Source organism: Heloderma suspectum, chromosome 1, assembly GCF_057233095.1.
Source record: "Heloderma suspectum isolate Gila_16-S chromosome 1, 16-S_ref, whole genome shotgun sequence".
NCBI classification, from domain to species: Eukaryota; Metazoa; Chordata; class Lepidosauria; order Squamata; family Helodermatidae; genus Heloderma; species Heloderma suspectum.
Genome location: NC_139458.1, coordinates 342,049,531 through 342,121,619, shown reverse-complemented (window position 1 = coordinate 342,121,619; position 72,089 = coordinate 342,049,531).

The following is a 72,089-nucleotide window of genomic DNA, read 5'->3' as shown; positions in this document are numbered from 1 at the left end:
CATTAGACATAACTTTTAATGAAAAAGCATTATGATTTCTTACTTACCATTTATGAAAACTTTTACTATACAGAAACACAAGAGTGATCACACAGTTCAGCATTACTTAATTGAAGAAGTGATGCAACTTGCACTCATTCTGTCTGCATATCACATAAAATGTAAAACATTTTATTTTGTGATTTTTGAAAAGCAAAGTCATTGATGACACTGCCAAATGATAGTTTATGAAGTTTATCTCCCCTGCCCCCCAGAGGCCCCTCATAATGTGAGGCCCTAACCTAGATTTAGACACACTAAGCTTGTGCCTAAATCCAGCACTCGTCTCTACTATGTACAGTACATTGTAGGATTGCTGCTGAATTCTGGAAACACTCAGAATCCTGGGGTAAGCTCTGGAATCTACTCTACAGGTTTGGGAGAAGACACCTGGGATGACATGCCAGAATCTGATGCTGTTCTAGAGGCCTGGTGTGCCAGCTCAGGTTGTAAGCATCACTGCATGTCTCACTACAGCATTATTGCTGCCATTTCCCCATCCTTGCTATTGGCAGCAGCAGCAACATGCAATCTTTACTGCTGTCCAGAACAAGGAAGGAGGACACTCTTTCCTTGTCCTTGTTGGCAGTGAAAGCTGGGCATAAGCAGGCCTAATTTGTGTACTGGAACACTGCTGTGGCTGTTAACCATAGTCACCGCACCAGACTTTAGTCCCAAATGGTGTGCCATTTCTACCACTGTCCCTTATAGAAGAGGGACTTCTTCCACCTGGTAGTGGTGACATTAGTGGTGACATCAGGTCCCAGCCTCACACACTGACAAGAGTTGATGGTGATATCATAGGCCTGCATCAGCATTTGAATTGCTTCATCTGGGATCCTCCCAATCTTTGCAAAGCAGAACACAGCTTTTCAGTTAATCTGTACTTAAAAGATGCTAAAGAGCAGATTCTTACTGTTGGGCCAAACATAATAGATGAAATTATATCTTTTTGTTACATTGTTTTAAAAGTTGCAATGATTCCGAGCTTTTACACCTGTGTTTTTGCCTTGGTACGATATGATGGAATGCATTGTTTATGAGCTTTTCTACACGAGGCTGTTAATCCTCTTAATTTACTTTTGGTTTTGTTGCAGAATTAAGATCTGAGCTCTACAGAAAGAGCTTTTCCTTTCCTGCTTTTCTGCTACATTACCACTAGGTGGTGCTGTGCTATAGTGGAATAGCACAATTGCACAAGTAGGAAAAAACATTTCCTTTTGCTTTCACAATAATTTTCCATTATCTCTCTAAAATCCCCTGGGAAAGTGCTCTTTAAAAACAGAAACAAAACTGCAGGGTCACAACATTGTCTAAAGAACCCATAAACAACCATGAATAAGGAATGACATGTGCACAATAAATGCCTCGTGTAGAAAGCTCTATAGGTCTAGCTTAAGCTGAACCTGAATTGCTTAGTTTTATAAAGCCTTTTAAAAAAACAAAAACCTTTTGGTGAAACAAAAGATATAGTTTCACCTATTCTGTACCTCTTACTCTGTAGGAAGTGTCCAGCTGCCACCACTCCGATCTGAGAGGTTTCATAGCCCTCACATGATGGCATTCTTTTCTGCTTCCAGCAATAGCCTTAAACAGGCAAGACTGATTTTATTTATTTATTTATTTATTTATTTATTTATTTATTTCATTTCTATACCGCCCAATAGCCGAAGCTCTCTGGGCGGTTCACAAAACTGACTGATCAACAGCAACATGTACCAGGATGAACCATTCAACCAATTCATCCCAACAGGACTAAATTATATAATCAAAACTGTGTCCTGAATTTGTAAATTTTCAGCAAGATGTTATTGAAACACTTATCATTAACTTAACAGGCAATACTTATAAGGTTTTAAATGACAAATCTTGTGCACAGATATCTGAATAACTTTATGCATGACATTATATAAAGAACTCAGGAGAATGTACAGTGAATAATTCCTTTAAAAAAAAAAAAAAAATCTCCTGTATATGTCTGAAGTAGGGACTTTCATAACTCCCAAGAGAAAGATGTGTGACCCTTTCCTACTTCTAGAGCCCATGTGTCTTATCACATCATTGGTTATGACTGTGTTGCACACTGAAGGCTACTAAGGCACCAGACCACTCTCTTCTGCAACACCACCCCTTAACAACACTTACGAATACTTAAATGAGCCCCCCGTCCTCTGATTTCCTTGTCAGTGGTGGTAGCACAAGTGATGGACATGTGCCACATGAACTGTGTCGAAGTCCTAATTTTGGGCAGGAAGCATGGAAAGAGCACGTACGGCTCACTTGCAAATTTTCTCTTCCCACTTTGTGTTAGGTGAGAAGTGTTGACGAGCAGATCCTTTCCCATACTGTGCCTCAATTGTTCTATGGCTTTGCTCTGCCCTGCAAACAATCACTGCTCCAGTGGCCGGCTCAGCCTTTGCTCTCTTCATCACCGCCAGAAAGCTTCTGCTGCCCCCACTGCTACCCCAGGTGGTAAGTGGGGCTTTTAAAGGGAAGAAGGGGTTCCCTAATGTGCATAGACACATGTACAAACTTGCAAGATACACATTTGTTAAGGGACCTTTTAAACTTGGCAATAGTGTGTGTGGCAAGAATGGATCCAATCACACACACAGGCTTGTTCAAAACAGGGAATTTATTAATCACTGAAGAATGTAAGATATACACTCATTAATTGGGGGAATTAATTTGGTAGAGAATCACTGCAAAAAGTAAAAACAAGTAAGACATCCTAAGCACTCAATAGATATGGAGAGAACCAGGTCATGGGGAAGTTAGCTTAGTGTTCTCGGCAACTGAACTGAGGGCTGCGACACGTGAAGTAGGCATGGATATACATGTAATCTGAGCACAGAGTCAGATAGAAGGTATGGGCTAGGCAAATAAGGAGCCCTAACACTATTGGGGGAGAAAAGGAAAGGTTTGGGTGAACTTTCAAGAGTGGGGAGGAGAGAAAGGAATTCAAGGAGGCTTGACCTAGCACTGAGTGGTGTGAGCAGGCTAGTCCTGGTGCACCATTGCTATAAGAAAAGGGAATGGTAGGATGGGGTTACCTGTGGTTAGAATACACACACACACACACACACACACCCCAAAACACCTCTCCTTGGGTTCAGCCTATTCCTGAAGCTGAAGATTGGGGCATCTTGAAACTCCTAGAGTGCTTTTGAAAGGTTGCAGTGGATCTCTACCTTGGGCAAGGTGAGAACCTAGACAGCCAGACCATGGGGAGTCCATGTAAAAAGGTGGTGGAGCCAGGTGGCAGAACAGTGGCGTTCTGTGCCTCTTGGTGGGTTCTGTCTGGGTTATGATGGCCAGTGGAGGCAACTGGGTCCATCTGGGAGATGCCTAGCCCTGGGCAGCCATCAAACCCTGGAGTTTGCCATGCTCCAAAAAGAGGATGCTAACACTGCTAACATTGGAGGAAGATAGGAGACCAAGGTGGTTTCAGTAGCATGGTTCCAGCATATTACTAGTCCAACAGCCAGGAATGGAACTGACTGAGTAAACTGGCACAGTGAGGGTCCAGACCAGATACTGGTTTGACAAAAGGTTCAAAGGCACAAAAGGTTGTCATACCCGACATTTAGAAAGCCTCAAAGAGGCTGTGGGAAGGTTCTCAGGTGGCCGTAATGGCCATTCTGGGCTGAAACAATAGGGTTCAGCCAACTCTTGGACAGGGTCGCCACAAATGCAAAAAGTAGGAACGTCCATTGTGGGAAAATCTGGCCCTTTTAGGTCCCAATGGAGTCCTGCAACTCGCTGAGCTCAGCTTGCCTTTGTAAGCCGAACTGGAGGTTTGCTCCGGAAATCCAGGAACTTTTTCTTCTTTTGCTGAAATGTGGTGTTCCAGAAATTATAGTCGCAATTTGTGCAAATTACAGCTGTAATTTGCAGAAATTATGACCATGATTTGCAGAACACCACATTCCTAGAAAAGAAAATATGTTCCTGGATTTTGGGAGCAAACCCTGGCTTGGCTCGCAAAGGCAAACCCAGGTGGGTGGCAGCATCAGCGGGAAGAGCAGGAGGGTTGCACATGGTGGTGGTGGAAATCCACCAGCTGGCTCGACTCACTGCGGACTGAGTCGGCCCAGATGGTGGATGTCAGGTCAGAGTCTGGGGGGGCCGAGCCAGTGAAAGTCGCTGAGCTCCACGCCACAAACGGATTCCTCTGACTTCCCTAGAAAAAAAGGGAAGCTTGGCATGGTCAGGCAAAGTGCTGAGGTGTTTAAAATGTGCTACCCATTCAAAAACAGCGACCTTTCCAGAAGCTGAGAAATTCTTGGTCCTATATGGCCCTTGAGTACATGACAGGGGGTCTAGGCAAGACTGCTTTTCTGATAATTTTCCTGCCTTTAACTAAAGTAAAATTTCTTGAAGTGACCACCTTCATCGTTGCCAAGTATTGCAGGAGCCAAAGTGCCCGCCCTACCACCGAGCAGCCTGAATAACAGAGGTGTGGGAGAGAAGGGATTTTCGCTATAGAAAATCTATTTCTGAAAATTAGCTGAGAAAATAAGGTAAATTGGGCTTTGGGGAAAATACGTTGTCTGATTTTCTGAGTTGATCTAATAAAACACCACCAACAACAGAACTATGGAAGCGTTCTAATACATCAGTTCCACATCAAAAACAAAAACAGTGAATTTGGAAAGCCAAAACATAGGAGGAATCCAGGGAGATTGAAGTAGGGATGTACGGAAGTCACTTACCTTTCACGGATTATGTTGATGGTGGGGGGGGAGGCGCTCTGTCCCTCCCCCCGGAATCCTAGACGAGGGGGGAGGTGCTCTGTTCCTCCCCCCCCCCTGGAATCCTGGCTGGCTGGCTGTGCTCCGCAGGGATTCTGCGGAGCCGCTGGCCGGCTCCTCCAGCAGCCGGACATCCGGCCGCTGGCTAGCAGGGACGCAAATGGCGGTGGCCATAGCCGCCGCCGTTTGCGTCCCTGCAGTCAGCCGTGATAGGCTACGTAAATGTTTACATAGCCTATCATGGCTGACTTAAAAAACAACAACAACAACGCGCGTACGTAAATGGCGGTGGCCGCGGCCACCGCCATTTGCGTTCCTTATTTTGGCACGTCTTAGTCTACGTCAAGATTTACGTAGACTAAGACAGCGAAAAAGACCCCTTATTTTCGCTGTCTTAGTCTATGTAAATCTTGACGTAGACTGAGACGTGCCAAAATAAGGAATGCAAATAGCGGCGGCCGTGGCCGCTGCCATTTACATACGCGCGTCGTTGTTGTTTATGTAGCCTATCACGTAAATGTTTACGTAGCCTATCACATTTTTTTTTTAAACCTAGCCGTGATAGGCTATCGCGTCTTTTTTTTTTTAACTGGAAATGGTGGCGGTGGCAGCCGGTCAGAAGACCGGCCGCCACAGCCGCCGCTGCTGGAGCCGCCGCCGCTGGAGCCGCCGCCGGAGCCACCGCCACCACCAGGAAGATCCGCCCCAGGTAAGTCTCGTCCCGGGGGGGGGGGCGGGGGGGCAGACCGTTCCACCACCGATTTCGGGGGGCCGAATGTGCTGGCATTCGGCCTCCCCAAGATCCGTGGCGGAATTCTCTGACATCCCTAGATTGAAGGGAATTTTGGAAGCAACCATAGGGAGAAGGTTGCTCTCAGAATCAAAATTCTTCTAAAATCATAATACCTTATGGGTACGTGAATTTCCTTATGTGTACGTGTATTTATGTTTAGGAAAACTGTGGACTCTAATATGTTCCTTATCATGAAACACATAAACAATTTAATTTTCATTTTAATCCCAAATGTTTTGTTGAGCACTTGAGATTGCAATCCTTTGCACACTTACATGGGCATAGATCCCACTAAATTTATTCCCAATAAATATGCATAAGGTTGGACTGCATAATAACAGGGAGGGAATCTGTGTGTTTTCCAAGCTTATTTTCCACTTATTTAGTATTGAGTTTATTGTAGACGTTAAAAAACCCCAACCCAGATGTCTTAAAGATCAATTTGTAATTTTTCTTTTTAGATTTACATCATTTGTTTACAAATATATGACACACTGAATTACTCAAGCACCATCTGCCTGCATTGTTTGTCTCTTTCTGCCATTTCTGAGCACTTTCCCCCTTCAGTATCTTTCAGAGAACAAGACATACTGTCCAGAATGTGCATTTAAATATCACAGAACTCAGGGTGTGTGAGAAATAGTTTTTGTTTAGTAATTAGAGCTGAGTATTTGGTCCAGATATTTTTGACAGTTTCAGGGGATGGGCAAAACAAAACAAAACAAAACAAAAAACCATCCCCAGAAGTTTGGAATAATCTGGGGTTGGATGAATTCCTCCATGAATTTTTGAGGGTGGCATTGCTTACCATGAAAGACAACATGGCAGAGGGTTTCTTTTTTCTTCACACCAAAAAGAGGCTTTGTTGCTGGCTCACGTGGCAGTGAAAGGGGCCTCAACAGCTTGGGGGAATTTATTTCTAATTTGGAACAGAATAATGTCCCAGTGGGAATAATGCTGCTATTCCCAGGGCCGTTTTTCAGAAAAAAAAGATAGCTGCCTCCACTGTGGAGCAAATAGATCCATAATATCAGTAATTCCATTAGTTTTCCAGATTAAAGACCATCTTTATTTACATATTCATTACTCACATTTGTTTTCATTGTTGTTTGGTTCTCTCTCTTTAACCTTTTTTGTAACTTCTTTTTCCTGCCACAACCTCTGGCAGTGTGGCAACAGAGCTGATTTCATCGGCCCTGTCTTGGTGGCTGCCCTCTTTATTTTCCCAGAATGCCCTGGATTTCGTGTAGTTCTAAGCATTCCAGGGAAAAAAAGAGTCTGCCACAAAAAATAGTGACCTTCCCTGCTGGCTGCCATCTTTTTTTCTTTTCTTTTTTACTGAAATGCACATGGAAAAGCATTCTGGGAAAATAAAATAGTGACTGTCAGAAAGCGTCCATCTGCCAAGCAAAAAGTAATGTGTGACAGATGGGCATGAATGGAATAATGAAATGAAATCTCATTTATGGCCATTCTTTAGTCATAATATTTGTTTGGTAGGGATGGTGTGGGCACCTGACTTGGTCTGGGAACCCATCAACTCCCCCCTTCTGCTCCCCCCCCCCACAAATCCAGCTTGGTGAGCTGCTGTCTGTTCCTGCCAAACCGCATGAGCAGCCGGTACTTATTGGACCCGTCCGGTCATGCCCGGCAGTTACCCATCGTCCTTTCAAGCCACTACTTTTACACAAGATGGAGCTCTATATTTTCATAAATTAACTGTTGCTCACAACGGCAGCTGTAAAGGGCCATTTCCACAACATCAGAGGTCTCTAATGTTGTGGAAATGGCCCTTTATAGCCGCCATTGTGCGCAACACTAAATATATGAAAATATAGAGCTTCATCTTGTGTAAAATATGGTGGTTCGTGTGGAGGAGCAGGCAGCTGTGGCACACTTCCAGACAGCTCTCTGAGCCCTCCAGGGATTCATGCAGGTAAGCAGCAGCAGCAGCTGACTGAGCACCGCTGAGCACAGACTCTGGTGAGTCCATCCATCCCTATCGTTTGGTAACAAATAGGGATGTACGGATTTTGTTTAATCCATTCTGTCTGTGTTTCACGGATTGTCAGACATCTTTCATTCCTTTGCTCCTGCTCACTGATGGAATCAGATTTTTTTTCCCCCCTTTGGAAAAGTCTGCAAAAAATGTCCACCACAATTTATGTAACTTTTACCGGCACATAACATTTTGCATATTTTTCTTAGCTCAGTTTACAATCAATGAATGGAGCACACAAAAAGAGCGCTACACAACTGAAGCTGAAGAGAGATCAGAGATGTATACACACTCTGTGTGTGTGTGTGTGTGTGTGAGAGAGAGAGAGAGAGAGAGAGAGAGAGAGAGCAGATTTTCTGGTAACTTTTGTACAACTAAATTTGCATACAGTTCTAGAACTTAAAAAAAGCAGTCTGCAAGTCTGCAAGAAATCGATGTTACTCAGAATGTGCCAGTCTGCTGTGGAATCCACAGGTTGGATGTATAGAAATCCGAAGTCATTTGAATCTGTTGCAGATTCCTCTCACCCCCTAGTGACAAATTGAAATGAGGACTTTGGGTTCAATTTTTCATTTGTTGCAAAATGAATGTGTAGCCCAGTACAGAAACTGTAACCTGTGAACTCTTAACTGTACTATGGGATACCATGACATGGTGGCATCCTAGCTCTGTTTAGGATTGCTACCAGATTTAATCAAAACTAAAGCCTTACTCAGTTTCCCCCCCTTATGCAGTTAACAGTTGCATGAAGGGGGCAGCAGGGCCAGGCATCCTGGCCAGGCCACCACCACAATATCCCCTGTTCCTCATTATCCATACATGGGAGTGCACTTCTATAGAGGGGAGCCTGCTGTACATGTGTAGGCCTCTCCTGTGATGTGGAACCCTAATTGCACAGGGCCCTACACCATGGGGGAACCTAGTCATATAAAACAGGTTCTCCTGTATTAGGGATGTTAAATCCATTCTATCTGTGTTTCATGGTTTGTCAGGCATCTTTTGTTCCATTGTTGGCTCACTGATGAAGTGGCCACAAACATGCACACATCTAGTCTTATACAAAATGGCACCATGAATGGCCCCTATATGCCTGTAATCTTGCGTATATGGGCCATTTGTGGCACCATTTTGCAAAAGACTAGATGTGCACATATTTGTGACCACCATTTTTTTTCAAAATGAAACTCGTGGCACACACATCCCATACATCCCTAACCCATACTAACACTTCCTCGATTGGATGCCTCCCTGATTTCCATCTCCAATATCACCCTGGGCATTTTGGTCAGGGGAACAATAGCATGTCCCCAGTAATAAAGTACTTTTGGGGCCTAGTAGTCTCATCCTCAGCAATTCTGTGCAGAAGTCTGCCCCTTTTAAAGAGTCTAGGTTGTGACACTATGTCCTCTTTGACATATAGAGCAATAGCTACTCCAGCATGCCCTTCCTTGTCCTTCCTATAAAGTTTGTATCCAGACATCACCAAAACCTGCTGGTTCTCTCCATTCCACTAAGTTCCCATTATGCCCACTGTATCTGTGCTGTCCTTTAAAACCAAGTGTTCCAACTCCCCAGTTGTGGCTCAGAGGCTTCTAGCATTCACATAGACACACCTATATATCATGTACCTCTCCAAGTGTCTTTGGTCTATGCATTTTCCCCAGCGGCCATTGACTGTTTGTCTTGCTTTACTGTATGCTCATGGCAGTTTCTCCATCCCACCCCCACTTGGGAAATCAAAACTTTTTCACCTGGACCCAAGCCATTTCTCCTTGATCGAAGAATATGGGAAGCCCTTGCATGGGTTGCTAGACAAACAATTGTTTGCTAGACAAACATAAGCTAGCAATTAGCAATCATTGGTTTCCACTCCATACACAAAATGGAGCGGTGATGGAACTTTGTGAGACATCTAGCAGTTATCCTCTAGGCTTTGTGATATTCCCAAAGCCAGAAATAGGATTCTTTAAAAAGCAAGAAAGAAAAGGAGAGAGAATCCATTACTCCTCAAAACATGGCTTTAAATCTACAAGAGAATAAACAACAAGGTAAATCTTCCACATCTTGGTAAAATAGAGCAGCAGATGTGAACAACACTAATGAGTAGTAAATCAACAGCTTATAAATGGCAGGAGTGGAAATCAACTGCCCATTACCTTTCTTTTTAAGAAAAAAATGTTTTGCTGGGAGGAAAATGTTCTTCCTTCATAGAGATGTCATTACTCTTCTTGACTATAAACAGGCTGCCACTGGAAACATTGCCCATTTGTCTCACATTCTGCAGGATAACTTTGTCTATAGCAAAATACATCACTTTCCCCTGTAGCCGTGAGTCAAGCAGTATTTCAATTGATCCAGAATCCTTTATTCTCTAGCAACATATCCTAAATGCATCAGTCCACTGGATACACTTTTTTCTACAATGCTGGTAGGGGTAGTTTTGTGTGTGTGTGATATCTTTTCATGTCATGTATTTGTTATAATAAATGCAAGGTATAGCTATAGTTAAAAAGGTAAAGGTAAAGGTGTTCCCAACCAGTCGTGTCCAACTCTAGGGTGTGGTGCTCATCTCCATTTCTAAGCTGAAGAGCCAGCGCTGTCCGAAGACGCTTCCGTGGTCATGTGGCCGGCATGACTGAACACCGAGGTGCACGGAATGCTGTTACCTTTCCCGCCGAAGCGGTACCTATTTATCTACTTGCAATTCCTTGCTTTCGAACTGCTAGGTTGGCAGAAGCTGGGACTGAAGATGGGAGCTCACTCCGTCATGCAGCACTCAGGTCTTGAACTGCTGTCCTGCCGACCTTCCGGTCTGCAGTTCAGCGTCTGTGGCTAATTTCTGGTTTTGTGAACCATGGAGTACAAACCAAAGAGCAAAGGCAGTGCTGATGATTCTTCCCACCCCCAGCCCGTCTTTATTCTGATGACTGCTGAGCCTCTTCCCCAGCCAACAAGATCAATTTATCCCCAGCCAGCATGGCCATTGGCTAGGGATAATGGGATTTGTGGTACAGCACATCTGGAGGGCCCTAAGTTTGGAAAGCTGCACTACAGCAACTTAGGACATGACTACATCATTAACATTACTTAAGTGCTTGTTGTCAGTTGGATAATTAATGGTTGTGCTATAAGCCTGTTGTGTGCAAAGTTTCCTAGGCAGCCTGAAAGCTGGTAGAGAAATAGGTGAAGTTTGCAATTACTTGCTTCAGAATATGAATTAGTCCAACTCATAAGAATCAATTCACTGGACCCCGTTTCTCCCAGAAGATCTCCTCATACAAGCAGCACATACACAGCCTGTATTCAAGCCAAGAAGGCTGCTTTGAAGGTGCACACATTGCACCCTGTGCACTCCCACTGATTGCGTTGTGCCGGTGGGACCCACCACCACTCGTGCAGCAGGCAGCTAGTGCTTCATAAAAGGACCCTGGAAATGAGGGGAAACACTCATTTCCAGGCCAGGACAGATCAGGGGAGCTCCCTTCTGCGAGCTCCGCTGACCTGCCCCATTCTGGAAACTAGCATTTTCATTCATTTTGGGTTACTTTAACAAAAGTTAGCTCCCTGTTGTGTTAAACACCAAGGTGACCTGCTGGAATGCAGGGGTGACTAAACACAGGGTCCCTGCTCGCAAGCAGGCAGCATAGGATACTGCCCAAAATGTCTGTACTCCATCGAACTTTTTGTTGTTTATTCGGTCAGTCGCTTCCGACTCTTTGTGACTTCATGGACCAGCCCACGCCAGAGCTTCCTGTCGGCTGTCACCACCCCCAGCTCCCCCAAGGTCGAGTCCATCACGTCCAGAATATCATCCATCCATCTTGCCCTTGGTCGGCCCCTCTTCATTTTGCCTTCCACTTTCCCTAGCATCAGCATCTTCTCCAGGGTATCCTGTCTTCTCATTATGTGGCCAAAGTACTTCAGTTTTGCATTTAAGATCATTCTCTCAAGTGAGCAGTCTGGCTTTATTTCCTGGAGGATGGACTGGTTTGATCTTCTTGCAGTCCAAGGCACTCTCAGAATTTTCCTCCAGCACCACAGTTCAAAAGCATCTATCTTCCTTCGCTCAGCCTTCCTTATGGTCCAGCTCTCGCAGCCATAGGTTACTACGGGGAATACCATTGCTTGAACTATGCGGACCTTTGTTGTCAGTGTGATGTCTCTGCTCTTCACTATTTTATCAAGATTCGTCATTGCTGTCCTCCCAAGAAGTAAACGTCTTCTGATTTCCTGGCTGCAGTCAGCGTCTGCAGTAATCTTTGCACCTAGAAAGACAAAGTCTGTCACTGCCTCCACGTTTTCTCCCTCTATTTGCCAGTTATCAATCAAGCAGGTTGCCATAATCTTGGCTTTTTTGAGGTTTAACTGCAACCCAGCTTTTGCACTTTCTTCTTTCACCTTCATCATGAGGTTCCTCAGCTCCTCCTCACTTTCAGCCATCAAAGTGGTATCATCTGCATATCTGAGACTGTTAATGTTTCTTCCAGCGATTTTAACTCCAGCCTTGGCTTCATCAAGCCCAGCATGTTGCATGATGTGTTCTGCATACAGGCTGAGTAGGTAGGGTGAGAGTATACAACCCTGCCGTACTCCTTTCCCAATCTTAAACCAGTCCATTGTTCCGTGGTCTGTTCTTACTGTTGCCACTTGGTCGTTATACAGATTCCTCAGGAGGCAGACAAGATGACTATATGACTGACAAAAGCCAGCTCCTTTGTAGGTGCAGACATTCTTTAATATTGTCCCTTTACTCTAGATCAGCCTTCCCTAACCCAGCACTTTCCAGAAGTTTTGGACTACAACTCCCATCAGCACCACCCAGTGTGGCCAAGGGTAATGGATGATGGGAGGTATAGTCCAAAACATCTGGAGGGAATCAGCTTGGGGAAGGCTTCTCTAGATGAAACTCTCATTGATTGATTTGTGTGAACTATTTGACCAGACCACCTGACTAAGCAGCCTTTTCACTGGTCATTATCCTCTATCTGTGTCAGATCTCTCAGCTCTTTCTTGAGAAGGTAATGGGTGGTGCAGGCACCCAACTCAGTCCAGGAGTCCAATGGAGTCCTCCCCACTCATGCCTCTGGGCTATGCCCGCCAAGCTGCTGCCCCCGCTCATGCTCCCCTGTGCTCACTGAGCCACCCTACCTACCCTGCTGTCCTCAAGCTCCCACCATTCCCATGGTCACCTTGTGAAAAAAAATGGCACCTTGGGAACTTCCGTAAATCTAATATTGTGCACAGAGCGGTCGTAAAGGTCACATCTATGCAATATTACAGGCATAAAAGGGCCATTTACACCTGTACTATTGTGTGGATGAGGCCTTTACAGCTGGTACATGTGCAATATTAGATCTACAGAAGTTCCTGAGGTGCCATTTTTTTTGCAAAATGACAACTACAGGAACGACAGCACTCGAGGATATCTCAGGGTAGGTGAGGGAGGCTTGGTTAGTGTGGGGTGGGGGGGTGGGAGTGAGTCCAGGGGTTTGCGAATAGGGACTGGCTTGGCAGGCTCCTGGAGGATCCAGACGGTGTGTGTGTGTGTGTGTGTCCGTCCATCCCTAGTAATGGGTCTCACCCATCCAGATCTAAAATCCTCTTTTTACCCCTTGAATATGTTTGATTTGTCAGGGACTAGGGGCCACCTGAATTTCAAAGGGGCTCTCTGCCATGGTTGATGCTGGGAACTAGAATTCTCATCCAGAAAGTGATACGATAAGGGGCATCCAACCAGCACACTCAGCATGCACGTGCCCAATATTACAAGGTGGGATAGAGATCCCAGAAATAGGTATATTTTGTTCCCAAATGCTCACTGAAAAATCTCATACACAACATGCTGTTTCCAAATGGAAGCTAGAAGAGCTTGCACATCCCTAAAAATAATTAAAGGAGGCTTGTTGGTAGCTCTTTGCTGCAGTGTTAAACTGGAAGTAGAGGAAGGGGTCTCTGAAAAAGAGGTACTAAGTTTTTATAGCTGTGTGTGTGTGTGTGTGTGTGTGTGTGTATATATATATATATATATATATATATGGAAGTAATAAGTATATGTGTGGGTAGTATTTATGTATTTATCACATTAATATACTGTCCATATATATGTCCTTGCAGTTGCTTACAGTCATTCAAACACCTCAAAACAATGCACTAACAAAAACAATAAAATATTAAATGATTAAAAATATAGTAAAATTGATACTCAGAGCAGCAGATTAAAGATTAAATGCCTGTTGGAAGCGGAAGGCCTAAACATATACAGTGAAGACACCAGGCAGATCTCCCTGGAATGGGCATTCCACAGACAGGGGGCCACTACAGAGAAGGCTCTTTTCCTGGTAGCCAGCCATCGCACCATTGTGGGTAGTGTCACCCAGAGAAGAGCCTCCAAAGATGAACTGAACAATTGGACAGCAACATATTATTGGGTGGGTGGGGGTGCTGTGAAGACAGTTGATTTTTATTCTGCTGCCCCCTTAGTGCACATGTGGGCAATCCACTGCCCTTGGATGCCTTTTGTGTAGCCCACTAAGGGTTGCCCAAGCCCCCACTCTCACCCCTACTGTCAAATTCCCCTGTTAAGTTCATGCTTCCCCAGGTCTGCCACTCAACTCTTTGGTGGGCTTGGGGGAGCACAGTTGTGCTGGGGTGGATGGTGTGAGCTATTCCCATGTAGTGTCTTCCCCAGCACAACTGCACTCCGGCAAGCTGACCAAGCAGTTGTTCAGTGGACTGGCAGGAGCACAACCTAAATGGGGAAGATGGCACATGAGGAGAGTAATAAGAATCATAAGAACATCAGAAGACCCTTGCTGGATCAGACCAAGGGTCCATCTAGTCCAGCATTTGGTTTACACAGTGGCCAACCAGCTGTTGACCTGGAACCCACGAGCATCATCCCTGCCCCCAGTCTCTTTGTTGTTTTAGAGATCATCCTGGAGGTGATCTTCATGCTCACCTCCTGGCTTGGTAATTTCAGCACACAGAACCTGAGCAGTCACAGGATCACACCCACTCTGGAAATTACCTAATACTATCAATCACCCATTAAAGACTTTCAGTATTTATTTATTTAATAGATTTTAACAGATTTAAAAAAAATATCCCTAGCTCCCCATTGTGTTATGGGTCCTGCTGGCATGGAGGCAGCATAGGATACTGCCCAAAATGCCTGTACTCCATAAAACTATGTGAAGGACAAAGCCAGATGCTTTGTAGGTGCAGAAATTCTTTAATGTTGTCCCTTTACTCTAGATCAGCCTTCCCCAACCCAGTACCCTCCAGATGTTTTTTTTTTAAATCAATCAATCAATCATTCTCTAAGTGCTTTACAGAAATACACTAAGGGTGCAATCCTATGCAAGTTTACACAGAAAAAAGTCCTCCAACCCCCAGCATTCCCCACCCTGTATGGCTGGCTGGGGAATGCTGGGAGTTGCAGGACTTTCCTTCTAACTAAATATGCATAGGATTGTGCTCTTAGTTGTCCTAGTGGTGAGCAAGGGGACATAGCAGAAGAAGGGACAGTAGCTCAGTAGAAGAGCACCTGTTTCATATGCTTTAAAAATCTCTCTAAGTGGCTTACAAAAAATACACTAAAGGAGCAATCCTATGCATGTTTAGACAGAAAAAAGTCCTCCAACTCCAGTGCAGAGGACTGCACTCAAAACAACATTAAAATAGAAAATGCATACACACCCAGTACGTACAGTGCAAGCAAACTGGGCAGCCTCACAATCAATCAAAAAAGGTCTGCATAAGGAAATGTGTCTTTAATCGGCACCTGAAGCCCACCACAGTTGGTTCTGAATACAGGGAATCATTTCCATTGCTCAGGATGAATCTTTTCCTGCCTAAACACTTCTCTGTTCAACGCTGAGCTTGCCACCAAAATCCACGCAAGGAGAGAGGCACACATATTTGTATCCAATAAGTGAGAAGAGAACTGCAACAAAATGTTGCAGTCTGGAGTGTTCCTGTTCAGTTTCCCAGCTGACCAGATTTGCCCTCTTCCACAATACTATATTCCATTCCCCATTTTCTTTGGTTTTTCAGCACCCCTCCCCAATGCCCAGCCACATTTGGTGGACACTGAGTATGCACAATCCTCATTGAGCTGTTCGTGGGATTTCCCCCCTTAACTTTTTTCTAAAGGGTGGTTGTTGTTTTTTGCACTTCTTCAAGCCTTGGGGTGCCCCTGAGCCTGCTGTTACTTCTGGGTTTTGCGCTGATGTTGTTGTTTTAGCAACATAAGAATCCACACTCTGAGAATGAGTTCACTATTAGTGTGTAGTGCTAATGCTGTTTTTGTGATATATGGTTTATTTATCAGTTGAGCATAGCATAGGTGGGATTCACAGCCAATCTTCCTAACAGATGTCCCAAAGTTCACTGCTCCCACAGGAGATCTCTAGGGAGACAAGCCAGCACCCTAAAATGCTGTCACACTGCTCAGTCCTCTGACTTTTGACTCTTCTTCAAAATTGTCAAATCTTCACAGACATGCAGTTCGAACTAGGGCTGTGCAGGGCCCCCCCCTGATCCGACTCGGAAGCCGCTTCATGGCTTCGAAGGTCAGCTCAATTTGGCTCGGGCTGATTCAGGGCCCCCCTAACCCGACTCAGCCCCAAACCCAAAGCTGGATTCGGCCACCTGAATCCCTCTTCAGGGGCCCCCAACGACCCCGTGCAAACCCCCAGCTCCTTACCTGGGCCGCTGGTTCTGCCTCTGCTGCCTCCTCCTCCTCTGCCACTGCCTCCACCGCTGTCACCGCCTCCTCTGCTGCCATCACCTCCGCCACTATCACTGCCGCTGCCATCATTGCCACTGCCCACTGCTTGCAGCTGCCTCTCCTGAGCCCTGGAAGAGGGTAGACTCCTGTTGTGGGGAGTCACCATTTTAAAAATGTGGGGACTCCTGCCAAAAAGAGCCAGCACAAGTCCAGGGCCGAGAAGCTGGCGGTGGCAGCGGGTGGCAGCAGTGATAGAGGCAGCAGAGGCCACCTCCACAACTGCTGTTGCCACTGCTGTCATCACCACCTGTGGCCGCCGCCAGCTCCTGAGCCCTGGATGCATGCTGGCTCTTTTTGGCGGGAGTCACCATTTTTAAAATGGTGACTCAGACTCCCTACAACAAAAGCTGGCACATGTCCAGGGCTCAGGAGCTGCTAGCGGTGGGTGGCGGCGATGATGATGGCAGCTGTGACAGTGGCAATGGAGGCCACCATGGCGGCAACTCCTGTGAGTCACCTCAGGTAAGGAGCTGAAGGCGCCAGCACGGCTGGGCTGGGGTGCTGAAGCTCCGAAGCGTACCAAGCACTTCAGAGAGCCCCTGACCCGCTCTAAGTCACTTCGTGCCCCCTCCACTTCGCCTCGGAAGCAACCCGAAACAGTCCACTTCAACTCAAGGTTCAGGCCTCGGGCAGAAGTGGTGCACAGCCCTAGTTTGAATTACCTCATCTCCCCGGGGCTGGGGTGGTGGTGGGGTGGGGGGCTGAAGTTAAGACTTGACAGCCTCTCTCCTTCAAGAACAGCCCGTCTTTTGAGAAACATAAGTTTAACAAAAGCAGGGCACTTGACCACTCTGTCAAAGTCATCCAGATTATCTCCAGCAGTCTGACTAGTTCTATTAACTGTCTCTTGGCCAACAAGAATCTTACAGCCAAGAATCACAGGGCTATAAGGAATCCCTGAAAGGTCATTTCGATCATCTCCAGATGTCTTTACACTAGGATATAGTATCTTGAGCCAAAAATTCTGGCAGCCATTCTAAAAACTACCATTTTTTAATTTTTGCCATATGAGCTTACGATTCATGCTTACATGGATAAGCAACACTGTATTCTCAAAATATATATAGTCTCCAATATTTTAATCACTTCCTGCCAACCATCTGCATTCCTGTGAGTGAAATACATGTGGATGAGAGCCAAATCATCTATATCCCCATGGCATTTTCATCATTTTGCAGTAAACCATCTTACAAGTGAAACACAGATGCACAGGGAATGATACATTGCGTATGCCATTTTATGACTCCCAAATCAATGATACAGTGTGATCACATCCATGCACAAATATATCCAGGGCTTTTAATTAAAGCCAGCAATTGAACTATTGAAAGAGAGAGAGAGAGGCAGACCTCCCTCCAATGGGGTCTTCAAAGGCCCCATGTGGTCACTGAGGCCTCTTTCCAGGCTCTGAGAAGGGGAGGGGCCATGTGCCAACCAAACAGGAAGTGACTGCTTTCCACTTCCTATTGGATCAGAGTATAGCCATTCCCATTGTCTGGAAAGAAGCTTCTGCAGCCAGCGTGAGGACGATCCTATGGTGGTTTCCTCAGAAGTAAGTCCCAGTGTGCTCAGTGCGTCTTACTCCTATGTCAATGTGCATGGGATGGCAGCCACAGCTGAAAGGTGGTGGGCAGAATGGAGAAGCAGCAAGTGAAGTGCTAGAGTGGGGGGAGGGGAATGTATGCTCTCCCACAAAGTTTGCAGGTAGGCTGACATCCAAGTAAACACATTTAATATTGGGGTGCCTATGGATTGGGAAATCTGTCAGGCCCACTTTCTCCCACATTCAAATTTTTAAAACTTCATGTTCATTCTCTGCCAAATGTGAAGAAATTTGCAAATTTATCACAAACAAACTCAGACAATATTCTCACCCATCTGCACCAGCCAGATTCAATCAGTACAGCTATTCCTAGCATGGAGAGTGCCATGACGTACCTGCCTGCCATACAGCTGTTAAAGATGAGGAATCTGTCAGAAAAAAAAAATGGCAATCCTAATTAAGCACTATCATGGTTGAATATCACAGGGATCCAAATCCAGAGTTTTAAGAACTAAGCACTCAAATCCCTGTGCCTGGATAGACAATTCTGCCAGTGTTGGCTTCTCCCACATTTGACTTAAAAAAAAAAAAAATCAAGTTCTTTTTGTCCCGAATATGGAGAACATTAAGAATTTTGGTAAATTCTGATCAGAAGTGAACTCAACTGAGATTCTCACCCATCCCTACTAACAAGATGGATTTTTCACATTGCTCTCAAGCATGATCTGACTTGTTCCCAAACTTCTTTTACAGTCTTTCTTATGCATTCTTATTCAGAAGAATTTCTTATTATTATTCAGAATGCTGTTGTTTCTGAGCTGCCTGCTCTCACCACCTTGATTCATGAAGGATGCAGCTGTGCTTTGCAAATCTAGTTATTTTGAACTGTTTGTGAATTCTAATCTTTACATCCAGATGCCCCCTTTACCCTCTTGCCACTCAGACTATACATCCCTCCCAGTTTTGCAGCAGCCTTGTTCACTGCACTGAGACTGTCTTTAACTGCCTCATCCTGGTGCCAAATCACCGAGCTGTCTCGTGTCTGATAGACGCCTTTCAGTCTGTTTCAGCATTATGCCATAGCACCTTACAGTCTTCCGGTGGGAAGAGCGACAAACTAATTTTCAATTTGTTTGTGGGCTGAGTCCCCATTTATAAAACAAACAGGCAAATCGCTTCAAACTGAGCAAACGCTCAGAGCTAAGTGGTATATTTCTTTGACTGATACCCAGTGACCTTTCAAGATGAAAGGATAATAGTCTACATAGAGAAAGAAGGGTGGGGAGGGGGGGAAATCTCTCTGTGTGTTGTTTGCAGGGTTTAGAGGTCAATTTGGCTACACAGACAAAAGGATACAATGGAAGCTGCAGGGATAAGTGAAGTAGCAAACACGGCTGATTATATATATAATCTGGGCCCAGGCATTCACTGCTAACTTTAATCATTTAACAAGATCCTCTGTTGTTCCCAAACTTAAGGATGTGTTCTGTTTATTGTGTGAGGCTGAAGCTTCACTGATGTGTTGGCTGTCTATCTGCTCTCTCTCTCTCTCTCTCTCCCCCCCCACCCTTTTAAATGAAGGCTGATATTAATTTGTCCATCCATCCCGCAAACCAAATGACATGTTTATGCCATTCAGCTTGCTGGCATATGAGAGAACTTAAAGGATATGATGGATGCCTGATCAAACAAAGCAGGATATTATTCCAATTGAAATCTGGTGGCGACATGTACCTCCGTTTACTGTCACAATTAGAGCCTTTGTTTGTATTCCCCTCACCCCCACTCAGGATCCTGGGAGTCAGTTTGCTTCTCCCATTGAGAAATCCCACAGGCATTTCCCACACTTTTTTTAAAGGCACTATTGGCTACAGAGATGCCTCTGTCTTCAAGAGCACAAAGCCTTATTTCTACAGAAACTGGAAATGTCTTTCAGCTTTGTTGCCCCCAAAGTGCTGTTTCTGAGTACTCATACTTGTCATTGTCGTCGTCGTTGTCATCGTCAATTGATTTGTATGCTGCTTTTTCATGGTAAAACTGTGCTCAAAGTGGCTTACAGCAACCTTTCTAGATAATGCATTCATCATTACAAGTCATAACAAAATTTAAAGAATCATACAAATAGGCTATAACATCTCACAAGAAATATACACTAAGATTAAACGATCTACGAATATTTCATACCAAGGGCTAACACAAAGAGAATCGCACACAAAATCAAAAATCTAGAGAGCAGGCGAACTGATACATCTCATCTAAAGCTAAATATTATCCCAGAAATAAACAAAAAAGCCCCCAACCCACTGGTCTCTAGGCAGCAGGAGCAGCCTTCATAGCTGCAATCAGTCAGGGTTGCACCCCACCTTCCTTCATTCCCACATCAGGTGGAAATAAGGGGAACGGAACAGGGACTAAGGGTGCAATCCTATGCATGTTTAGACAGAAGAAAGTCATACAACTCCCAGCATTCCCCAGCCACATATGCTATGCTGGCTGGGGAATGCTGGGAGTTGTAGGACTTTCTTCTGTCTAAACACACACAGGATTGCTCCCTAAGCCTTCTAGGGCTCACAACTTGATAGTTCTCTAGGGCACTTCCAGCAGCCATCACCTTTGTAGCTGGAGTCAGTCAGGGGCCCTGCCCTCCTAGGCCAGGTGGGAGCACACCACACAGAGGAGCAGAGACTGGGTCCTGCAGGACTCATGGCTAGATGGTCTTCAAAAACATTTTATTACAGGGAATGAACTCTGCTCTGGATTAAATTAATTGTTCTCAGGAATTGTTTTCTTTATTAAAGTCTGATGGGATGGAGCTTTTTCCATCTCGATTAGAGATTAAAATGCTTAGAGACTGTATTATATTAAGTGGTATATAAATATTATAATAAATAAATAAATGTGGATCAACACTTAAACAAACAAACAGTTCGCCATCAGTACTAAAACTAAAACATCAGACTAAAAAATTAAATGCTCTCCTCCCTACACATGTACTTGAGAACAGAGGAGAGGTTACCTCTTCTGATAATTAATGCTCTAACTGTGCAATTCTATGCATGTCTACTAAGTCTCATTGAATTTAATGGTGCTTGTTTCCATGTAAATGAGTATAGGATTGCAGCCTAAATCAGGCTGCCCCAGCCTGATGCCCTCAAGACATTTAGACTACAACTCCCATCATCCCCACCCAGCATTGTCATGGCGTTATGGTCTGAAACCATAAGGAACCAGGTTGGGGAAGGATGCTCTATCTGTAAACTAAATTGGTAAACAGTCTATTTAAAAGGCAAGCCTCAGCATTCTAAGGTCTCCTTGCATGCCTAGGTGTGAAACTCAAGCAATTTTTCAATTGTGTGTGCGTGTGTGCATGAAGGTAAAGGTAAAGTAAGCAAAGTTGATGAAGCAAGATATATAGTCCACTGCTTTGTGATGTGCTGAAAATTCAAAGCATTTTGCAAGAACTTTAGTTTGCACTATATTATAACTTCCCAGATTATTTTCTATATTGCCATTGTAGATTATTTGGAAATGTGAAGGATTTGGGCATTTTGCTTGCTTGTAGGATATTATGAGTTAAATCTTTTGTGTGTGTATGTGCTAGACAGTTTCAGCCAACAGTTTAATAGTTTAGAGTAGGGCTGTGCACCGCTTCGGTCCAAAGCCCGAATAATGTGGTGAAGTGTGCTGATTTGGAGGTGCCTTGGCATGATACCAGGTGGATCAGAACAGCACCGAGGCAGCCCAAAGTGAAGTGGCTCCTATGCGAGAAGCCTCAGTCTGCCTGGGTGATTCGGAGCTCTTATGATGAGTTCTGAGCAGCCCAGACAGCCTGGCACCAAATGTATCAATTTGTGAGAGATCAGGGAGGGGGAGGAGGAAGGCAGAAAGGGAGAGGGGAAGAGGAGGAGGAGGGAGTGAACTTTGGTGAATGGCAACTCTAGCTGTCAAGTTAGAGCTGTATGTAACCCAGCAGTCTCCAATCAGTGGCAGTGGTGGAGGAGAGGGGGAAAATACTGGAGTGGAGAGATCAGCCTGCTTGCTTGTTATCGTTTCATTGTGTGAGAGGGCACACCATGGTTAGATGGTGGTTCTGTTGTTAGACAGAAACTAGAGAGAGATCCTGTGTACCCTTAGTTTGCCCTTACTTTGATTCTATCCAGATACACAGACAGACAAATAGAAATACAGATGATATAGAGATATCTTTCTTGTCCTTGTTCTTGCCTCCCTTCCATCCCCTTCTCAAATCCTGTATTCCTTCTCTTCCCATTTTTGAACTCTTTCCCATAAATAAAAAAAAAATCCCTTTTCGGTTAGGATTATAGTTAGTCCCTCTCCCTTGCTTGTAGTTTAGTGTTTGCTTTTCTTTTGTTCTTGTGTGTGTGTGCGTGTGTGCACGCTTGTGCTGTGTGGACAAGCAAACAGTGTCGATTAAGCATTACACAGTCCACATTTCCAAAAACAGCGGGCAAAGCACTACCCACATCAACAGCTATTATTTAAATTATATACATAATACTACACTGTGTGGCAAAGGAAGTAAGCCCAATATGAGGCATCTTCGGGCTGTTGTTGGAACTTGGAAGGGGCAGAGGTGGGCAAGGTGCCACTGGGAGTAGCAGCACTGGTAGGCAAGCTGGCTCTCCTCCAGTCCAGATAGTGCAGCCTGGCAAGCTGGCAGCAGGGGCAAGCAGAAGGCTGGTGGTTCCAGAACTCCTGAAAGCTCTTGGTCTCTCATCCCCAAGAGGCTTAGGCAGGACAGAGAGTAGGGGAAATATGGGTCCAGAAGGTGGAGGTTTCCATAGTTCGACTGGATGTGCCCTCCTGCCAGGGTTGCTTGCTGTGTCTTGCTGCCTCTGTCAGACAAGACAGCTGAGAGCCTGAGGTCATGACTGTGATTCTGAATAGGAAATTACTAGGGAAAAGGGGCTGTTTGCACTTCAAAGGAACCTATAGCAGAGATTAGGGATAGTGACCTCCTCCACTTCAAAACCTAACTTCTCTGATTATTATCCCTTCTGACTTTGGTTTGAGTTTCTGAGAACAGCACATTTTACCTGTGCCTAGCACAAAAACAACTGGGCCAAATTGTCTGAAATTTGGCAGGCAGGATCCCCTTCAGGGGCTGAGAGTTTCCCCCAGTGTTATGCACTTCTGTGCAACCAGTGAAAAGTTGTAGCTCTTTGCTTTGAGAGTTTTTGTGGAAAAAATCAAATTTCACCTGCACCTAGCATAAAAACTCCTGGCCAAATTGTCTGAAATTTGGCAAGTGAACACCCCTCCATGGGGGCTGACAGTTCCCCAAATGTATGTATCATGAAAACTGAAAAAGATATGGCTGTTTGTGTTTTCCCATGTAGGTCAATGGGAAAACGTCAAAAATGAGTGATTCAGATATCCGAATCTCGCTTCGGATTCAGATCTGAATTGAAGCACATGGGGTCACCTTACTTGATGTCGTCTCAGTAAGATCATTGCTGGTTGTATTGCTGCACATTGTAATCTGGTGGCAACTCAGAAATGTGCCTTCTATGTGGTGGCACCTACTTTGTGGAATGCTCTCCAGTTTGGTATACTGGAACACAAACTGTGATATGTTTTAGCTGTCAGTTCAAGACTTATCTTTTCACCCAGCCCTTCCCTGACTGATTATGCTGGGCAGCTTGTTGATTGTTAGTTCTCTAATTTTAAATGGAATAAATAAATAAATAAATAAATGTTTTCTTGACAATGTTGGTTTTTAATGTTTTTAACTGAGGCATTTTGTATTCTGTTTTTAAATGTTTAAACTATGGACATTTTCTCTTTTAAATGTTGGCCACAGTCACACATGCCTTAGTTCCATCCCACTTGGACTACTGTAATGTGCTCTGCATGGGGCTGCCTTCAGAAACTGTTCAGAAACTCAGCTGGTCCAGATTGCTGTGGACAGACTGTTGACTGGGACCAGTTACAGAAGCACATGTAGGGATGCTGGAGAAATTTGAGGTGGATTAAAATAAACTCGGATTTCTAAGAGTTCGACCTGCGGAATCCACTGTGGATCCACCCCCTCAGGCTGTGAGGAGTCTGTGGACTTTAGATGATTTTTTTACTTTCCCGAAATTTATGCATATAAATCCGTAAAAAAATATGTTAAGTTTCTGCTGAGGAAATGTTGAATGAGGGACAATGCACTAAATGTTACGTACTGAGGTGAACTATGTAAGTAGTTATGTAAGTATTTATGTAATTATTTCCGTATGATGAAAAACAAATATTTGCATCTGTCTGTGGGCGGATGACAGAACAAAAGGTGCCTGACATATTGCGAAACACAGACGGAGTGGATTTTACACAGTCCGTACATCCCTAAGCACATGATTCCCTTGTTAAAACAGCTTCCCTGACTACTCGTCTGTTTCTGACCAGAATTCAAAGTGCTGGTTATAACCTATAAAGCCCTATATGTCTTGGGACCAGGCTACCCGAAAGACTGCCTTCTTCCATATGAGCCCGTCTGGGTCTTAAGTTCTTCAGGAGATCTTCTTCTTTCTAGAATGGCACCTTCAGAGGCACGTTTGGTGGTGACGCAAGAGAGGGCCTTCTCAGTAGCCACTCCCAAGCTGTGGAACTCCATGCCGAGGCAGGATAGGTTTGCTCCCTCCCTTCTGTCCTTCTGGTGGAAGGCAAAGACCATTTTTATTCAAGCAGGCTTTAGACGTGTGTAAGCAGGTCTGTTAGGTTGGATTTTTTAAAAGATTCTGTTACAGTTGTGTTTTTAATTGTGTTTTACTGCATTTGTTTTATTGTTGTTTTAATCCAGTTTTATTTATGATTGTAAGCTGCCTTGAGTGCCATTTTCTTGGTAGAAAGGTGGGGTGCAAATCAAATAAATAAATAAGTAAAATATTTATGTTGCCAAGATGCCTTTTGAGATAACAGATGGTCTATAAATTGATTTAATACATAAATAAAATACACTGAATGTCCATTCATACACATACTAGTGATGTGTGTTGGATTTAGCTGAAGCCCAAGCCAAACTGGGACCCTTTGGACCATTTCTCATGCTTCTCCAGTTGAAGCAGGCTTCCCCCAGCAGTGACCGGAACTGAAGCTGGATCCTCCACAAAGTTTCATTTGAAATTTGGCTTCAGAAAGGCAGACAGTATGTCTTCAAAAATGGTTTATTTTCCTTCTGTTTCTCTAAATGCAGATGAGGGGGGAGATGGGGGAGGGAAGAAAGGAATGAGGCAGAGTGACTGACAAGCCAACATTCTAATCATAGGAAATATTTTACCAGAGGCTCTGCAATCACTTAGCTTTGAGAGAGAGCAAGGATAGGACTGTGAGATGGCCATTCTTCCACCACCACCAGACTTCACTTGGAAGAGCCTTAAACTGATTTCTACTTATTATAATTCCCTAGCCCCTGCACTTATCTTTCTGAGATTTCGCAGATTTCATGCCTGGGGACACATCTATATGTGCCATTTTCATACAAATTGCCCCAGAAAAGCACAGGGGGAGGTAAGAGGAGCAAATAAGCCCCCCTCCAAATTGGGGGCTCCCCTTCCACATGAACTGCTGCACCTATCCTTCTGAAACTTTGCAGATTTCTTACTTAGGGACACCTCCAGGCTGTCTGTGATTTTCAGAAGAATGGCCCACAAGAAATATAGAAGAATAAGCACATCCTCCTTTGGAGACCCTCAAAATGTCAAGGCTACTCTTGCTCTTTAATAACTCAAACACATCTTTTGGGGAGAACTGTGTTGTTGTTGTTTGCAGAACTTGGGATACAGAGCAGGGATGTACGAAAGGGACTTACCTGGTCCCACAGCTAGCTTCGCGGTGGGGGGGAGGCGCTTCGGTTCTCCCCCCGAAGTTCAGGCCGGGGGGGAGGCACCCCACCTCGCCCGGCTGAAATTCAGGCCGGGGAGAAGTGCCCCGTCTCCCCGGCCGTGAAATAAAAAGTAAAAAAAAAACCCAAAACCCCACGCCCGTGATAGGCTACGTAACGATTAACGTAGCCTATCATGGCTAGATTTCCAAAGTCAGCCGTGATAGGCTACGTTAATCGTTACGTAGCCTATCACGAGTGACTTTGGGGGAGAAAAAAAAAGCGCGTACGCAAATGGCGGCACCCATGGGCGCCGCCATTTGCGTACGCGCTTTTTTTTTTTCCAAAGTCACCCGTGATAGGCTACGTAACGATTTACGTAGCCTATCACAGCTAGATTTCCAAAGTCAGCCGTGATAGGCTACATTAATCGTTATGTAGCCTATCATGGGTGACTTTGGGAAAAAAAAAAGCGCGTACACAAATGCGTTCCTTATTTGGTCCCGGTAGTCTACGTAAAGATTTACGTAGACTACGGCGAAAATAAGGGCAACGCTATTTGCGTTGCCCTTATTTTCGCCGTAGTCTACATAAATCTTTACGTAAACTACCGGGACCAAAGAAGGAACGCAAATGGCAGCGCCCATGGGCACCGCCATTTGCGTACGTGCTTTTTTTTTTCTCCAAAGTCACCCGTGATAGGCTACGTAACGATTTACGTAGCCTATCACAGCTAGATTTCCAAAGTCAGCCATGATAGGCTACGTTAATCGTTATGTAGCCTATCATGGGTGACTTTGGAAAAAAAAAAAGCGCGTACGCAAATGCGTTCCTTATTTGGTCCCGGTAGTCTACGTAAAGATTTACGTAGACTACGGCGAAAATAAGGGCAACGCAAATAGCGTTGCCCTTATTTTCGCCGTAGTCTACGTAAATCTTTACGTAAACTACCGGGACCAAAGAAGGAACGCAAATGGCAGCGCCCATGGGCACCGCCATTTGCGTACGTGCTTTTTTTTTTCCAAAGTCACCCGTGATAGGCTACGTAACGATTTACGTAGCCTATCACGGCTGACTTTGGAAATCTAGCCGTGATAGGCTACGTTAATCGTTACATAGCCTATCACGGGTGACTTTGGGGGAGAAAAAAAAAGCGCGTACGCAAATGGCGGCACCCATGGGCGCCGCCATTTGCGTACGCGCTTTTTTTTTTCCAAAGTCACCCGTGATAGGCTACGTAACGATTTACGTAGCCTATCACAGCTAGATTTCCAAAGTCAGCCATGATAGGCTACGTTAATCGTTATGTAGCCTATCATGGGTGACTTTGGAAAAAAAAAAAAAGCGCATACGCAAATGCGTTCCTTCTTTGGTCCCGGTAGTCTATGTAAAGATTTACGTAGACTACGGCGAAAATAAGGGCAACGCTATTTGCGTTGCCCTTATTTTCGCCGTAGTCTACGTAAATCTTTACGTAGACTACCGGGACCAAAGAAGGAACGCAAATGGCAGCGCCCATGGGCACCGCCATTTGCGTACGCGCTTTTTTTTTTCCAAAGTCACCCGTGATAGGCTACGTAACGATTTACGTAGCCTATCACGGCTGACTTTGGAAATCTAGCCGTGATAGGCTACGTTAATCGTTACGTAGCCTATCACGGGTGTGTGTTGTTTTTTTTACTTTATTTTGTAATGGCGGCGGCAGCCGGTCGGAAGACCGGCCGCCGCCCCCGCCGAAACGCCGCCGAACTCCTGCCGGGACCCGCCGCCGAGAGGGACATTCGAGGGAGGTAAGTCCCATCCCGGGGGGGGGGATGGGTGGCGGATAATTTGCACTGGCATTCGGCCTCCCTGAGATTCGTGGAGAAATTCTCTGCCATCCCTAATACAGAGTCCTGTAATTTATTGGTCTTTATCCCTATCCTTCTTCCAAGGATGTCATGGTAGAATTTTTAAATTATTTTTTAGATATTTCTATACCACCTTTCATAAAACATTGCAAGCTGATGAACAAAGAAGAATATACAAACAAACAATCTAAAACTTATAAAATTGAAATAATAAAACAAAAACCTAAATAATAAAATAAAGCCATGTTTCAGGGAAAGTTGAAATATAACACCAGCTACTAGACTTAAATCCCAGCAAAGGCCTGGATATATAAATGCGCTTTCAAAAAGTGCCAACAGATCAAGAACGATGGTGCCTATCTGAAAAAGTTCAAGGGATTGTGCTATCCACAGGGAGGTGCCACCACAGAGAAGGCCTGTTTCCTGGTTGATACCAAGCATAACTCTGTAAACTGTGGCATAACTGGGGGGGGGGGGCAACTACAGCTGATCTAACTGATCTAGCAGGTCAGTAAGGGAGAAGACACTTTTTCCTCTGGTCCCAAGTCATTTAGGGTCTGATAAGTCGAGACCAAAACCTTCAACCTGGCCAGGTAGCTAAATGGCATTTAGGAGTGATGTTACATGTGTGCGCATGATATGGCACCCCAGTGAGTAGCCCTGCAAAACATTTTGCACTAGCTGCAGCCTCTAGACCAGCCTAAAGGACAGCCCCACATACAACCATTGCATAAATTGAGGTTACCAATGCATGGGTCACAGTGGGAAGGCAATCCCAATCCAGTAGCCATAGGCATTCCTAGCCACTGCAGCCACTTGGGCTTCCAGTGACAAAGATGAATCAAGGAGCACCCACAAAGTGCATACCTGCCCTTTGGGGAGAATTCAGCTCCATTCAGAACAACCAAATTGCCTAACTTCCAGACCTGGGAACCACCTACCCACAGAACATCCACCTTGTCAGGATTGAATTTCAGTTTATTGGCATTCATCCAACCCATCGCTGAGTTCAGACGCTGCAAACACACTTGTGTGCATTTGGGAAATATATGCACTTTTGTGCATGCTTCAAACAGGTGCATGTTGTCAAATGCATTATTTGTGTTTTGTGGAATGCATCTCAAGCTCAAAAATGTATGGATTTCCAACCACAAATTGTGTTCAGGTCCACATTTTGGTCTGGGTGGTGCGAATTGGTAAATCACTGGAAAACAAAAAACAAACCTCAATGCGGCTGCATCCTCACATCCCTAGCCATAGGGAGCAGTAAGAGAGAGGAAGCAGAGTAGAGTTGCCTCTCTTAGCTCCCTTAACTGGCTTCAGCATCATCAAGTCTGAGCAGCATGCCACTGCTCCAGCTACTGTCAGTTTACGCTAATCTTGAGGATAAAGGTGTTAAACAGATCATATAAAATGTAGAATATGCTAAATTTATCAATAATTGCCATGCATAAATGAATAATAAAAATGAAAGTAACGTTCTATTATTCATGATATGTGCATTCCTGATATCACCTAAATGTGTTCAGGTTTGGGCTCCGATGACCTCCAAGAGATGGAAATGCAAATCGCTGTTACTGTTTCACTGTTCATACTGGTGAACGGACATCGCTGTCAAGAGCTCAGCCCTGGCTGACCACCAGGATCATGATGGTACACAGGGAAAAACACAAAACCTGAAGTCTCCACAGGGTTGACAATGATTAGAATTGCCCCAAATGGGTAAATGTGATCAGCATCATTTCTATATCTCATACATTGTCCTTGGAAAAGGATAGATTTATATCTAACTTGGATCTACAGCATCTCTTTTAGAACTGTCTGCCAGAAGGGAACTCTTTCCTTATCGATTTGTCCATCAAGGGACCCTTTCAACATCCCTAACTCTTCCTGAAACCCTGGAAAGCCTCTGGCAGTCAGAGCAGAGAATACTGGGCTGTTGTTATTGTTGTTGTTGTTATTATTTTAATTACATTTCTATACCACCCTATAGCTGACACTCTCTGGGTGGTTTACAAAATTTAAAAACACTAAAATACAATACGAAAAATTTAAAAACATAAAACACACACAGACAGACAGTATACACAGAGACAACCTATATCTAAAAACAACTTTTGAAAATCAGCCAAACCATAAAAGAAATCCAGGATCAATCCAGGTGTAGACAGAATGCTCCTACATGATCCCCAAATTTTAAATATCAGAGCTGTGAGAAGGCTCACTTTGTTGATCATTTAGAACTGCATACAGTAGCCACCTTGCAATGGATCCATACATCTCCCTAACCTAGGGAGTGCAGGATCTCAGGACCAGGGACCCAATCTGGTTAGATGGATTAGATGGACAAATAGTCTGACATTGTGTAAGTCAGTTTCCTATAGATCAAGTCATGTTCGGGGAAGCTTGCCTGCCATTCCTGATCTTCTTAATAAGGAACTCCTGATAAGCTTCCAGGGAACCTCTGAGGACTTCTCAGAATACAGTTTAAAAAACACTGTTCTAGTCTTATCAATGATCTAATCTAAGCCATTCAGATGCATTAAAACAGATCTGTGTATGAATATATAAATAAATAGATCTCCTTCCTTCCTTGCAAAGCATTTGTCAGGAGGAACCTGAGATAATTGAAGAACTTGCTACAGGCTAAGCTCTTAGTGTACCAATTAATGCTTGCCATTTTTATTTGACTGCTGAGGATAAAACTGCTAATGAGACTGTGTGCCATGCCATTCATTTTTATATGCCATGTAGCGCAGTGAGATAAATAGTTTAGCTAACTGCACAGAAAGTAAACTATCAGACTCATAAAAGCTTTGCATGCAGAGTAGCCCATGACTGCCACCCTTCCCCCATTGCACACAAAAGCCACTGTCACTTTAGGGAGGAAATTTCCCCAGGGAACTCATTACCTGGGTATAAGAAGTCCCTTCCAATTAGAAACATATCTGTGGTTTGTTTTGGATTCCCAGAACTCTCTATTGTCCCTTGTTATCCCAAAGCAACTTCCAGACAGAGCAGCTCTTGATCATGTAGGGCTCTGTGATAAATTTGAGAACATTCTCCTAGCCTTGGGAAAGCCCTTAGGACTACGCCACTTTTAACAGTTGAATTTTGAAGCATAAAGAAATAAGTTAAGCAGTGTAAGCTTATATGTAGCTGGCCACAATCTTTTTGAATTGAAATCCTATGCCAGAAGAAGAAGAAGAAGGAGAAGAAGATCAAGACAGAGCTCTTAAGCTGCTGGTTCATATGATCAGCATCTCCTCATGATCCTAGCACCTACCGTATGTATGGTTCTGCAGGTGATTCCAGGGTGGCAACTTTGATGAACTATGACATCACCGTAGGTTCCCTGTGCACTTTAGATCCCTGTAAAATTAGGGTTCTAAACACATAAAGGGTGATGAGCAGTGGTATGGTGGAGCCAGGGTTCACTGGGACTTTTTGATTAGCAGGGACACTGAGATCATCTGCCACCCCCCTCTGACTGTTCCCTTTGCAATCTTCACGGTAGCTGGGATGAAATGGATTTTCTCAGCAACAATGTACTGTTGTGAGCTAATAAACCTGTGATACTGCAAAGTAGTTTGGAGTGGCTTGCTGTTGAATGGGCAATTAAGACAACATTAGCTTTACCAAATCCCCCCCCCCCCTGCTCCTGGTGTTGATTAGGAGAACTGCCAGAAGTGGTGTTTGGATATGGATCACACAGCTCTTTGACTCTCTTTGGGTGTGTGGCTATGGACACTATCATAATCAGTGCTGGAACATCAAGATTTCATTCATTCATTCATTCATTCATTCCATTTCTATTACGCCCAATAGTGTAAGCTCTCCCGGTGGTTCACAACAAAATTTACCGCTACACCATTGGCAATGAAGGGATGGAGGGCAAAGTTAGTGTGCTCATCCTCATTCACCTGCATATAGCTAGAATCAGTTTACCATTAGCATTAACCCACTATTTTCACTGAACGGGAGGGGAGGCCCAACAAGGAAAATGTGAGATCACTTTTCAGTATAAACATGCATGTTTAAATCAAGCCTTGAATAATGGTGGATGTACATGTGAACTGACATGATCGAAGAGCAGTCCGTCTATGGTAATGTCGAAGAATCTGAAAGTTTTATCCATGGTAATAACCCAAAACATTAGAATTAATTAGGATAGACCATCTTAAATCTTTTGTTGTTGTTGTTGTTCAGTCGTTCAGTCGTGTCCGACTCTTCGTGACCCCATGGACCATAGCACGCCAGGTCTTCCTGTCCTGCGCTCTCTCCCGGAGCGTGCTCAAGTTCATATTCATTGCATCGGTGATGCTATCTAGCCATCTCATCCTCTGCCGTCCCCTTCTTCTTTTGCCTTCAGTCTTTCCCAGCAACAGGGTCTTTTCCAGAGAGTTTTCTCTTCGCATTAGGTGGCCAAAATATTTGAGCTTCAGCTTCAGTATCTGTCCTTCCAAAGAGCACTCAGGGTTGATTTCCTTTAGGATGGACTGATTTGACCTCCTTGCAGTCCAGGGGACTCGTAAGAGTCTTCTCCAGCACCACAGTTCGAAAGCATCAATTCTTTGGCGCTTCCTTCCTTATAGTCCAGCTCTCACAGCCATACATTACTACTGGGAAAACCATAGCTTTGATTAGACGGACCTTTGTTGGCAAGGTGATGTCTCTGCTTCTTACTATGCTGTCTAGGTTTGCCATAGCTTTCCTCCCAAGGAGCAAGCGTCTTTTAATTTCATGGCTACAGTCACCGTCTGTGGTGATCTTGGAGCCCAAGAAAGTAAAATCTGTCACTGCTTCCATTTCTTCCCCTTCTAGATGCCAGGAAGTGATGGGGCCAGATGCCATGATCTTCATTTTTTTAATGTTGAGTTTCAAACCAGCTTTTGCACTCTCCTCTTTCACCTTCAACAAGAGGCTCTTGAGATCCTCTTCACTTTCTGCCATTAGGGTGGTATCGTCTGCATATTGGAGGTTGTTGATAATTCTCCCGGCAATCTTAATTCCGACCTGTGATTCATCCAACCCAGCATTTCTCATGATGTATTCTGCATATAAGTTAAATAAGCAGGGTGACAATATGCAGCCTTGTCGTACTCCTTTCCCAATTTTGAACCAATTGGTTGTTCCATGTCTGATTCTTACTGTTGCTTCTTGACCCTCATACAGGTTTCTCAGGAGACAGGTAAGATGGTCTGGTACTCCCATCTCTTTAAGAATTTGCCACAGTTTGTTGTGATCCTGCCCCATATTGAAAATCTTCCACTGTATTGTCCCACAACACACACACACACACACACACACACAATATTTTGTTGAGTTATATACAAGTAGTAAACTAGGTCACATTAGCTACCACTGATGTACACAGTATGTGAGAAAATCTGGATTTTTAAATAATAATGAAAGCAATTGAATCTAATATACAGTGCAGGAAATGGAAAATTACGTAGATGAGTATCTTAACAATTATTCAAAATGCTTATTGGACATGTACGGTATATTCAATATAAGATGCTCTCTATGGACTTTGATTTTATGAATAGAATGAACGTTGGTTCCTGTCAGTTTCTTCTTCTTTCCTCTATGGTTGTCATTTAGACTTTGGGGACTATCCTTCACCATGCAGCTGAGAGCTATAGCCTTTACAATGAATTTTAAATCTGTCCCACACATCTACAGAGTCGTCTTCTTTTCTGAGAAATGAGCTAGCAGCTTGGAAGTGTAATGAGAAGAAAAATAAATGAACCTAACTCCAAAGACTTTGAGAGGCCTTTGGAAAGCTGCTGTTTTCAATAGGGGATTGGTATCATTTCTAGCATGAGCAATTTCAATCTTGTGCAAATCCAGTGGATGCTTCAGAAAACATTACTCAGCTGTGAACTCTTGGGTTCAAAGAAGTAGAGATGCATTGCCACAGGAGTGCCTTAAAATCATGTGCCCCATGTGACAGTGGCACAAAACTTCTATGGATGTAAGTATGGTGTGTGCTAAGAAGAAAACAGCCCCAACAGGGATCTATGAAATGTGTTCAGATTTTACAGCTCTTGAACTTTGCAGAGGTTCATCATTCTGTCTATCTAGAGAAAATCTCACAGGCTATGCTAACCTGGTACCCTCAAGATGTTTTGGACTACAACTCCCAGCAATCCTGACCATTGGCCATACTGGGTGGGTCTGGTGGAGCTGAAGTCCAAAACACCTGGAGGGCACCAGGTTGGGGAATGCTGGTCTATGCAATACTACCCATGAAATCATCTTTTATATCAACTCATTTGGCTCCCCTCAAAATTCTTTAGATGTTTTGCTTGAGGATGAACCTCTTCAGAATTTGCTTAAAATATTGCCTTAAATGGAATTTCAATGACAACCTGAGTTTGTGGGCCACTCTTCTAAAAAAGTGGAATATAATCCTGCTGGTGCAACACATCCCACCAAAAAACAGTGCTGGCTGGGGGATGCTGGGAGTTGTAGGGCTTTTTCTGTCTAAATATGCATAGGATTGAACCCTTAGTCTTGCTGGACCTCTCTCAGTAGCTTTTGATACCATTGACCATGGTATCTTTCTGTCCTGTTTGTCTGAGCTGGGCTTAGTAGGCATAGTGTTTCAAATGGATCTAGTGGATGGCCATTCCCCCCAAAAAGTGCTGAGTGTGAGCTCTGGTCCACCCTGATCTCTTGCTTGTTTTTCAGGGTTCTATCTTATCTGCCATGCTCTTCAACATCTATATGAAGCTGCTGGGAGATGTCATCAGCTGTGTTCCCATGAATATGCTGATGACACAAAGCTCTAGCTCTCATTTCCATCTGCAAACCCCAGGGAGGCTGTGCAATGCTTGACTGGATACCTGGGTGTGGTTTTTGGATGGATGAGGGAGAACAAGCTGAAATGTAATCCATGTAAGACAGTGGTCTTATGGGTTGGGAGATCTACAATCTGGATAGACAAGTTAGTCTGGTTCTGGAGGGGTTGAAATCCAACTGAAGGACCAGGTTCACAGCCTAGGGGTATTGCTGGACTTGTTGCTATCTGGAGAAGCACAGGTGGCAGCAGTGGCCAGGAATGCCTTCCACCAACTCAGCCTTGTATGCCCTTGCTGGATCACCAGGACCTGGCTCCGTTGCCCATGCTCTAGTTATCTCCAAACTGGACTACTGCAATGTTTTTATCATGGTATGTTTATTATGTTATGTTTGTATTGTATTTTAATGTGTTTTATTGTTTTAATCTCTTTTAAATTGGTTTTGTGAGCCACTTCGAGTACTTTATGGAGAAAGGCACAAGTCAAATAAATAAATAAACAAACAAACAAACAAGCAAATAAATAAAGGGTGATGTCTCCAAGAAATTAGGCTGAGGACCACATGCAACCCATGGTGCCTTACTTCACAGTACACTCCACACATTTTAGTAAGAGTAGACTCTCAGTTTCTAGACCAGGAACATCAGGAATTCTCAGCCTAAGAGGCAAATTCCATTGTAGGTGAAAGGAGGGGGGAAATAAAGAGACGAGACACAAGTAGTTGGTACAAAATTTGGGCCACATTTATTTAAATTGCTCAGATCTGTGAAGGGCAACCTAAGCAGGAAACTTCTCTAAGCCAGAGTGGCCTTGCATCGGGCGAGATATTCGATGCCTCTAGAGTGGTGTCTTTGATCACCATCCCTCAGGACTGGCCAATTTTGGGATGGGAGGCCTTTCCCCGTCACCCCCCTGGGGCTGCAAAACTCTGAGTGGGTGAAGAGAGTTGGCCTCAAAGGTAATCCCTGTCTTCCAGCTGGGGCCACAAAGCCTGGAGTTGGAAGCCTCAGGCCTTACCAGTCACCTGAAATGGTGCCTCTGAATGCTCATCAACCCTAAAGCCCACCGAAGGTGCCCACACCTAACTGCCTATTTAAAATGTGACCAAATCAGCCTAAGTGATTACATCAAAACAAAACAACCTAAATAAACTCCCCAACCCCCCTTACAGTGTGAAGTAGGCAAAAAGGCATATAACCAAAGCCAATCCGACTGTGAGCCAAAAATTCCTACTCGGCCCCCAAAAGGATGACCAGCATAGCCCACACTGCATACAGGGAGGGAGGGAGGGAGGGAGCTGTGCTTCGAAGAGGCAGAAGGGAGGGAACCCTCAGCCTAAAACAGCCGGTAAGCCCCTCCCGTCCCCGTGGTGCCACCAGGGAATGCCAATGACGTTCCTCTTATCTCTGCATCCCCCACCCGCAGAATCTTCCCCAAGGCCAGGCAAGCTAGACATGAGGGAAGGTACTTTTGGAGAAGGTCTCGGGGCCGCATTTCAGTGGTGGGTGGGATCAAAGGCAAAAGGGGTGGGGACTGTCAATCTTTCTGAATGGGAAAAACTGCATAAAAGCCATGAAACCTGAAAGGGATCCATGGTTGGGGAAAGGAGGTGGGGCCAGGAGAAGGAGGTGGCTGTCTGGAGAATCCTGAAGAGCCAGATTGGGACCCAGTTGGGCCAGATTTGGCCCACAGGCCTCAGGGTCAACACCCATGTTCTAGACAGTGTAAGAATACAGAGTGCCTTGGGCTGGTCTTCATCATTCTTAAGGGAAAGAAAGACTACGTAGTTTTTGGTTTTTTTTATTTATTTATTAATAAAATTGACTAATCGCCCATCTGGCTGGTCACCCAGCCACTCTGGGTGATGTACAAATTATATAATAAAACAGTTTAAAACAATAAAATTCTACAGTAAAAACATTTTATAAAATACCCTAACCCATCCCAAATGCCTGCCTGAACAACCATGTTTTTAATGCGCGGCAGAAGCTCATTAAAGAGGGGGCATGGTGGAGTTCCCTAGGGAGGGAGTTCCACAGAGTGGGAGCCACCACAGAGAAGGCCCTGTCCCTCGTCCCCACCAGTCTAGCTGTCCTGGCTGATGGGACAGAGAGAAGGCCATCCGAGGCTGATCTTGTTAAACGGCCTGTCTGGTGTTGCTGGAGGTGCTCCTTAAGATAGGCTGGGCCGGAACCATATAGGGTTTTAAAGGTCAAAACCAACACCTTGAATATGGCCCAGCAACTCCTTCAGCACTGGAGTGATGTGATCTTGCCAGCGGCTGCCTTCAATCAGGCGGACCGCCACGTTCTGTACCAGCTGCAGCTTCCGAGCCATCTTCAAGGGTAACCCCACGTAGAGCGCATTGTTGTTGTTTATTCATTCAGTCGTTTCTGACCCTTCATGACTTCATGGACCAGCCCATGCCAGAGCTTCCTGTCGGCCATCACCACCCCCAGCTCCCCCAAGGTCAACTCCATCACCTCCAGAATATCATCCATCCATCTTGCCCTTGGTCGGCCCCTCTTCCTTTTGCCTTCCACTTTCCCTAGTAACAGCATCTTCTCCAGAGTATCCTGTCTTCTCATTATATGGCCAAAGTACTTCAGTTTTGCCCTTAATATCATTCCCATGCGCATTACAGTTTTCTAAACAAGAGGAGACCAGGGCATGTACTACCGATTCAATACCAGGTCAACATCCCCCAACCTCCTCTTGTGTCCCACCAAAAGTACCTCGGTCTTGTCAGGGTTCAGCTTATTCCTCCTCATCCAGCCACTCACCATCTCCAGACATTTGGACAGGGATTCTACAGCCAACCTTGGTGAAGATTTGAATGAGAGGTAGAGCTGTGTGCCATCCGCATATTGATGACACTGCACCCCAAACCTTCTGATGATAGCCCTCAGTGGCTTCACATAGATGTTAAATATCATCGGGGAGAGGATGGAACCCTATGGCACCCCACAAGTGAGCAGCCACGGGTCTGAAACCTCCTCTCCCAGTGCTACCCTCTGGTACCTGCCAGACAGGAAGGACCAGAACCACCGCAATACAGTGTCTCCAATGCCCAACCCCTCCAGGCAGTCCAGGAGGATACCATGGTCAATGGTATCAAAAGCCACTGAGAGGTCGAGGAGAACAAGGAAGGAGCATTCACCCCTATCCAGAGCCCTCCTCATATCATCCACCAAGGTGACCAAGGCTGTTTCTGTCCCATGCCCAGGCCTGAAGGCCGACTGAAATGAGTCTAGATAATTGGCTTCTTCCAAGGGAGCCTTCAACTGCATCACCACCACCCGCTCAATCACCTTGCCCAAAAATGGCAGATTCGAGACTGGGCAAAAGTTGTTCAGAACTTGGGGATCCAAGGACGGCTTCTTTAAGAGTGGTCTAATCACTGCCTCCTTGAGGGCTGATGGCATCACTCCCTCCTCAAGGGAGACGTTCACCACCACCCTGATCCCCTCAGCCAGTCTCTCACTGCAGCCCATAATGAGCCAAGATGGGCAAGGATCAAGTAAACAGGTGGTCGGCCTTACAGATGAAAGCACCTTGTCCACTTCATCAGAGGGAAGAAGCTGGAACCGATCCCACAAAACCGGTTTGCCACAGACCGCCTCTTGCTCACTAACTGTATCCACAGTGTGCGGAATAACACTCCTAATCCGATCAATTTTATCTGCAAAGTGCCTTGCCAAGGACTCACAGGAGGCCTTAGAATGCTCCAGTGGTTCCAGAGCCACTGGAATGACCAGGCTCCAGACCACTTGGAACAGCCTCCGGGGACAGCACTCTGCAGATGTGATAGAGGCAGCATAATATTCCTTTTTTGCTGCCTTCACCGCCATGTGATAGGCTGAAGATACAGCTGTAGCCTGTGTCTGATGGTCTTTGGAGCCGAGCGAGACTTCTGCCACCGGTGCTCTAGCTGTCTCACCACCTGTTTCAGAGCTCGTAACTGCGGATTGAACCATGGTGCAGTCTGAGCCCTGTTCAGTGGGAGAGGGCGTTTCGGAGCCACCCGATCTATTGCCCCAGTGATTGTGGCATTCCATCCACCCACCAGGGTCTCGACCGAGTGGCCCCAGAGAATCCCCAAGAGTGTTCAGGAATCCATTCAGATCCATAAGACGCCTGGGGCGGACCATTTTACTGGGTTCTCCACCCCTGCGGAGGGGTTGTGGAACCGAGAAGTCTAACGTCACCAGATAGTGATCTGACCATGACAAGGAGGTGGCAGATATACCCCCGACTTCCAGATCACTCCCCGCTTCTCCAGAAACAAACACAAGGTCTAGCACATGACTGGCTACATGGGTGGGCCCTGTTGGAATATGGTGCAGCTCCCAGGAAGCCATGGTCTCCATGAAGTCCCGAGGTGCTCCTGTGAGGACAGCTCTGAATGTACGTTGAAGTCCCCCAACACCAATAAGTTAGGGGACTGTACATGCACATCAGAGACCACCTCAAGCACCTCGGCCAGAGAGTCAGTCGTGCAGCGGGGTGGATGGTACACCAGCAGAATCCCTGCCCTTTGGGCCCAACCTCCAGTTCATGCATTCAGCAAACTTGGTCTCCCGGAGAGGGGTGATGACCAAGGACTCCCGGTAGATAACAGCCACTTCCCCTCTCTGATCCCCAGCCCTCATCTGCTGTGCGTACGAAAATCCGGCTGGGCACATAGCCGCAAGAGTTGGAGCAGCAGCCTCGGCCAGCCAGGTCTCCGTAATACATGCCAGGTCTGCAACCTCATCCAGGATCATGTCATGGATGCGGGATGTTTCCTGGGTAACAGACCTGGCATTACAGAACAGCAAATGAAGGCCAGAGAATGGAGTCATGCCTCCCCCAGCCATCCTTTGGTTCTGGACAGGCCCAGAACAGGGGACAGATATTACACATCTCCACCTTGTTCCCCTTACCTGGCATGGCCTGTCCCTGGCACTCCACCAGTGCCTGCCACCCAGCCTCAGTATAGTGTGGCCCCCAGCACTCCCCCCACTGCCTCTGTCAGGGGGACACATGCCCCCTTGCTCCCGCCTATGAGGCAGGCTACCCACCCCTAAAATACAACAGAATCCCCCCAACATTTTTTTTTTAAAAACTAAATTAAAAAAATCCCCTTTAAAAATACTACCAGGCAGGAGTCCGTGGTAGTGGTAGTGGTAGTGATAGTGGTAGTGGTGGTGGTGGTGGTGGTGGAGGCACAGCAGGCACAGCAGCAGCAGGCCCACTTCTTCCCCAGTGGTGGCAGCTTCTCCTGCAGGCCCTGGCTCTCCCAGACCACCTCAGCCAGCCAGCTTATGTAGCCCCTCCAAGAAGGGGCAGGTGGAAGCAGCACAGCTGGCTCAGAACCTGGGGGCCCGGTCCTGCAGGGACTGGCAGACTTAGGGATGTCGGAGAATTTCTCCACGAATCTCCGGGAGGCCGAATGCCAATGCATTTGGCCCCCCGAAATTGGTGGAGAAACGGTCCGCCCCCCCCCCCGGGATGGGACTTACCTTCGGCGAATGTCCCTGGCGGCGGCGGCTCCCGGTGGCTCCCAGCGGCGGTTCGGCGGCAGAGGCGGCGGCGGCCGGTCTTCCGACCGGCTGCCGCCGCCACCATTTCCCAGTAAAAAACCAAACAAACAACAAATGTGATAGGCTACGTAAAGATTTACATAGCCTATCATGGCTAGATTTTCAAAAAACACCATGATAGGCTACGTAAATCTTTACGTAGCCTATCACGGCTGACTTTGAAAAAAAAAAGTGCATACGCAAATGGCGGCGCCCATGGGCGCCGCCATTTGCGTTCCTTATTTTGGCCCGGGTAGTCTACGTAAATATTTACGAGATGGCTAGATAGTATCACCGATGCAATGAATATGAACTTGAGCACACTCCAGGAGCGCAGGACAGGAAGGCCTGGCATGCTATGGTCCATGATGTCACGAAGAGTCGGACTTGACTGAATGACTGAACAACAACAACGACAGCGAAAATAAGGGCAACGCAAATAGCGTTGCCCTTATTTTCGCCGTAGTCTACGTAAATATTTACGTAGACTACCTGGGCCAAAATAAGGAATGCAAATGGCGGCACCCATGGGTGCCGCCATTTGCGTATGCACTTTTTTTTTTCAAAGTCAGCCGTGATAGGCTACGTAAAGATTTACATAGCCTATCACGGCTGACTGCAGGCCAGGGACGCAAACGGCGGCGGCTATGGCTGCCGCCATTTGCGTCCTGGCAGGAGAAGAACTTTTGCGGCCGGAGAGGTGGGGCGCTCCCCCCCGGCCGGAATTTTGGTGGGGAGGGAGGGGGCGCCTCCCCCCATGGTCAGAACTTTGGTGGGGAGGGACGGGGCGCCTCCCCACCGCCCAGAATTTCGGGGGGAGGGACGGAGCGCCTCCCCCCACCGCGAAGCATGCTGCAGGACCAGGTAAGTGACTTTCGTCCATCCCTACTGGCAGTATGCCAGGCAGAAGTCCTCAGGGAAGGCCTGGTGTTGGAGGTTCTTGATTATTCTGTATGACCAAGATGCCATATTGCTCATGGTAGAAAATGATCTTTTAAATTTATTTTTATTTATTATTATATTTATATCCCACCTTTTTTCCTCCAAGAAACCCAAGCAGCTTACATGATCCTCCTCCTCTCCATTTTATCCTCACAACAACCCTGTGAGGCAGGTTAAGCTGAGAGTCAGTGACTGGGCCCCCAGTAATCCTTGTAAGTCCCCCAGTAATCCTTATGGCTGAGTGGGACTAGAAACTGGATCTCTTGAATCCCAGTCCAACACTCTAACCACTATACCACACATTGGTCTCACACTTCATGATCACAACTGGCATCTTTCTAGCAGCGCTAAGGCAAAACAGCCTCTTCTTTTAGGCTTTTTGGCGGGGGACGATGACATCTGGGTGACTGTCTCTCTCATGTTCAAAATGATTCCACACACAGACTAATATTAAGGAAAAGTGAGACACAATGATGAAGTTATGGTGAACGACATGACAGATATTTCACCAGACTTAGCAACATGACATTCAGAATTCCTAGGCATGAGTATGATATCATCTAGAGTCCAAGGTGACTGATATTATAAATGTGTCATATAGATTAAGTGTTGTTAAGTCAATTTGCCAGGCATGCTTTAGCAAATTTGCTCTATTATAGTGGCTTGATATTTAAAAGAGTGACTGTGGAGCTGATGATGAGAAAATAACATTAAACCTTTTGGGTTTCATTTTATTGTAGAGATCCTGTTGAAGAATGGATATGGGTAGGTAATGTATGCATGGGATGCTTCTGAGAATCTTTCTTCCTTTCCTACAGCAGACTATTGATAATGTGCTTCTACTGAAGCAGAACAAACATAAATTAAAACACTGAGAAACAAAGGGATCTTTCCATCTACCATCTCAATAGACATAATGCTTTGTTAGAAGCTTCATTAGTTATAATAACATGCATTTTGTGGACTATAAAGCTACAGACTGTCAAAAATTGCAACAATCCCCTTTAGTACTATACTAATATGGTTAGTGGTTATGGTTTAGAAAAACACAATTCTTGGAGACTGTCCAGGCCCGCCCTTCCATGTGTGGAATGTAAGACGCGAGTATTTTATTTTTATTTATTATTAAATTTATTAATCGTCCATCTGGCTGGTCACCCAGCCACTCTGGGCGATGTACAACATACAATAAAACAGTTTAAAACAATAAAATTCTACAATAAAAACATTTCCTAAAATACCCTAACCCACCCCAAATGCCTGCCTGAACAACCACATTTTTAATGCACAACGGAAGCTCATTAAAGAGGGGGCATGACGGAGTTCCCTAGGGAGGGAGTTCCACAGAGTGGAGGCCACCACAGAAAAGGCCCTCTCCCTTGTCCCCACCAGTCTAGCTGTCCTGGCTGATGGGACAGACAGAAGGCCATCCGAGGCTGATCTTGTTAAGCGGCCTGTCTGGTGCTGCTGGAGGCGCTCCTTAAGATAGGCTGGGCCGGAACCATATAGGGTTTTAAAGGTCAAAACCAACACTTTGAATTTGGCCCGGAAAACAACTGGTAACCAGTGCAACTCCTTCAGCACTGGAGTGATGTGATCTCACCGGCGGCTGCCTTTAATCAGGCGAGCCGCCGCGTTCTGTACCAGCTGCAGTTTCCGAACCGTCTTCAAGGGTAACCCCACGTAGAGCGCATTACAGTAGTCTAAACGAGAGGAGACCAGGGCATGTACTACCGATGGGAGCAGATGGTCGGGAAGGAAGGGGCGCAGTATATTCATCTGCTTGTACACATGGCTCTAGAGAAGGGTCATCTCCTAAGGGCACAATCCTATGGAGATAAACGTCAGCCTCTGAACTAATGTCTATCTAATACAGGGCAGCCAGAGCATGGTGGGAATCCTCTCCTCCATGCTCCAACCACCCTGCATTTTTGGCTAGATGTGCAATTTCATGCGTGCAGCCAGGGACAACGGAGCAGGAATGTGGGAGGCTGTGGAGCACATAGGAAGCCTTGTAAAGAGGCTTCTGAGGTCTCCTCACCTCCCCACCCCCAAGAACCCCCCTTTGTACCCTCTCCACACTCCATTCTTGAACGCAGAGAAGAAGCCACCACTGAAAGAACCACGCTGGCTATGAGGGGGTGGGAAGCATGGTTCCCAGAAACCAAAAAAATGCTATGGTCTTCTAGACAGTGCTTAGTAGTCTTACGATTGCTCCTTAAGTTTATATTAAATTTTTAAATTGGCAAAGTATTCACTTACTGATTTATTTATTAAAAACATGTATTAAAATCATTTTAAATCCATTGATCATAAAAGATAACAAGATGATTTATGAAATAAAACCAATACAATAGAAAAAAATACAACAAAATATCCAGAATTCAATAAAGCCAATTCTAAAAACCAGGGGCTGGGAATGCCAAATGAGTAGGTACATTTTTCCTAAATGGCAGAACACCTGCACTGTAGGCACCCGTCAGATCTCTAAGGGGTGGTCATTCCACAATATACAGCCTCGTGTGGCGCAGAGTGGTAGGTGGCGGTATTGCAACTGAAACTCTCCCCATGACCTGAGTTCAATCCCAGTGGAAGCTGGGTCCCAGGTAGCCGGCTCAGGTCGACTCAGCTTTCCATCCTTCCAAGGTTGGTAAAATGAGTACCCAGCTTGCGGGGGGAAAAGTAGTCACGACTGGGGAAGGCAATGGCAAACCACCCCGCTATAGTCTGCCATGAAAACGCCAGCAGAAGCGGCGTCCCTCTAGGAGTCGGCAATGACTCGGTGCTTGCACAGGAGGAACTTTTCTTTCCATTCCACAATATATAGGGGGAGGGCACATATTGAAGGCTCTCCTTTGAGTCACCATAAGATGTATCTCCGCTAAATGCATCATGATCATGACTACAAGGTCCTCCTCAGAGGTCTTCAAAGGCTGGTCTATACAGAAGGAGGTACACTCTTAGATCCCTATGCAGTTATAGTGTTGATTTGGGGCCTAAAACCATAATTCATGGGCTGTACAACTGCCACAGACAAGGCTCAAATCATTTGGAAGATACTCAGGCTGCTTCTGAACCAAGGCATTTCAGATCCAAATTGGACTGAGGTGAAGTGGACTGGTCATGAGACTTTGGACCTGCCTTGGATCCTCAGATAGTGGGATTTTATTTTTTTGTCTCAATTTGATATATATATGAACCTCCCTAAAGCTCTTTATAAATGGGAAAGTTCAGTCAGGGTGGAGGGAGGAGAGAAGTGGGTATAGTTTTGTGACTCTAGCTTCCAATCAGGACTGTACCAGGGCTTTCTAATGACAGTGCTTTGGGGAGGGGTGTTGAAGGAACATACCAGAAGCTGTTTCAGGGATTTGTCTGCTCTTTGCTAGTTTTCTATGTACCGTGAGGAGCAGAGGAGGCACAACACTTAAGGAATTCATGAAGACTAAAACAACTACGTCTTGCTTGTGTGACATCCTTTATCCTTTTATACCGCCTTCCTTGTTCCAGACCAACCTTTTCTTAAAATCCATCCAATTCGTGCATGCTGTTGTTTTAAATTTACACTAGGGATGTTGGAGAAATCTGCAGTAGATTTGAATTTGGAAAGCCAAATAGGTTTGGATTTCTATGAATCCAACCTGCAGATTCTGTAGCGGATTTTGCTTTTTCCAAGTCGTACAGACTTGCAGATCGGTTTTTAACTTGGGGCAGGGGGTGCACAAATCCACACTTGTGCTAATGCGCATAAGTGCTAATGCACACTTGTGCAAGTGGAACAAAATTCTCCTACATCCTTAAAAAGTATCTGATTCTATCAGTGAGCGGATGGCGAAATGAAAGATGCTTCACAATCCACAAAACATAGGCGGAATCGATTTAACAAAATCTGTACATGCCTAATTTACACTTGCTGTAATTTGAGTCTGTCTAATCTCTCTTACTGGTTACTAGGTAACTCACTTCCCTTCATCCAACTCCCACCTCCCCTTTTTAGCCCTAGTAGCATATAATTTAATTTCAGTGTTATTCTTTGACTTGGGGGTCTGTGTTAGTCTGTACGTATCTTTCTGATGCTGTGTCTGCCGTTTGTGGTCTTTGTCGTGACTTGGTTACCTGACTTGGTTACCTGACCTTGGTTACCTGACTTGGTTACCTGACCTTGGTTACCTGACTTTGTTACCTGACCTTGGTTACCTGACTTGGTTACCTGACCTTGGTTACCTGACTTTGTTACCTGACCTTGGTTACCTGACTTGGTTACCTGACTTGGTTACCTGACTTGGTTATGTGTGCAGTTTATTAGTGCACATGAAACACTACATCAGCATACATTTTCATATATTACAATAACATGCCACATCCCATCCCATTTGGATTAGACATATCTTGTACGTGGTCCCAGCTGGGAAGGTCACATTTTATTTAAGTCCCACATCTTCTCCAAATGCAAATATCTTGAGTGGGTTGAGGAGGAGGTACAAGCGTTAGGAAAGGTGAAATAACTGTTCCAAATAAATGCAGGAAGTCTATGTAATAGAGAATAGCTCCCTGAAAGCGAAAAACTTGAGAACCAGGTCTGAAATTCACAGATCTTTCACAAGAACCAGGTTCTGGTACTTACTTTTATGGAGGCTCTTCATGATCTTAGAAACTGCCTCTCCCTATATACTACTTACTTCCATCTGGTCAGAATCTGTTCTGAGCCATCACTACATGAAGTTAGAATATTGGTTGCAAGGGCCTTTGCCATGTTTGCTCCAAGGCTCTGAAATGTCCTTCTTACTCTTTCTCCCATAAAGGATGTGAAACTAATTCATTTCAGAAAATGTTTGATTTCTGATGTAACTTTCTGGGATGTTCATTAGTTCTGCAGTGTTGATCTTATGGTTTTAGATTGTTGTTTTAATGTGTTGTAAACCTCTTTGAGATCAGGAAATGGGAGTTAAAATATGTTTTACAGAAATCGCTCAATAGGAGGAAAAATTGAGTTATGTTTTAAATAAAAAAGTAAATAAATCAGAGTCATAGAGACAGGATACCATGTTGGTCCAATGAGAGACAGGTAAGAATCCAAATTGTTCAGAAGATGTGATTTGACTGGTGAGGGGAGGAAAACTTTGAATTTCGCAAAACCATTTATTTGTCACAAAGACATTAAAAAAGAAGAAAAATATCTACTAAGGGTGAAATCCTATGCATGTTTAGACAGAAAAGAGGTTCTACCGCTCCTAGCATCATCCCCCAGCCAGTCATGCTGGCTGGGGAATGCTGGGAGCTGTAGGATTATTTATTTATTTATTTATTTATTTAAAATAGCTCCTGGCTGCCTTTCTGGGCAGAAGCCCTCCCAAGGCGGCTTACAGCAATAAAATACATAGAAACAGTTAAAATATTAAAAGTGATAAAACATAAAAACAATAAAAATGACAATAAAAGCCAACAATAAAACCAGCAAAACTGTTAACAGCAGTAACAGTAACAATAGCAGTCATATCATGAGAAGGCCAAGGTAAAATAATATGTTTTCAAGGCCTTCTTTAGATATTCTATCTAATTATGCATATGATTGCACCCTAACAGGCTTTAAATACCAACATATATTCACAACTATTGTGTGAGTGAAGGCTGTACTGACTAGAATTGGAAAGGCTAACATTGATTTTTGCCTTTGTAAGTAATCATCAGAAGCAAAATGTTCTTTTGAAAAACCCATGTCTAAAGACTATGAATGAAAGGCTAGTGTGCCTCATGGCCCCAGGACAAGACAAGGACAAGCTTACATTTCATGACTATAGAGTTTTCGAGACTGTTAGAAAAAAAGATGTCCAAATCTTGTAATGCAGCCAGGAGTCTGACCTACTGGAAGACAAAGGCGTCTTTAGGCCAGAACCTATGCTTTCAGGTGACAATGACTCTGTTGTTGCTTTTATTGTTTAGATATTTTAATTTTGTGAACTACTTTGGAACCAATTCTGGCGAAGGATGGTATCAATAAATGAACAAAGATACAATAATAACAATCAATATTGACTGCAACCAAGAATAGCAAAAAGGAAAAGTAGAGCAGGTGAATCTTTTTTCCCCTCATGAAATGTTTTTTTATTATTATTATGAAATAAAGTTAAAAATCCAGGCAACAAAAATGAAGATACATAATATACAGAACAACAAGATCACTTCAGAAATAAACAACGTTGCTGAATATATTCCACAGAATATATAGATATGCTTGTGGGACAACTACAGTAAAATAGCCTAAGAAGAAGCTTACTAACTAATGAAAGATTGGGTATATAAATTATATAGCATATATAAGAGGTGTGTGTGTGTATAATAGCCTTTTTAAACTTTTAATGTTGTCCAAAGACAAACAAAATAAACAAATGAAGGAGACCCAGGGTGTCTCTGAGGCTGTGAGTTTTCTGCACTCTGGCAGCTCTTTTAACTGGAGTCAGTGGAGCACAGTTGCTTCTATTACTGCCTCAGGGAAATCAAATAACAGTGCTGATCACTGGCAGAGTTTGATATGTGCTGCTGATGGAGATGGAATATGGCCAGAGGAATCTATTAGTCCTGCTCAATCTCCTGCCCAGCTCTCCCCTTCTGTGTATGGGTTCTTCTGACACTGAGTGAAAAGCAAGAGGTAAGAGCCCTTCTTTTAAATGTCTTCCCTGCCCTGACCTCAATCTAGACTCCTCCCCTGCTTCCTGCTAGCTCTGTCCTTAAAAAAACAAACCTCTCCCATGCCTTCTCTGTCACATGAATCCTCACCTATTTAGAAGGGTGGGTATGTTCACAGAAGCAGCTGAATAAAGCAAAATGAATCCATAATGTGAAGGCCTTGGCAAACTTGACTGTCTAAGTTTATCCTCATATCTAAGCAGTCAGAAGAACAAAACAGCAGAGCAAATCAGACCAGGCTTCTAACAGAAGGAAACCACCACTAATACAGAACATGGTGAACATGCTAGTCTTTTTATACACAGGAAACCCAGGCTAAAAGGACACTTATTTGGCTCCACTTGATCCTTGGCAACATTCCCACTCACCTCTTGTGATCCCTGTTTGCACCAAAGCTTCTCTGATAGGGATGTCACAGGAATCCGAGAGCGGAGAGGAATCCACTGGACTCCCCCCAACTTGACCTCCCGGACCCCAGTCCATGGACTGCTGTGCTTACCAGACCCCATTCACCAAGCTGCTGCATGCTCTACAAGCACCCAGCTGCCACCCATTCCCTCAGCGAGCTTAGGCATGGGTTTTTCACCATTTTGTGTGTGTGTGTGTGTGGGGGGGGTTAAATGTAATGTCGTGTAAATGGTCCCACTAAGGCCACCATTTACACAACATTACATTTACAGAAAAATCAGAGCTGCCATTTTTTTTGCAAAATGGCAGCTCACTGAGGGGTCAGGCAGCCACCAGACACTTACAGGTGCCCTGCAGACCATGTGGCAGCTCATCCAGGGTGAGTCTGTCCATCCCTATTCTCTGATTCATCTGGAGCTCTTAGTTAGGTCTGCATCCTGAGTGACCTTTGCTATTGCACACACTTGTTGCTTTTAAATCTCCAAGAACAAATTAACCTTTAGCTTACAACTTGGGGGGGGGGGTGATTCCCTGCTTTTGCTATTCCAACAAGGTGATGGGGTAGCAGAGCCCATGTGAGTTGGCATTCTCATCAGGAGCAAAAAATGAACAGGTAAGTGGTCACAATTTTGGCATAGGGACTGATTGGGTCTGGCTGGCCTGATTCTAGAGATGGCGCTCAAGGTGTTCCTTTCCACTGCTTAATGCTACAGTTGTGCTAGTGCAATATCCCTGTGCTCATACAATGGCTAGGATAAGATGGCAGTATCATTGTGGGGCTGGACACCTGTAGAGTGGGAATACACAACCTTCAAATAACTTTATCAAACTCTAAACATGAAAAGCAGAACTCATTAAGTGATGGGGCATTGCTCTGGATGAATGGGATGCTTTGCTAATATTCACTGGCTGTCACAAAGGATGGAGTCACTGCTCCAAAATGTGCATTGGGATTGTAGGCTTTGTTTGTCCCCCTGTAGTGTGCTTGGTAGTGGGCATGTGGTCGGATCAGAGCAGACCAATGTTTTCACAGTCTTGCCCTATTTAGCTTTTCTCTTGGAGTGGTGATTATGTCTCTTTTTGTTTTCTTCCACATTTCCATCTTCTAAAAGCCACTACCACCTTTTCATTTGCATTCACTGGAAGTCATTATCCATTCCTTGTGTATGGCTATACCGAAAGAAACTCTCAGCAGTGTTGTTGGCTTGTATCATGACTCTGTCCTCAACTCCCAGCTTGACTGCCACTGGTTTGGGCCCTGACCTTATAGGTCTGTTGTGCTACTGATTGGCATGCGTCTGAATCTCCTCCTCGACACCCGCCCGCACTACTTTTATGAACCGAGCTCTCCATTTTTAAAGGAAAACATTCTTCTGTTTTCACATCCACCCAATTTATTGCCAAGAGAGACAGATATACCCTCTTACATAATTTAACATCTTCATTTGCTCATATGAATTATTCAAGGATCAAATTCAATTTCTGCATTTTGTCTTTTCCCCAAATAACTTGTAAATGTTTGTTAAACACTGTTCGTCATACATCACTAAGCAGAGCATTCCTCTGTCAGTGAAAAACACATAATCATATTATGTGCTAAACATTTTCAGAGAGTGCTTCCCTTGCAATAGCATTTTTTTAATTAATGCCGACATGATGGTTTGAAAATGATCATGCCTGCCAGTATATAGATTATCTTCTGAGGGACAAAACTTTAGTATGTAACCAACTGGGGAGATCTGGTAGAGAAATGTCTTTTAAATGTCTTTCACAGTATCTCATAATTACTAAGATACTAGTAATCCCTAGATCTCTATTTAATAGCCTTACTCGCTCGTTAGTGTTATTTCATGTTCACATTTTTAATGAACGGACCAATGTTTTGCATGGCTGTAATGCCAATGAAACTCTCTGTGAGGAGGACATCACACAGAAAGACTGAAGCTCAGGGTAGAGCACACACATGCTTTGCATGGAGAAGGTCCCAGGTTCAACTGCTGGCATCTCCAGGTAGGGGGTCTGGGAAAGAATCCTGCCTGAAACCCTGGAGAGCCACGGCCAGTCAGTGTTGACAATTCTGGGCTAGATGGACGAATTGTCTGATTCAGTATAAGGCAGCTTCCTATGAGCCTATGGGGACAGGGGTCAGGAACTCCAAGGCTTGAACCATAGACCAGTGGGCCTATGACTGGGTCCTCCTCTAATGAGCTGTGTGTGCTCAGAGTTCTTTTCATGTGCAAAAGGGAACAGAGGAGTACAACACTGGCTCCTCCAACGGGTCCAAAGTATGAAGCCCCGGGATTTGCTTAGTCATGTATAATAGCAGGAGCTTGGCCTTCTGCTTTTGCCTGATTCAGAAAGCAATAACTTACACTAGCAGCTGCTTCCAGCTCAAGCCACCAACCTCTGAGACTCTCAACTAGAAGGTCTAATTTGGGGTATGGTCACTTCTAGTGCTGCTGACTTGACCCTGACAGAATCCTCATTCTGTTGGGAAATTATGTTCCTATTGCTCGGGGGGGGGGGCAATTTCCACTTCACACGTGTAGCATTGCCCAACACGCGTAAAAGAATTGGGACAGTACTGCTGAGCTGTCTGTGTGCAGCCCCCATCCATATACTAGATTGGGACAATTATGGGTTGTTGTTTTCCTGAGCACATTTCACCTTTGTTGGTTGAACAATCCTGCATCTAATATGTATGCCACATATATAAGAATCAAGAAAGCTTTGGAAATTATATTGATATAGATCAAGTGATGCTTTATTTATATGGTATAAAGTAAACCAATGGGCTGGACTATATGTTACACTCACCATATAAGAGCAGTCCTGCTCTGCCCATTGAGAAAGCAACAGGCAGAGAAAGATGTGGGGGATCGCAGTCAAACAGAAAGGGAGGGAGACGATGCTGGCTGGTCTGGTGTTTATCCCTGTCTGAGAGTCACCAAGTGATGGAAATCATGAATCAGTCTTTTGAAAACATGTAATTCTGCAAAGAGTAAAAACATCTCCAAATCTTCCCTAAAAGTAATGTGCTGTACCGATGCCGGCAGGGAATATGTGGTATTGCCCAGGTCTTCTCCACCAAAATCATACCACGTTGCCCAAAACCCAGATCCAGAATCCAGATCCACATTGCCCAGATCCAGATATCTCAAAAGCCAGGCTGGCTTCTACAGTAAACTCCAGTCATGTGCAAAGAAGCCTATTATGGCTTAGCTTCTCTGCACATCCCCAATGGCCTTCTGATACAGCAAGGGATGGTGGTTCTACTAACACCCCACGGCATGGCAGTTCTTCATTCCTGGGATGGGGAGTGTCTTCTCCCCATCCCAGGCCAGAAAGTCTTGCTCAGTGGCACCTTCACACCCTCTGCATTCCAGTATAGAGGCTATGTGAAGCTGGGAAGACTCACTAAAAATGCTTTCCCCTCACTGTATTCTAGGGCTATCAGGGGTCTAGAGCAGACCCTTGTATGCCCTGGAACAAAAACACCTTCCTGTCTCTACTAGAAATCTCAATTTATTTCAGCAGTGGGCCCAGTTCAGAAATCCTTCTACCACCACCACCACACCACTGAAAAACATGTTTCTGGCCCACATACTGGTGGGAGGAGAACCTGTGCTTCATCTCTAGCTGAAGGTTTATTTTCTCTCACACTGTTACACCCAATCTACCAGGGGACAACGTAACACTCCACCCTAATGCTGTTCTGAGCCTCCTGCTGTGCTTCTTCAGGAAATAATTATATTCTCAGGTGAATTTGGATAGTCTGAAATGAGGGCATGATGAAATAAGGCCAGTTTATTTTTAAACTATGCGCTTTAGAGTCAACATACTAAGGTAGGTAGTATTAGATTCACAGAACTCTTTTATTCTTAATTAGTAAAAACAAATGTTCTTGGTCAGATCCTGGATAAAAATAATATCGTCTCTTAGCAGGGACTTGCGTTTGTTGTGAGACTTGACGTTTTATTGCAAAATGCTGACCTTACAAAGTGACTATGGTAGTGGCTTAATAATGAAGGAACAATTAGCAACCTGACCAGTAAGACACAAGTCTCTTTAAGAAAATTAATGCTCCCTTTCTTTTCTACATTCTGTGTTTTCCAGTTTCTAACTCACCCGTTATTGAGGCTGGATTGAACCAGTGATGAGTGCATTCTTTATGCTTAATAAGCTACAAATTAGGGTCCTAACCAAATTGGAAACCTGAATAAGTAGCTGGGTTTTAGTCAATGGGAAGAGTGTATCCATTTGCTCCCTGAATGGGACTACTTAAACATTTCCTGCACTTTGGAACAGCCATTCATACCTTCCAGCAGGTGCCTATGTTTTATTCAATGTGGCAGGAAAGATCCAGTGTATGGTATTATGTCTGGCATGGGCAGGAGCTATAGCATGAGGCTTTCCCCCATTCTATACTCTTCATTGTTACGGCTGCCATTTTGCAGAGTCATTGCTTGAAGGGGATTGTTGATGGGACATACTAGGAGTAGACTTGAGTGGAGAAAAGGTTAGATCTCCTCAGTCGAAATATGTCTTCTGGGTAGTGATGAGCAAATCTGTCAAGCTCTATTTCATTCAGGTTCTCATTTTTTCCTCTGCAAAGTTCCTTCCATCCCATTTTCATATTGGATTGAGAATTTTATTTAGTCCACATGAAAATGTGTACATATTTTCATGATATTTTTCAAAATATATGCATTTCTGTACACATTTTTTTCAAATGTTCACATTTTTGTGTGCACTTCTGCAAATGTATGCATTTTTGCAAGCGATGTTCCCATTGCATAAAGCATTTGTGTGTGCATTTCTGCAAATGTACACATGTTTTGTATGTGCTGTTTCTGATGAATGCATGTTTTGTGCACACTTTTACAAATGTATATATTCTTTGTATGCAGTTGGATGGAGAGTTGCAAACTGCGCCATAAAGTCTGAAAAAGGACAGATTTTGACATGTAACTGCATTCCAGTTCATATTTAGGTTCAGGAAGTGCCAATTTGGTGGGTTCACATTGAAGTGTGAAGCAACCCATTTTGCCACTTATCGCTACTCCTTGTTGGAGGAGTCCATGTCCTGCCAATGTTTTAGGCTATTAGTGCTGAATTATGGGTCTTACACTAGGATTTTTGCACTGGGCAGGGATTTAGACATGGATGGGGAAATGTACCTCATGAGAAAATATACCTCCTTAGGAAGCCTCAGGTGTCTCTTGCTCCTGAAATAGTTGTACAACTAGAGAAGGGGTAAGATACTTTCTTTTGGAGGCTGGCTACAGGCAGCAGCCATTCTTATGCTATGTTGGACCTTGAATTATTTATTTAGTTATTTAGTTATTGCATTTATATCCTGCCTTCTTTCCTCTTGCAAGGAACCCAAGGCAGTGTACATAATCCTCCTTCTCTCCATTTTATCCTCACAACAACAACCCTGTGAGGTAGGTTGAGCTGAGAGTCTGTGACTGGCCCAAAGTCACCCAGTGAGCTTCCATAGCCGAGAGGGGACTAGAACCTGGATCTCCTGACTCCCAGTCCAACACTCTAGCCACCACACCACACTAGGGATGTTGGAGAATTCCGCCACGGATCTCAGAGAGGCCGAATGCTGCTACGCCATTTGCACCCCTGTCTTTCGCCGTGATAGGCTATGTAAATATTTACGTAGCCTATCACAACAAAAAAACAGGAACGCAAATGGCGGCCGCCATTTGTGTTCCCTTTTTTTTGGCCGGCTACAGCGGCCGCCATTTGCGTCCCTGCTAGGGATGTATGAAAGTCACTTACCTTTTCATGGAATTGATTCGTGGGGGGGGAGGCGGTCCGTCTCTCACCCTGGAATTCTTGACGGCGGGGAGGCGATCCGGTTCTCCCCCCCAGAATCCTGCCTGGCTGGCTCTGCTCCACGGTGGCTCCACGGAGCAGCCAGCCAAGGCCATCTGTAGCTGGAGTTCTGGCTGCGGACGGGCTACTGCGGACGCAAATGGTGACCGCCGTAGCGGCCGCCATTTGTGTCCAGGCAGGCTGCCGTGATAGACTACATAAGTATTTACGTAGCCTATCACAGCAACCCCCCCAAAAAAAGGTGTACGCAAATGGCGGCGGCTATGGTGGCCACCATTTGCGTTCCCTATTTTTTGCCATTTTAATAGGGGTGGACGAAAGTCATTTACCTGTCGTCTAAGGCCGTTCGCGGTGGGGGGGAGGCGCTTTGCTGCTCCCCCTGCGAAGTTCAGGCCGGGGGGGGAGGCTTCCTGCCTCGCCCGGCCGAAATTCAGGCTGGGGAGGAGGCTTCCCGCCTCGCCCGGCCGCGAACGCGAAAGTAAAAAAAAAAAAATGCCCCCTGATAGGCTACGTGATGATTCACGTAGCCTATCATGGCTAGATCTGCAAAGTCAGCCGTGATAGGCTACGTCAATCGTCACGTAGCCTATCACAGGTGACTTAAAAAAAAAAAAAGCGCGTACGCGAATGGCGGCCCCCATAGGGAGCAGCCATTCGCGTTCCTTATTTAGTCGCTGTAGTCTACGTAAATGTTTACGTAGACTACGGCGAAAATAAGGGCAACGCAAATAGCGTTGCCCTTATTTTCGCCGTAGTCTACGTAAACATTTACGTAGACTACAGCGACCAAATAAGGAACGGAAATGGCGGCTCCCTATGGGGGCCGCCATTATCCGTACACTCTTTTTTTTTTTTAAAGTCACCCGTGATAGGCTACGTGACGATTGACGTAGCCTATCACGGCTGACTTTTCAAATCTAGCCGTGATAGGCTACGTGAATCGTCACGTAGCCTATCAGGGGGTGTTTGTTTGTTTTTTTCTTTCATTGCAATGGTGGCGGTGGCAGCCGGTCGAAAGACCGGCTGCTGCTCCCGCCTCGCTCGAACACCCGCCGAACCGCCAGCCGGACCAGCCACCGGGAGGGACATTCGGTGAAGGTAAGTCCCGTCCCGGGGGGGGGGGGTGCAGGGGGCGGGGAGGTGCAGAGGATTTCTCCCCGAAACTTGTTCGGGGGCCGAACACGTTGGCGCTCGGCCCCCCGAAGTTTCGGGGAGAAATTCTCCACCACCCCTACATTTTAGCCTATGTAAATATTTACGTAGGCTATTACGGCTAAAAAAAAGGGGAACGCAAATAGCGTAGTGGGCACTATTTGTGTTCCTTTTTTTCTGCTATAATAGCTTACGTAAATATTCACGTAGACTAAAACAGCGAAAAATAGGGAACGCAAATGGCGGCCGCTGCAGCCGCCGCCATTTGTGTATGCCGTGTTTTTTTTGACCAGCCATGATAGGCTATGTAAATACTTATGTAGCCTATCATGGCAGAGACCAGGATGCAAATGGCAGGTGCGGCAGCCGGTCGAAAGACCAGCCACCGCCGCCAGAGCCGCCGCCATCCGGAACATCCACCCCAGGTAAGCCTCGTCCCGGGGGGAATCTGCGGGGGGGGGCAGGCCGTTCTGCCATGGATTTTGGGGGGCTGAACGTCAGTGCATTCGGCCTCACTGAAATCCGTGGCAGAATTCTCCGCCATCTCTAGTCCCTGCACAGCCCAGCAGCCAGATGTCCGGCTGCGGGCGGCCCCGGCCAGGGGCTCCGCAGTGTTGCCCCGGAGCAGAGCCAGCCGGGGAGAATTTCGGGGGGGGGGGACAGAGCACGATGTCCCTGGATGAAACCAGGTAAGTGTTTAGTACATCCCTACACCACACTGGCTCTCAATTACACAATGTTCTCCCTATTTCAGACCTAGCAATTAGGTTGGCCACTAGCATGTTTGCACCCTTGCCATCTATGCCAAATGTCTGAACACTTCCCCTAAAGTTATGGCTGGTTTTAGGGGTGAACAAACCCCAGTCACCCTAGTCCGCTGGGGGGTCTGCGGGGGGGGGGTGATCCATTCCTCCCCCCAGAATCCTCCCTGGCTGGCTCCGCTCTGCGGCAAGTCCACAGAGCCACTGGCTGGGTCCATCTGCTGCCGGACTTCCGTCCGCTGCCAGTCTGCGGATGCAAATGGCGTCTGGCATAGCGGATGCCATTTGTTTCCCTGCTCTTTGCCGTGATAGGCTACGTTAGGGATGGCGGAGAATTTCTCCCCGAATCTTCGGGAGGCCGAGCGCCAAGGCATTAGGCCCCCCGAAAGTGTTGGGGAAATTCTCTGCTGGCCCCCCGCCCCCCCCCCGGGATGGGACTTACCTTCAGCGAATGTCCCTCTCGGCGGCGGGTCCCAGCGGCGTTTCGGCAGCGTTTCGGCGGGGGCGGGGGCAGTGGCCGGTTTCCCGATCGGCTGCCGCCACCGCCATTACAAAATAAAAAGTAAGTAAAAAAACAACACACACCCATGATAGGCTACGTGACGATTTACGTAGCCTATCACGGCTAGATTTCCAAAGTCAGCCGTGATAGGCTACGTAAATCGTCACGTAGCCTATCACGGGTGACTTTGGAAAAAAAAAAGCGCGTACGCAAATGGCGGCGGCCCATGGGCGCCGCCATTTGCATTCCTTATTTTGGCACGTCTAGTCTACGTAAAGATTTACATAGACTACGGCGAAAATAAGGGAACGCTATTTGCATTGCCCTTATTTTTGCCGTAGTCTACATAAATCTTTACGTAGACTAGACGTGCCAAAATAAGGAATGCAAATGGCGGCGCCCATGGGCCGCCGCCATTTGCGTACACACTTTTTTTTTTTTTCCAAAGTCACCTGTGATAGGCTACGTGACGATTAACGTAGCCTATCAAGGCCGACTTTGGAAATCTAGCCGTGATAGGCTACGTTAATCGTTACGTAGCCTATGACGTTTTTTTTTTTAACTTTTTCTTTCGCAGCCGGGGAGACAGGGTGCTTTTCCTCGGCCTGAATTTCGGCCGGGCGAGGCGGGGTGCCTCCCCCCCTCACCTGAATTTTGGCCGGGCGAGGCGGGACGCCTCCCCCCCTCGCCTGAATTTTGGCCGGGCGAGGCGGGACGCCTCCCCCCCTCGCCTGAACTTCGGGAGGAGAAGCGAAGCGCCTCCCCCCCACCGCGAATCACCGCGAATCACCCCTGCGAAAAGGTAAGTGACTTTCGTACATCCCTAGGCTATGTAAATCTTTATGTAGCCTATCACGGCAAAGAGCAGGGACACAAATGGCATAGTGGATGCTATTTGCATCCCTGCTCTTTGCTGTGATAGGCTACGTGAAGATTTACGTAGCCTATCATGGCAAAAAGCAGGGATTCAAATGGCGTCTGCTACGCTGGACGCCATTTGCTTCTGCAGACCGGCAACGGGTGGCAACAGACGACCTGGACCCGGCCAGCTGCAGGTAGGATCTGGCCGGCATGAATTTCGCAGGGTGGCCGGAGTGAGTGGTCCATTCTGCCACAGATTCTGGGGGGGGGGATTCTTTAGAATCTGGCTTCACTGGAGTCCGTGGTGGAATTCTCCACCATCCCTAGCTGGTTTTCAGTGTAATGCATGTTTCCCTTCTTTTTTCATCAGAAAGATTTTAAGATCTGTAGCAGCAACATTCAAAGCAATGTCATTAAATCCATTAAATTGCCATGGCTTTGTTGTGCAAAACAGCCTGAATTATGTCGAGTGGGAAATTTCTGCTTCCTTTCTGATACTTTACCTTAGCTTTAAAGTTTGTAGCATTAAGTCAGGGTGGGAGTACTGTTCCTTACCATAGGAATCTAAGCTCACTACTTTGCACCCAGCCCACTACCCAGACTGAGCTGCTGAATAACAGCAGTAAGAAAAGCAAATAATTCTTCACCACAGTCTATCAGAGTCCAGTGTGAGGCACAGTCACTTCCCTTTTTGCAAAGAATACTCATAAGCCTCTGGGTTTGGGGGCTTATGAGTACCCAAGGTGCAAAACAGAGGATTGTACCCTAAGGGATGGAAAGGAGGAATACTAAACCAAAGGAGAACTATGATGGGATGGGCCATCCAAATGCTTCACAGAATGGGGGAATGATTTACTCTTTTTTTTTATTTACTCAAATCCCTTTTATTCTATTATGCTTTTTAACACTGAGAATTTAGCACCCTAACATCACCTTCTTATGCCAAAGGCATACCTATCATCTAATTATTTTCTATTGCTTTATCAATCCATCTCATCTGACCTGGCCTGAGTCCAGCTACTTTCACAGACAGAATGGAGATGTGCTATGTATGAACAGATTTTCCAGTCAGCAAAAAATTTAAATCTTTACATAGTAACTACATTGGATGCAAGTCCCCTCTTCACCTCATTTATCAAAGGATATATTTATTTTTCAGTTCAATATTTCTATATTACGTTTTCTTGATTTCCACCTATTGCTTGTGATAGATATTTCAATATTGCTCCTTCGAGTCACAAAACTGGAAGTAAGAAACACTTTTCTATGAGGAAAAAATCCCCAAACTAATTATTTGATATTACAGCATCATTTCCTGCACCAAATTAAATAAATGTACTCCAGTATTACTCAGTGTAATCAACGAAGGAAGCTGATAAGACAAGTATTTAGCGTTTGTCTTCACTGAGTCATCGCTAAAACTATTGTTCCAGCGTGGCACTGAAAAAACAGATCTGCAGGAAGTGTTGGCTTTTAAATGATTCATATGTCCTGATCATCTGTGACTATTCAAATATATTTTAACAAGAGAAGATTATTTGCAATGTCCTGATGTTTGTATAAATAGCTTCTACCTGAATAAATCTCACTGAGGTTGAATCACAACACTGCTAAAACCAATGTTAAGAAAGCTGCTCCCCCACCACTATTTTTATTTAATCTCCAAATAATTATATTTATTATTATTACATTTATATCCTACCTTTTGCTCTTGCAAGGAACCCAAGGCAGCTTACTTAGTACTCCTCCTTTCTGTTTTATCCTCACAACAAACCTGTGAGGTAGGTTAGGCTGAGAGTCAGTGACTGGCCCAAAGTCACCCAGTGAGCTTCATGGCCATGTGGGGCCTAAAACGCAGATCTCCCAAGTCCCAGCCCAAGACTGTCATCACTCCCATGCTGATCACTACACCCCACTGACTGGAGAAAGTCAGAGCCTGATTATTTCTCACTGTAATTATTAACCAATAATTAACTGATTATTTCTCACTGTAATTATTAACCAATAGTAAAAACTAAGCCAGCCCGGGCATGTTCTTGGGACTAGAGCTGGGCACAAATTGCCTCACAAAATTCTCTATCCTATTTGTGGGCAGAGACATTAGTGCTGATGCTGGGGTTGGGTTAATTCAATTTAACTGAATTTCTCCAGGGGGAAGATAAATTCTCAAACATTTTCTCAGAGGTGGAGCTCACCATTAGCAGCAGTTGTAGCACAGCTTCTTTCATTTTTCCTTAGGGTTTTTGTTTTTTGTGCTGCCACTGTAAGTGCCAACACAGCCTGGTCATCAGTGTGTATTCTTCTCCATGCCCCATACCTGGTGTCATACAAAGGCAGTGTGTGTGTGGGGGGGGGGCAGGGGAGGTGGTACCACAAAAATGGTGGAGAAAATTTGGTGGTAGCCAAGAGTGCAGTGTGTGTGTTTTCTTTCTATTATTCATATCTCTATTGCTTTGTAGCCTTCCAAGTTGCCTGCACTTCCTGATCTGAAAAACAACAACAACAGCAGCAGCAGCAGCAACAACAAAACTTTGGGAGGAATTACCTCATGATATTTTCCCCTGAGGTTTGATTGAAGTCCAGGACTCTGAGGACACTTCGGGCAGCCGGAGAGATGAGTGTACAATGAAAGACAGGAGACTCACACACACTCCTTGGTCACCTCATACGTAAGGTAAGGACAAGAACACTGAACCCAACCCATGAGTAGGGATATCGGAGAAATCTGCAATGGACAGAAATGACATCAGATTTTTATGAATACAACTTGATGGACCAGGTTTTCTGATTTATGCAGATTCCGTGGACCTATGGACCATTTGTTTAACTTTCTGAAATCATATGCAAATTTGGTCATACAAAATTATGAAAGTTGCTGTAAAGTACACTGATGTATACACCATTTTTAAAATTAAGAAATGCAATGTTCTATATTCTCTGATCTATCTTCAGCCTCTGCTATATAGCAATCATGTTTTGGTGTGCTCTGCTCATTGATTTTATGGTGAGCTAAGAAAAACATGCAAAATGTTACATCCCACTGAAAGTTCCATGAACTGGGGCCAATTTGGGGGGGGAGGGGTCTGAAGGGGAGGGGACCTGAATCCATCAATGAGTGGACAACAGGGCAGACAAGGTCTGACAATCTGCAAAACATAGAGGGACCAGATTAAACACAATCCACACATCCCTACCCATGAGAATTTCTCAGAAATTTTCTTCTCTATTGAATTTCTTTTCTATTGAATGGAATGAAATGGTTGAAATAAATGTGGAAGAAATTTTCGGCAGAGCCCTACCTGGGAGTTTGGGACAGTGTTGGTAACAAGTTGGCAGGAAAGGCTGATGTAATTCGCCCTACTCTCATAGTTCCTGTATTCAAATGCTTACATGGGATCTTGCCATGGAAAAGTGGCTACCAGTGTTAATGGGACCTTAGGACAGGGGGCAGAACCTCCAGGCTGAATGGGCTCCAATCCAGCCCATAAAGCCTCTTGGGATTTCTCCAGGGGGTGGGGGTTAGGCTGAGGCTCCAAGCCCAGCCCCCTGGAAGAATTTCTTCAGAGGGCATCCTCTCACTGCTATCTCCAATCTGAGATCAGGGATAACAGTGGGGATTCCCCTGCTGCCACGGAACCCCTGCTGTGATCTCCAGTCTCAGATCAGAGATAGCAGTGAGAGGAGGAGGGATGGTGGCATTGGGACTCGCCTGTTGCAGAGAAAGTCCCAGCACCCCTCATCCCTGCTGCCAATTCCAATCTGAGATCACAGCAGTTGGGATAATGAGAGGTGGGCGCTGCTTCTCCTTTGTACATCCACCTCCTTCCTGCTATGGGGGAAGAAGGCCGGGCATGCAAAGTGGCTGAGTCCCCTTTGCTCCTCTGATGGAGAAGCAAATGGCACTCAGCCACTTCTCCTTTTATTTTGATTGATTGATTGATTACACTTATATCCCACCTTCCTTCCATTGTGAAACTCAAGGCGGCTGCATGTAGTTCCCAGGTGGTCTCCCCTCCAAGCACTGACCAGGCACAGACCTGCTGAGCTTCAGCAAGGTGATTGCCTCATGTGCCTTCAGACCATGTCTTGGGAGACCATGTCCTTTGCATCCCTCACCTCCTTCCCCCATTGCAAAAAGAGGGGCACACGAAAATGGGATAGAGCTAAGGTAGTCCCCATCGGAGGAGCAATGGGGGCTCATCTGGTTCCACTCTACTGTGTGCAGGGCTTCCCTAACCAGGAAAGCCCATGCACAGCAAAGCCTGGTCCCTGGCCATACCACTGAGTGGAATATCCACCTGTACTTAAGCCAGGGAGAAAATGACATCAGGTGGGTGTGGACATGCCACTGATATCAGGAGTGTGGCCACACCCACCTGACCTCACAGAGGCCACAGAGAGAGATGCCCCCCACACCTAAAAAGTAGTTCTGCACCCCTGCTTTAGGGTGCTTTGGGATAACCGACACATTCAGCCTTATAGAGCACTGGAACTATCCAAGGTACTGAAACTGCAGTCTATTGAGATCCCAATCCAAGCAGAGAATTACTTCTGTGTGGAACCACATAGAATGTATTGTTTTACTTCTTTTATTCTTATTGCCTCTTCTGGGTTTCATTCTCAGCATTTATATTTAATAAATAGTTTAATGACTGATGCTTTCAAGTTCTGCCCTATTACTTACTCAATAGAATACTAAATAGTCTTCTAATCATGTTTTTGATTTTTGTACTAAAAGCTATTGGAGTAATTATAAAATTAGAAACTTTCTAGAATAGGCTGGGCGGGGGCACTGATATTTTCAGTGTTTCACCTGGAAACATGATTCCTTGCTAAAGTCCCAAATATTCTTAGCTGGTTGCTCTCAAGTAGTATTTAACTTGCGGTGCGAAATAAAAAACTATTGGGGACTGCAAGTTTAGCCTTTGGGTGGATCTGAGTTGACTTTATTAAAGAAGGTTGACTTAATCCTATGCTGCCCTGGGTAACATAACTCTGGGATAGTGGTTGAGCACTAAGGTTGGTTCTCTGGAACAAATTGGTGCTGAACCTTTATGTACCATCCTAATTCTTTTTTAAACAAACAAACAAACAAACTTAAATTCCATGGTGTTTTAAAAGGACTATGGGCTATATACAATAAAGCCATTGACAATTTTCTGGTGAAATAGGAATCAAAGTCAATGCTAAATGAAATTCATTGGGATGGATGCAAACTTTGTCATACTTAGAGTAGTATCCAAAAATAATAGCCCCTCCTAGTAGTGGAGTATTCTATACTTAGAGTAGACACATTTAAATCAATGGGATTTAAGTTAATCATGACCAATTTAATTCCAGTTTATTTCAATGAGCCTACTCTAAACATGACTAAGTCTGGATCCAGCCCACTCATTGAATTCTCTTAGAAGGCAGTGAGTCTATATTTGGTGTGACTGTGCACAACTTATCAACTTGCATACCATTAATTCAAAGCTGAGCAATTATTGAAAAGAGTTTATGTTTATTGTTTCCATATGGCTTTGACCATGACAAAGCCATACAAAGCCATTACAACAACAATTTATAATATAGAATATACTTCAGACTACAAATTCAGTCTTAACTAAGCAAATCCTAAAGAAATGCTTACATGTGATTTACTACAGGTGCATTAATGCTTACAGTGCTATTATCTGTGAACAAGAACTAGGGATGTCAGAGAATTCTGCCACGGATCTCGGTGAGGCCGAATGCCAGTGCATTCGGCCCCCCAAAATCCATGGCGGAACGGCCTGCCCCCCCGCCCCCCCAGATCCCACCTGGGATGAGACTTACCTGGGGTGGATGTTCTGGATGGCAGCGGCTCCAGCGGCGGCTTCGGCGGTGGCAGCGGTGGCGGCTGGTCTTCCGAATGGCTGCTGCCACCGCTGCCATTTGCAGTCTGTTGTTCCCCCCCCCATTCGTGATAGGCTACATAAAGACTTACGTAGCCTATCACGTCTGGGTTTAAAAACAAACAAACAACGCATACGCAAATGGTGGCGGCTATGGCCGCCACCATTTGCGTTCCTTATTTTTGGCCATCTTAGCCTACGTAAATATTTATGTAGACTAAGATGGCAAAAATAAAGGGGAACACAAATAGCACCCGCTACGCTATTTGTGTTCCCCCTTATTTTCGCTGTCTTAGTCTACGTAAATATTTATGTAGGCTAAGACGGCCAAAAATAAGGAACGCAAATGTTTTTTTGTTTTTTTTAACCCAGACGTGATAGGCTACATAAGTCTTTACGTAGCCTATCATGGCTGAATACAGGGACGCAAACGGCGGCGGCTTTGCGTCCCTGCTAGCCAGCGGCCGGATGTCCGGCTGCTGGCGGAGCCGGCTGGTGGCTTTGCGGAATCCCCGCGGAGCAGATCCAGCCGGCCAGGATTCCGGGGGGAGGCGCTCTGCGCCTCCCCCCCAGTGATGATTCCGTGGGGAGGAACGGAGTGCCTCCCCCCCCCAGCAGAACCTGGCGGAGCCAGGTAAGCGGGGTTTCATACACCCCTAACAAGAACATTGGTTATTGGGCAGATTAGAACTATAATAAGAAATAAATAGAACAACACTGATTTTTCAGTTAAAATAGCATCTGAACAGGGATTATTGTCAGAAAAAATATTAAATATATCTTAGTCCATCCCATGAACAAAGCAAACAAAAACGGTTTTAGCTTTAATGAAATGCTACGGCTGCAAGAGCTGGACCATAAGGAAGGCTGAGCGAAGGAAGATAGATGCTTTTGAACTGTGGTGTTGGAGGAAAATTCTGAGAGTGCCTTGGACTGCAAGAAGGTCAAACCAGTCCATCCTCCAGGAAATAAAGCCAGACTGCTCACTTGAGAGAATGGTATTAAAGGCAAAACTGAAATAGTTTGGCCACATAATGAGAAGACAGGATACCCTGGAGAAGATGCTGATGCTAGGGAAAGTGGAAAGCAAAAGGAAGAGGGGCCGACCAAGGGCAAGATGGATGGATGATATTCTGGAGGTGACGGACTCGACCTTGGGGGAGATGGGGGTGCCGACAGCCGACAGGAAGCTCTGGCGTGAGCTGGTCTATGAAGTCACGAAGAGTTGGAAGCGACTGACTGAATAAACAACAAAAAGGTGTTAGTTCCTAGAACTTTAGAAGAAATGTAAAGTAACCTGTGTTTAACTATAAAAATATGTTTGCATTCCTGCCTGGAAATAATGGGTTGACTACATGCATGCCCAATAAATTATAGAGCTCCAGTGTAAACCTGACAGGTTCTTGGGAGGTGGGGGGATGTCTTATCTAGAAGTAAAAACACAGGGTTTGTTGACTGCATCACATGCCTGAGGACAGATGTGATAACTTCAGTATTAGGAGGCAGAAATGGAATAATTCTGGGATAGTGAAAACCTCCTTAAGGAAAAGACAAAGGAGATGTGATATGGTTTGAATTACTGTTACATGTTATGGCCAATAAGTGCACTGAGGCAGGTCAGTTAAGGAGTTTTCTTCTCACACTTGCCATCCCTTTAAAGTTATTTACTCTCTCTGCTGTAAGGTTTCTTAAATAAGAGGGGTATGTAAGGATGAGGCAGAGATACAGTACAAGCATAAAGTAGAAAGAGTGGCTTCATTGACTGGATGAGTGATGCTAAATGTTGATGTCAGAGAGAAGGGAGGATTAAGTGTGCTTTCATTCATAAGATCACCTTTGACATCAACATTGCTTGTTAAATTTTCTGAAGGTCTGGATATTGCCTTAATTAGAAAAGAAATCCCCATGACAAATTCCATTTCTAAGATTGAGATTAATGCAATGGGTTGGATCTCCGAGTCCCGGTCCAACACTCCGACCACTACACCACACTGGCTCTCCTTCCAGTGTGAACAGAATGAGAATTTTAGGGCAAGGAAATTTAACCTGTGACACAATTGTTTGAGCTGGTGTTTGGAAGGTGCTGCTTGGAATTCCTGTTTGGAAGCTGGACAAATTCAAATTTTGAGTCCATTATTTTCAAGTTGAGGCAGCGGCCGTAACTGGAGTCTGCCAGCTGTGACTATCTCTCTTCCTCATTTTTTGCAATCCCAGGCAGTCACCTCACGCAAGATTTATCAAGGCCTGGTGCACTTCCATAGATGACCAGCAGGCTGCACTCAGGCAGTTGTTACAAGTGGTCTAGACTACGACTGATAGAACAGATCTTGTTCAACTTGGTTCCCATACATGATCTCAGTAGTCCTTACAGCAACCCTGTAAGGTCAGTCAGTAGCATTACCTGTGTATTACAGACTTGAAATAGAGTGACTTTCTAAGATTTTTTTAGTAAATCCATGACTTCCAACTCACAGCTGGAAATCCATGTGCACATGGATATATTAATGTAGTCTGGAGGACTGGAGAAGAAGTGGACTTAGCAGCTGTGTGGGAATATATGTCAATGTTGTTGTTGTTCAGTCGTTCAGTCGTGTCCGACTCTTCGTGACCCCATGGACCATAGCACGCCAGGCCTTCCTGTCCTGCGCTCTCTCCCGGAGTGTGCTCAAGTTCATATTCATTGCATCGGTGATGCTATCTAGCCATCTCATCCTCTGCTGTCCCCTTCTCCTTTTGCCTTCAGTCTTTCCCAGCATCAGGGTCTTTTCCAGAGAGTTTTCTCTTCGCATTAGGTGGCCAAAATATTTGAGCTTCAGCTTCAGTATATGTCCTTCCAATGAGCACTCAGGGTTGATTTCCTTTAGGATTGACTGATTTGACCTCCTTGCAGCCCAGGGGACTCGTAAGAGTCTTCTCCAGCACCACAGTTCGAAAGCATCAATTCTTCGGCGCTCAGCCTTCCTTATAGTCCAGCTCTCACAGCCATACATTACTACTGGGAAAACCATAGCTTTGATTAGACGGACCTTTGTTGGCAAGGTAATGTCTCTGCTTCTTACTATGCTGTCTAGGTTTGCTATAGCTTTCCTCCCAAGGAGCAAGCATCTTTTAATTTCATGGCTACAGTCACCGTCTGTGGTGATCTTGGAGCCCAAGAAAGTAAAATCTGTCACTGCTTCCATTTTTTCCCCTTCGATATGCCAGGAAGTGATGGGGCCAGATGCCATGATCTGAGTTTTTTTAATGTTGAGTTTCAAACCAGCTTTTGCACTCTCCTCTTTCACCCTCAACAAGAGGCTCTTGAGATCCTCTTCGCTTTCTGCCATTAGGGTGGTATTGTCTGCATATTGGAGGTTGTTGATAATTCTCCCGGCAATCTTAATTCTGACCTGTGATTCATCCAACCTGGCGTTTCTCATGATGTACTCTGCATATAAGTTAAATAAGCAGGGTGACAATATGCAGCCTTGTCGTACTCCTTTCCCAATTTTGAACCACTTGGTTGTTCCATGTCTGGTTCTTATGGTTGCTTCTTGACCCTCATACAGGTTTCTCAGGAGACAGGTAAGGTGGTCTGGTACTCCCATCACTTTAAGAATTTGCCACATTTTGTTGTGATCCACACAATCAAAGGCTTTAGCATAGTCAATGAAGCAGAAGTAGACATTTTTCTGGAATTCTCTTGCTTTCTCCATGATCCAGCGAACGTTTGCAATTTGATCTCTAGTTCCTCTGCCTCTTCGAAACCCAGCTTGTACTTCCGGTAGTTCTCGGTTCGCATACTGCTGAAGCCTAGCTTGTAGGATTTTGAGCATCACCTTGCTGGCATGTGAAATGAGCGCAATTGTGCGGTAGTTTGAACACTCTTTGGCATTGCCCTTCTTTGGAACTGGAATGTAAACTGACCTTTTCCAGACTTGCGGCCATTGTTGAGTGTTCCAAATTTGTTGGAATATTGAATGCAGCACTTTAACAGCATCGTCTTTTAGGATTTTAAATAGCTCAGCTGGAATACTGTCATCTCCGCTAGCTTTGTTGTTACTAATGCTTCCTAAGGCCCACTTGACTTCACTCTTGAGGATGTCCGGCTCAAGTTCAGTGACCGAACTATCATGGCTATCAGGGACATTAAGATCTTTCCTGTAGAATTCTTCTGTGTATTCTTGCCACCTCTTCTTAATCTCATCTGCTTCTGTTAGGTCCCTGCCTTCTTTGTCCTTTATCATGCCTGTCTTTGCCCAAAATGTTTCCTTGAGATCTCCGATTTTCTTGAAGAGATCTCTAGTCTTTCCCATTCTGTTGTTTTCCTCGATTTCTTTGCATTGTTCATTTAAGAAGGCCTTCTTGTCTCTCCTTGCTATTCTCTGGAACTCTGCATTCAGTTGGATATATCTCCCCCTTTCTCCCTTGCTTTTCGCTTCCCTTCTTTCCTCAGCTACTTGTAAAGCCTCATCAGACAGCCACTTGGCTTTGCATTTCTTTTTGTTTGGGATGGATTGAGTTGCTGCCTCCTGAACAATGTTACGGACCTCCATCCATAGTTCCTCAGGCACTCTGTCTATTAGGTCTAATCCCTGAAATCTATTCCTCACCTCCACTGTATATTCATAAGGGATATGATTTAGGTCATACCTGAACGGTTTAGTGGTTTTCCCTACGTTCTTCAATTTAAGCTGAAATTTTGCAACCAGAAGCTCATGATCTGAGCCACAGTCAGCTCCAGGTCTTGTTTTTACTGACTGTATAGAGCTTCTCCATCTTTGACTGCAAGGGACATAATCAATCTGATTTTGATATTGACCATCTGGTGATGTCCATGTGTAGAGTTGCCTCTTGTGCTGTTGGAAAAGAGTGTTTGCTATGATCAGTGTGTTCTCTTGGCAAAATTCTATTAGCTTTTGTCCTGCTTCCTTTTGTACACCAAGGCCATGCCTGCCTGTTATCCCGGTGATTTCTTGACTTCCTACTTTAGCATTGCAATCCCCTATGATGAAGAGGACATCTTTTCTTGGTGTTAGTTCTAGAAGGTGTTGTAGGTCTTCATAGAACCCATCAACCTCAGCTTCTTCGGCATCAGTGGTTGGGGCATAGACTTGAATTACTGTGATGTTGAATGGTTTGCCTTGGATTCGTACTGAGATCATTCTATCATTTTTAAGATTGTACCCCAGTACTGCTTTTCCCACCCTTTTGTTGACTATGAGTGCTACTCCATTTCTTCTAAGGGATTCTTGCCCACAGTAGTAGATACGATGGTCACCTGAATTAAATTCACCCATGCCGTCCATTTTAGTTCGCTGATTCCCAAGATGTCGATGTTCAATCTTGCCATCTCATGTTTGACCACCTCCAGCTTACCTTGATTCATTGATCCGACATTCCAGGTTCCTAAACAATATTGTTCTTTACAGCATCAGATTTTCTTTTCACCACCAGACACATCCACAGCTGAGTGTCCTTTCAGCTTTGGCCCAGCTGCTTCACTCTTTCTGGCGCTACTTGGAAATTCCCTCTGCTCTTCCCCAGTAGTATATTGGACACCTTCCGACCTGAGGGTCTCATCTTCCGGCATCATATCTTTTAGCCTTGTGATACGTTCAATACCTGTGGGCAATTTTGCTCTTGGTAGTTTTTTGGTGTGAGCATATCATTGGCAAAATTTCTGAGTAACAGAGCCGTCCACTTGGCAGTTATTAAGTGAAGCAGCTGCTTATTCTCAACAGTATGTTTTTTTCCCCTCCTGACAGTCCATGTATCCTGTCTGTCCTCCTCCCTACAACACAAATTGTATGTTATCCTACATAAATGTCCTGGCCTCTTTCACTGTGCTTGAGGAAATTAACTGACCAAAGCGAATGCATTCTGTCTGTGGTTGTTTTCGCAGGATGCTCTCGCAGGGTGCTCTCACAGGGTGGGCGGGGGGGCACTCACTTGGAACTGGGGGCAGGGGGCATTGCCTATTTGAACTCCTGGATTGATGTTTTTAAACTTTCCTGTTACCTTTTAATGTTTAAAAAATAATACTTAACAGACTTAGCCATGGGCACGAAAATGCCACAACACCAGCAGGGCAGAAGAGATCGAGGAGCAGCATTTCCTTCCTCCCCTGGGGTTGATTTTTTTTTTTAACAAATCCCTTCCCATTGAAACCAACGGGAGGAAAGGAAATTGATCCACCCTAGTTTCATGGCTGGCATAAATCATTGGATTCATTGGAGGCTGGTGGCTCTGCTTCTGGTGGGGCTGTGAATCCATTCTGAGTTTCAGTCAGAACTAGCCAGAACTCTAAGGGAGTTATCTAAGGTGTTGAACCTATTTGGGCTATAGCCTCCACTGATTGGATGGTTTGGGGGATTTTGGGGGGCCAGGAGAGTTGTGGATGCTAGCTGGCCCCTTGACCCACCCCAGAATGGGTCCTTTTACCCTTTTCCAACACTGATGTTTTGATGCTGGAAAGGAAGCATCATGGACATTTCCACAGCAGTGGGCTGGGGAGGAGTCTGAGGTCAGATTTTGCCTCCAGGGGTGGCCCTTTCTCTCCTGTGGCCCTTGGGACACCCTTTCAGGGCCGATGGAATTGCAGCCATAGATAAGGAGATTACTAAACATTTCACTGGAAGGCAAATACTGCAAATAATCATGATCATGTTCACATCTTCTTTGGGATTGAGATTGTCCCTCTTGTCACATTCAGTGACATTAATTTCATACAATAACGTTATAATTAAAGCATAGTTGAATAACCATAATTAATGAATGCTTGAACCATAACATTTTGAAAATAAGGTTTCACCTACTGTATATTTTCATCTATTCTTCTTGGCTACTGAAATTCCCTCTGCTGAACATTCCAGAAAACTACATTGCTGAGTTAATGCCTTCTATATCATGGTGAGTATATCCCTCTGGAGGTTTCTATAAAATCTTGCTCTTATTTCTGTTCCTTAAATCTTGGAATTTTATTTCTAAAAAACCCTGATATGTAATTTAACCTCTCTAAAAATGAATGTTCAAAGAAGAAATTATAAAGAAATAATATTCCATGAAGCATTATAGTGAGAAGAAATGGCAGTCAGAATTGAATTAATAATATAGAAACAATCATAAATATTCCAAGTTTACAACCAGATAGACCTCAGTAAGGATAAGGCAGTTTCCTTGACTCTTGAGCTCCAAGAACTCATTCACACACATGCAAACACAGAACGACAGGTATGCTGCGTATGCTTTCAAGAAAGGACATATTCAGTGGAGGCTGGTGGCTCTGATGTCAGTGAAAGGAGCTCCCCAAGTCAGAACTTCACACCTTGGATAGCTTCTTTAGAGTTCTGACTGAAACCCAGAGTGCATTCACTGCCCTACTGACATCAGAACTGCCCTACAAGTCACCCCAGGACGTTTTGCTTGCATGAGCTCAAGCTTTCCTGGACGTCATTATAATCTATAACAGGGGTGGGCAATCAGCCCTAGCTAGCATAGCCAATGGTGAAGGATGATGGCAGTTGTAGTCCAACGACATCTGGATGGCCATAAGTTGCATTTTATGTATTTCGTATGTAAACGGCTGAGAGATCTTATGGTATCAAGCAGTATATAAGTAGTTTAAATAAAATAAATACATCCATACACACATTGCCTTAACTATACTTTGTGGTCAGAGGACTAGGAACTCAACACAGAAATGCTTTTAAAAAAAGGGGGATCCCATGATGAGTTTCATTTCTAATTGGACCTTAGTGTATATCAGCTAGAACAATGGTAGCTAATACACCTGCACTTTCTGAACTCAACTCCAATTCCCTTTTGTCCATATGCAAGAGTCATTTCCGCTTGCCTCCATTTATATGAAGAAGGTGATATCATTCCTTTGATGCATTATTTTAATGAAAAATTGTTCAAGCTATTTTCTCATATATAAGGCTATTTTCACAAGTGACATACAGATCTTTTTTCATATTTCCCACATCTAATTCAAATGCTAAAACCCATATTATTATAATACATATTTTATTGTTGTACACTGCCTTGGGAGGGCTCCTGCCCTATACATATTTTAAACAAAATAAATAAATAAATAAAATATTGGCTAGAATATGCATTCAGCTTGAGCTGAATCTGTTCTGCTGCTTTATATTTCACATTAACTTTGTTAGATGTACATTCCAGACTAATGCTGATCTTCCCAGAAGTCTTTTGACTTCTGTCTAAATTCCTACAGATGTTTCGCCTCAGCTAGAACTTCTAGATCACTCTCAGATTCCACAGGCAGCACAATTTATCTATATTTATATTTATGCAAGACAATTTGTCTACAAACATGAAGGAAATATGGTGCTTTCCCCACAGCTGGTACATTATTGTTTTCTTAATTTAAAATGCATAAAACGAATGTTATAAGGTGAAAGACCTTGCCAGAAAACTAAGTCATCCATTCAAAAAAGCACAAGTTGTTTTCTATTGTGCTTTTGATATTTGTAACAAGTCTTTAATCAAAGTTCTTGTCCCTCTATTTATCTGAAACTGCAGATTGGTTAACCTGAAGAGAAACATTTCTAATTCACTGGGTTCATGTGGATTACTTGATTAATCATTCATGACAGAGAATAACCAGTGTTATGAACCTCAACATGTTATATATTGTTTTGAGTAAACTATCATTTCCTGGGACGTTTTGAATATTGTTTTTTGCGGTTAGACTAGGCAGGCTTTTTGCTGTGGCTCCTAATGAAAAAAGGAATTCATTTATTTTATTAATTTGGATCCCCAAATAACTTACCTCATATTATAAGATTGTGGCAAAATGAAAACACTACTTGTCTACAAAGGATCTTATAATCTAACAACCAACCATGGGTATAAAATGAATGGAGTGGGAAGTACAGATTACTAGTTCACAATTAGTAACTCACCATTTAATGATTTAACCACTTGCTAAACTGGGAATCTGTATCATCCTGCCAAGGGGTGAATGCTATCACTCTGTTGCTTCTTTGCTTTCTCAAGAGGTGATGGTGCTGTAAAGTCTCATCAGCACTTGAAAGAATCAGGCAGATAATAGGAATTCATGGAGCAAGCCATTTCCTGTCCAT